Below are 72,089 nucleotides of genomic sequence, written 5' to 3'. Positions count from 1 at the left end.
CTCACGAGGGTGATCCAAATCCTTAGGGTATCCATTGCTGGCCACAAACAACTCCAAAGTGCACTCATGCACGAGACTACATCGATACATAAACTGTCACATATACTCCAAGTCAAAAGGTGTTGTGATCGCATCAAAACACCACAACAAATATTATGCCAGAGTTCAGAAATGCTTGCCTTCAAAAGTATGCAAAGGATGCACTTAGTGGAAGCTTTCCTCTTCCTCCAAAAATCCTATTTTGCAAAATACACAAATACAAATATTTCAAACACAGTACCAAAACCTGTCTCAAATATTTTTGAAATAAATCTTAAAATAAACTAGATGAAATTTGAGAGAGGTAGGAAAAAGAATCAACTCATTTGGAGTTTTATTTTAAAAGTTATAGCTAGTCAAAGTTTGGTCAAATCTGTTTTTAAATAAAAACCAGAAAAAAGGAAAACGCTTCAGCAGAAATACGCTTTGGCAGCAGAAAGACGTACGCGGGGGTTTGCGCCTCCACTTAAACAGAGAGAGGGCGCTGCGCGGGTCGCTGACAGTGGGTCCGGAGGGCCCACTAGTCAGGTTTGACTGGTCTCCCTCTCCCTCCCTTTTCTGTGCCCGAACGGTGGCGAGGCTCCGGCGATCGCCGGCGACAGACGGCGGCTCCTCGAGGGCATCCAAGGGCGGGGATGGAACGGCAAGGCCGAGGCGGTCCTTTGGGTGGTTGAAGGGTTGACGGAGGTGGCAGGGATCGCCGGCGGCGAGCTCCGCGGCGGGGGAAAGCTACGGTGGTGAAGTGCTTTTTGTGCTCCGGTGGTCTCTGATCGAAGGTGAGTAGCTGGGCAGCTCCGCAAGGACCAGAGGGAGCGACTAGTGGTGCTGGTTGGGCGAGAGGGTGGCCGGTTGCGACGAATCGCACCGGAGCTTGGCGGCGGCCGAGCTGGCCGGAGTTGGGGAGGACGGCCCTCTCCGGTCAATCTACTGCTAGGGGAGCTCCACGGGGTGGTTCTGAGGACGTGTGAGTGCTCGGAGGGGCTCGGGGACCCTTTATATAGCGTGACGAGGCTGGCTCCGCGGTGGCAGCAGATAAGATCGCCGGCGACCGCTTTCCTGTAGTTGCAGGGCATCGTGGCGGCGACGAACACGTTGCGACGAGCGGGAGGATAAGCACGGCCTGTGCTCTGAGGCAGCTGGCGTGCGCTGGTGGTTTCGGCGGCGCCGTCCGCGGGGGAATCCGCTGCCGACGCTGGCGTGCCGCCAAGGGCGCGGCCAGCGGTGCAGCAGGACGCCAGAGGGATCGTGGAGCAGGGGGGCGGCTAGTGCGCGTCTCAGCGATGCTGAGGGAGCCAGGGTCGGGTCGCGTCGAGTGGCAGTGCGCGTGTCGGTGTAGTGCGCGCGCGTGCAAAACGTGCGCTCTGGGCGCGCCCAAAGCACGCACGGCACCTGCTCGGCGAAATGCCAGCGCGCTTTAGAGCTCGAGGGTGGAGCTGGCACTGCACAGGATGGAGGTAGGGGTAGCTAGGCACTCTGTGGACAAGGTTGATAGGCCAGGGGTTCAAGTCCATAGTGCAAACCAGAAAGCTTGCCAAAAATGGCTGTGCACACCAGGTTTTCGACAGAATGCCAGATGCATATAGGCAACTCTTGGAGTGGCCAAAATCTCCAGATCAGTGTCTGTCTAAAAGCAGGAGATGATGGCAAGGTTAGTTTGGCAAAGACAGAAAGTTGATAGTGCAAGTTTTGCAAAACTCCAGTTTTGGGCAGAAAGAAAAGGGGTTTAGCACATGCACTTCAAAATCTCCAATGAGCCCAATCTCCTGGACTTAAGAGTTTGGTAGGGAGGGCTACAAGTAGGAAAAAGCTCAGGGTCATTAGAGCAAGGAAAAAATATGGTTGCAGTACAAATCATCAAATTGGACCAGAATGCAAAAGAGGTTGATCCACTCAAATTTTCCAAAGGACTTCATTGGGTTTTTGCTTGAAGATGAATTGTATGCATCCACTGACATCTCCAAACACTTGGAAGAATTTTCAGAAGAATAATTAAATGGGTTGCAGTGCAAAAGTGCCTACTGGACCAGATTGGAAAAGTTGGTGTAGAGCTCAAAATCTCCAATGGCCAAGAGGTATCTTTGCATAAAAGTGATGTGGAACCATCACATGACATCCCCAAATTTTGGTGGAATTTTTAAAAGCATTTGTCAAGAGGTTGTAGTGCAAAAAGGCCCCAAATGCAAAAGGAAACATTTTAAAGAAAGAAAGCTTTTTTTGAATAAATAAATCTTGCAACATTTGAATCCACTGAATAAATAATTGTTTTTATTATAGAGAGAAATCAAGTCCAACAATACCTTTGAGGGTTTCTCCCACTAGAGGCAAAAATCCAATATCACAAAAGGCAAAACTTGACAATTGGGAAAAGTTTTATTTCCTGGCAATATTTTAAATAAATAAAACAAGGCCAAAAATTTTCGGGTGTCACAACACTACCCCCCTTAAGAAAAAATCTCGTCCTCGAGATTTGTTAAAGGATGTTTTGAACAAGAATTGTTTTGAAATAAATTTGTTTTTATCAAAGAAATCCTTCAATTGCACAAAAACCAAATGGCTACAGTGAGAGGGCAATAAGTGGTGTAAAACCACAGTGTGCTACACTGGCGCAGTGTGGAAAAATCCACGGTTAGGGAAAACGAGATATTTCTATGGGATACAGTAATTTAGAATAAATTCTAAATTACTAAAAATACGCTGGTCGCACCCGGGAGCACAGTGCTCTCTCTGGCTGACAGGTGGGCCCAGGGCCCACTGTCGGCCTCTTCTCCTTCCTCTGGCTCTCTCTTCTCTCTCGCGCGCTCTCTCGCGCTTCCTCCACCGGCGATGCCTAGCTCGTAGGGCATCGAGGCCGTACCGTGGTAGTGCGCGGCGTGCGTGCTGCTGGAGTTCTCCGTGCTCCTGTGCACGATGATCCTGGATGATCGTCGTGATGCTGCCGCGCGAGTGTTAGCTCTTCGCGGTGGCGGCGATCACGTGGATTAGGCGCGGCATCGGGGCTGACTGCTGTCGGAGTGCTGGGGCGGCTCGCATTCGAATGAACACTCACAAGTCTTTCTCACTGAGACTGTGGTGTCCTCGAGTGTAGTTAGATAGGCGCAAAAATGTGCTCAGAGACTTGTAACAGTGCTCGAGGTCGAGTGGTGGCTGCTGAGAGTAACGATGTTGCGCGAATAAAGATCCACGTTGAGAAAATGCATATATACGCGGCAATAACTCGGGGAAAAGAAATCCCCTCGAAAACATGTTGCGAGAAGAAAATAATTAAAACCAAACTAACAGCAGCAAAACTGCTCACGACACAGTAACTAAGGAAGTCGGATCCGTTGCACGAAGATTTTACGAACATGCTGCAACACATAAATACAAGTACTGAGACAATAAATACATCGGAGGCGTTTACAAAGAAAAGGGTAAAGCGACAGGGTCCTGAGAAAACGCCTCTGGCACTGGGGCACACTCCTCTTCTATCGGGGGAAGCGGGTTAACCAGACGATGAATGCGCCCTTCTTGGTCAGGCCTCAGTGGTCTGCCAATAGCGATCCGAGGATTTAAATCAGCGAGGCTCTGGAGATAACCCATTACTCGCTGAGTTAAACGCTCCTGGGCAATGACGTACTGGGCAAGGTTGGCCAGCACTGGATCTCTCTCAATGCGTCCACCGGGGAAAGATGCAACTTCTCCGGGTGCTGCACGGCTCGGAAAATAATAGTACCCTCGCTCACTGGCGTAGGGCACCGCGAATCGAAGGCGGGTGAGCGCCTCGTACGCAGCAGCTTCTATGGCCATCTGTGGAGTCGGCATGGATTTCCCCACGAAGGAGACTTCCGTGGGATCTTGGTTTGGGTATGCGGGAGGGATGTGCACCACTGCCCAATATTTCGAGGTGGATGGAGTGATCCTCGATTTGAGCAACTCGTACTGGGGTGGACGGGTGGCACTCATAGTACTGCAGGTAAAGTCCCACAATAATTTGACAAAACTGCCGGGGGTTGCGTCTGGGGTTCTCAGATAAATGTTGGGGGTCGACATGGCAGGGAAAGGCTGTGAGTGCTGCGCACAAAGGTGAGGGGGTGCTCGGCAAGGTCACGGAGCGGCCTTTATATAGCACCAGGGCTGGGATATCTACCGGGGTGAAAGGTAACTGGCTGACGATCCTGTATTCGGGTCAAAGCCACAGATATACACGTCACATAAATGGGACGCATTACTGTGGGGAGCCAACGGGGTTGGTCTTGGTAGCTGCGCCCGAGAAATAAAAAATGCAATTGTACGCCAACGTACACATGCATAGCTACTACTCCAAAAATAAGGGCGCTCAAACAGACAGCATGCAACAAAAGCGATACAAGGCCACACATTACAAAGCGTAGGAAAACTAAGGCTCAATACAACTCTGAGCGACTTAGTCTACTTCGTTAATGTCTAAGTGGGCTGGCCTTGCGGACGCCGATGCTTCTCCACGGTTTTCACCGTCGGGATTTGCTGGTTGAGGCTGAGGTGCTGCAGGGTCGGGGAGATGGTGATGACCATCCCGAGGGTTGTTGGCCCAAATCCCATTGGAATGGGTTTCCAAAAGGCGACGAAGCGCTTCTGGGGTCACCAAAGTGCTCTGGTGGATGGCTGGAGCAGACCTCGGGGGATCGATCCGGTGTCCGAACAGCACGACTGGGTTGTCGGTGTCGGGCTCCGCTTCTCTCCTCGCCGGGGCGCGGCGAACCAGCTCTCCACGAGCTGCGATCAGATCCAGAGTGACCTGGTCGAACAGTTGCTCTAGTGCGCTTACATAGCGCACCAGATGCAACAGCGCAGGATCCGTCTCGTGGTCTCCGTTGGCAACTTGGGGCGGCCTACCATACCTGTCACGACTGGGGTAGTAGTGGAAAGAGCGACAGTTAACTCTGGGCGACAAGTGCCGGAGTTGAACTATAGCTTCGCGGGCTGCCAGTTGGATGGCTTGTGGCTCAAAGGAAGTGGTCCTTCCAGTGAACCTGTAGGGGCGTTCTGGCGACAGACCCCTACCGTAGATGTGCACAGTGGCCCAGTACTGACGGCTTTCACCGTACATGGGTCCTTGGTACACAACATACTCAGGAGGCTCTTCTAACGCGCAGGCACGGCGGGTGAGGTTTGCGAGCACGGTCACAAAACCTCCAAGGTTGGTTGCTGTGGTCTCATTGTGAACAATGGGACCAGGCATCGTGGCTGGGTTTGCGGAAAGAGGCTGTGCTGTGCTGTGGCTAGCGTGCCCTATTTATAGGAAAAGGGGACGGAGTCTTCCTCCGCACGCTTGCGATAGAGACGGGTTGGGTGTCGGTCACTGGCGCGTGATTGATGGGCTAGGCTGATAGGTTGGGCACCGTCCGCCGAAAAGGGCGTCGGGTCACTGTGGAGCTACCTTACGCGGGAAGCTTGAGCGGGGTCAGGCTAAGGTCTGATGGTTTGGGTTAACCTAGGTTTATCGACCTGGCTAAGATAGGATTAGCCAATGGTCAGCCTGGCTCTGATACCAAGTCTGTCACGACCGGATTTTGGGATATGAATTCCCAGAAAAACGGCCTGTGTGCTCACCAGCCCCAGGATTACTGTTAGCTGATGAGGTACCAACTTGATACAAGAATTCCAAGCAAGGAACAAAAATATGTAGTACAAGACCATTGTGGCCTAGGGTACAACATTTGGTTTCTAATGGTTGAGGGCGGAAGCGGTTGGAAACATCTGCGTCTATGGGACTCCATTTCCCACAAGAACGGCTAACCAGGTAACTCTTATCTTCGCGAGGCTGCACACGTCAACACGTAGGCTCCGAGGGTGTCACCGCGATGCATACCTCCACGCAAGGCAATCTGGCCAAGACAATAGCCAGGGACAAGCCAGTGAGTACGTTTGAATGTACTCGCAAACATTAAGAACACGGGTATAATATATCCAACATACTCCAGATTTAATAGTCGATCATACATCCGTCACGAAAATATACGAGAAGCCATGATGAACACATATGGATAAAAATATACCAAAATAAAATACTGGGTGCCAAACGAGTGTCTGAATGACTCCTCGAGCGGAAAATGCAGAAATAATAATACTGGTGCCAAACGAGTGTCTGAATGACTCCTCGAGCGGAAAATGCAGAAATAATAATACTGGTGCCAAACGAGTGTCTGAATGACTCCTCGAGCGGAAAATGCGGAAAATAATAATACTGGTGCCAAACGAGTGTCTGAATGACTCCTCGAGCGGAAAATGTGGAAATAATAATACTGGTGCCAAACAAGTGTCTGAATGACTCCTCGAGCGGAAAATGCAGAAATAATAATGCCGCAGTCGGGCATCGGGGCGACACCACATAAAGGGCTTATAAAAGAAAAATCACAGTGAATATCCAGGAGGTAGAACCATCCCAGGGATACTCAATAATATGGGTGATATAAATGGTTAGTCCAAAACAATAGAGATCATAATCCAAAGGTGCCATAAACATAAACAATATTTAGTACAGTCGTTTCTCCATCCGAAAACCGATAATCAGTCAAGTCGTATCTCCATCCGAATACCGTTACTGAGCTCTAGTTAAACCGTTCTCCATCCGAATACCGTTACAAAGTTCTAGTTAAATCGTTCTCCATCCGAATACCGTTACAGAGTTCTAGTTAAATCGTTCTCCATCCGAATACCGTTATCAAGATTTAACCCAGACTGTGGTCCTTACTCAAGAACATGACTATCCAACAGGATATATCCTCTGCAGAGGGAGTACCATTTTCCACGAGTAACGGGATTACTCAGTCCCTTGGGACTAATTCCGTCTACGGTCTTTTGATTGAAAACACGCCTGACCTGCACACACTAGCTTAACTCACCAGTGCCTGGAATCACCCACGACACCTGCCAAGCAAAACTCTAAATGGCGAGGCTACAACCTCGACGTAGCATGGGATCACAAAAATTATACCGCGCGCAAACTGGGGAAGCTATCCCCTTCGGCTACAACCGAAAACACCCATGCCCCCGGACCGAATGACAGGCTTTAATCCGCGGCCGCGGGACCTTCATCACGGCCTCTCTGTACGGTGTGTGCTTTGGAAAGGGGTTGACAACCTACTGAACCATACCCTGTCCCCTGCAGGGACAAGTGGTGGTACCGACAAAGAAGGAAGCTATTGAACGAGACTCGGTCTACAACCGACTCAGGTGATCCAAGTATCCACCAACAATACTACCACTAGTGAAATAAATCACCACTCCTCGAGCCTCACCATGCTATGCCGGGCATACTCGTCACAACGAGGGATTAGGGACAAGCTCGTGTCTACCCAAGACCACGACTTTCCCGCTTCCTACCGGTGTGCAAGAGAAACTCACGAGGGTGATCCAAATCCTTAGGGTATCCATTGCTGGCCACAAACAACTCCAAAGTGCACTCATGCACGAGACTACATCGATACATAAACTGTCACATATACTCCAAGTCAAAAGGTGTTGTGATCGCATCAAAACACCACAACAAATATTATGCCAGAGTTCAGAAATGCTTGCCTTCAAAAGTATGCAAAGGATGCACTTAGTGGAAGCTTTCCTCTTCCTCCAAAAATCCTATTTTGCAAAATACACAAATACAAATATTTCAAACACAGTACCAAAACCTGTCTCAAATATTTTTGAAATAAATCTTAAAATAAACTAGATGAAATTTGAGAGAGGTAGGAAAAAGAATCAACTCATTTGGAGTTTTATTTTAAAAGTTATAGCTAGTCAAAGTTTGGTCAAATCTGTTTTTAAATAAAAACCAGAAAAAAGGAAAACGCTTCAGCAGAAATACGCTTTGGCAGCAGAAAGACGTACGCGGGGGTTTGCGCCTCCACTTAAACAGAGAGAGGGCGCTGCGCGGGTCGCTGACAGTGGGTCCGGAGGGCCCACTAGTCAGGTTTGACTGGTCTCCCTCTCCCTCCCTTTTCTGTGCCCGAACGGTGGCGAGGCTCCGGCGATCGCCGGCGACAGACGGCGGCTCCTCGAGGGCATCCAAGGGCGGGGATGGAACGGCAAGGCCGAGGCGGTCCTTTGGGTGGTTGAAGGGTTGACGGAGGTGGCAGGGATCGCCGGCGGCGAGCTCCGCGGCGGGGGAAAGCTACGGTGGTGAAGTGCTTTTTGTGCTCCGGTGGTCTCTGATCGAAGGTGAGTAGCTGGGCAGCTCCGCAAGGACCAGAGGGAGCGACTAGTGGTGCTGGTTGGGCGAGAGGGTGGCCGGTTGCGACGAATCGCACCGGAGCTTGGCGGCGGCCGAGCTGGCCGGAGTTGGGGAGGACGGCCCTCTCCGGTCAATCTACTGCTAGGGGAGCTCCACGGGGTGGTTCTGAGGACGTGTGAGTGCTCGGAGGGGCTCGGGGACCCTTTATATAGCGTGACGAGGCTGGCTCCGCGGTGGCAGCAGATAAGATCGCCGGCGACCGCTTTCCTGTAGTTGCAGGGCATCGTGGCGGCGACGAACACGTTGCGACGAGCGGGAGGATAAGCACGGCCTGTGCTCTGAGGCAGCTGGCGTGCGCTGGTGGTTTCGGCGGCGCCGTCCGCGGGGGAATCCGCTGCCGACGCTGGCGTGCCGCCAAGGGCGCGGCCAGCGGTGCAGCAGGACGCCAGAGGGATCGTGGAGCAGGGGGGGCGGCTAGTGCGCGTCTCAGCGATGCAGAGGGAGCCAGGGTCGGGTCGCGTCGAGTGGCAGTGCGCGTGTCGGTGTAGTGCGCGCGCGTGCAAAACGTGCGCTCTGGGCGCGCCCAAAGCACGCACGGCACCTGCTCGGCGAAATGCCAGCGCGCTTTAGAGCTCGAGGGTGGAGCTGGCACTGCACAGGATGGAGGTAGGGGTAGCTAGGCACTCTGTGGACAAGGTTGATAGGCCAGGGGTTCAAGTCCATAGTGCAAACCAGAAAGCTTGCCAAAAATGGCTGTGCACACCAGGTTTTCGACAGAATGCCAGATGCATATAGGCAACTCTTGGAGTGGCCAAAATCTCCAGATCAGTGTCTCTCTAAAAGCAGGAGATGATGGCAAGGTTAGTTTGGCAAAGACAGAAAGTTGATAGTGCAAGTTTTGCAAAACTACAGTTTTGGGCAGAAAGAAAAGGGGTTTAGCACATGCACTTCAAAATCTCCAATGAGCCCAATCTCCTGGACTTAAGAGTTTGGTAGGGAGGGCTACAAGTAGGAAAAAGCTCAGGGTCATTAGAGCAAGGAAAAAATATGGTTGCAGTACAAATCATCAAATTGGACCAGAATGCAAAAGAGGTTGATCCACTCAAATTTTCCAAAGGACTTCATTGGGTTTTTGCTTGAAGATGAATTGTATGCATCCACTGACATCTCCAAACACTTGGAAGAATTTTCAGAAGAATAATTAAATGGGTTGCAGTGCAAAAGTGCCTACTGGACCAGATTGGAAAAGTTGGTGTAGAGCTCAAAATCTCCAATGGCCAAGAGGTATCTTTGCATAAAAGTGATGTGGAACCATCACATGACATCCCCAAATTTTGGTGGAATTTTTAAAAGCATTTGTCAAGATGTTGTAGTGCAAAAAGGCCCCAAATGCAAAAGGAAACATTTTAAAGAAAGAAAGCTTTTTTTGAATAAATAAATCTTGCAACATTTGAATCCACTGAATAAATAATTGTTTTTATTATAGAGAGAAATCAAGTCCAACAATACCTTTGAGGGTTTCTCCCACTAGAGGCAAAAATCCAATATCACAAAAGGCAAAACTTGACAATTGGGAAAAGTTTTATTTCCTGGCAATATTTTAAATAAATAAAACAAGGCCAAAAATTTTTGGGTGTCACACATTGTCATCGAAAACTTCAAGAGAGCTTACCATTCTGCTTACAACAACTATCCTCACACCATGGCCTCCTTTCATGTCAAACCTGTGCAGAGTGTATGTAACTCAGACAGAGAGTGAGTTTCTTTTAACTGTAGCTCTACCTCATTTAAACCATGCATCTTTTTGTTCCACTACACATCCCATATCTACTGTTTACCTTCTAATCACAGACATTAATGCTCTCAATTTTCAGGGATGACAGTGCTATTTACACCATGCATTTGATGCCGCTCATTAATTTGAATAATAATTCATTTTTTATCAATAATGTAAGTTCACTCTCATTGACAACACATCAACATACGTTCATCCAAGCCAGCTGAACATTAAATTTTACAATAAATTTTATTAGTTTGCACGGTTATGTGTTTGCAGATCCATGTGAAACCGATGAGAGAACAACTAACTTTCAAAATGATAACATCCAACTACAACACAGGCCATGTATTTGAGGCACTGAGCATCGTCCTCGACAAACACAATATCCGGCGCGAAAGAAGAAGAGTTGGAAGAAGATGACTACTGCTTAAATGTGCCTTAATTTAGCTGGAGCCATCCGAACATTGTTTCAGCCATATCGACTCATGTAATCACAACAATGTTTTAGCTATTTTTGTGTCGGTTCAAGATATCTGCTATGGATCCCATTAAACACAGTAGTGCGTTCAAATGGTCAAGTCTTAAATTCCTGAACAGCAAACATTTACAAATAAGACTCGTATTTTTTCCAAAAGTTCTAAACATGATATTCAAGATATCACTTCCTTGCACTAGAACACCACTCACTTCGACTAGACATAATAAAAGAAACAATTGGAACACAGAGGAAAAACACTATCGATTCGTAAGCATCTGACGAAAGGAGCTAAATGACTCACCTCCAGTAATGCGGGTCACAGAGGCACTATCGTGCCTCTTATTCACGTAGAATGTGCCTCTCTTACCACGGACAATTAAGCTGACACACACAAGTGCGCCACCAGTTAACACAGGACCGTCCCCTCGATAGATTAACACCGGTCCCTCTCCAAGCCAACGAGTCATGGAAGCACGATCATGACTCGAGTTAACGAAAGAAGATTCATCCTCTATGATAGACGACTAAACTGAACAAAATACCAAAACAGAAGAACGACCGTGACTTCAACTGCAAAAGGTCCGTGGCCTCACAAGTTTCATCGACGAGTCTCTCTCAGCAAATAAGTGAAAGCAAATGTTTCGAAAGAAAGACACGACCGTGCCTTTGAATAACATCGTAGACGTGCCTCTCCGAGCAAACGTGTCAGAGGAAGCATTTGCGAACGACAGACACAACTCTGACTCAACATAACATAGGACATGCATCCACTAACTAGACAGACGTGACTTCACTAGCCAGACTAACTAGAAATATTACAGAACATACAACCATGACAGTGACTCATACTAACATAACGCAGTGCCTCTCCGAATTTAGTACCCAAAGGAAGGATAACGCCTCTGCCAAACATACGACAATGCATCCAATACCTTCACGGCCATGCCTTTCAAAATCAAAGTACCACCAAAATAATTGGAACACAGAAACGCAACTGTCACTAACACAATACTCCCACAGCAACTCTCACACTGGATTACTGTCCCCAAAACAGACAACATATATTGAAACAGACAGCACAGTGAGAAAATCTGAAGAATCTTAAACACACCCAAGCTCTGCATAAAAACATTTCAAACACACAACCACAACCGTATATTCGATATAAAAACAACCGTGCCAAACACAGTACGAACACAAAGTGAAAGTAACGCCCCAACCTTTCAGTGTGACCATATTGAGAGAAGAACTGAAGCAGCTAGCAAACTAATAACACCAGAGCATGCCTTGCCTAAAACAAAAACAATGCATCCCTGAGCAGACGACTGTGCGCTGCCTAGATTCACGAAAGTGCACATCTGAGTGGTCCTCTTAATACATCTCATCTTATACCAACGCGTAGCAAAAAATCATAGAGGAAAATATTCTTGAAGGCACCCAATCAAGAAAAACATGATGGAACAAAAATAAACTTAAATTTCCAAACCAGTCAACTCCATCTGGTTCAAAATAAAACCACCACAATTACAAATTCATCAGTCGATGTAATATTACCCACTACAATAACTATCAAATAACCAATTCATCACACAATCCTCAAAAACGTCCTCGCCATCTGAGATCAGGAAGACAGCGACGATGCGGGATGTCCCTCATCGACAGAAACCGGCAGTATAGCTCATAGCTCACATACCCTTACAAAAGGAAAAGCAAATGAAAACATGAATATACAAAAAAAACGTACTGTTCTTGCAACAAAGGCAGAAACTAACAAAAATGAAATCTTCACTTACAGTAGCTCCATATTTCAGGTGATCAAAGGTAAGTGGCTTCCAATCCCAGTAGTGACGAAGAAGTTCTGGAAAAGAGGACTCCAGCTTGGAGTAAGATTCGTCAATGATGGCTCCTGCTAAGTCCTCCATGGAGTCCCTATCTTCACCGCCTTTTATCATGAACTTCTCTTGGATGTCGATGTGGTACCCTTCTGGAATTCTAATCAAATCTTGAAAAAGAGCATCTCTAATATTCCTAACGCCCACACTAGAGAAAGTTATACCTCTATTCTCAAGGAAATCCTTCAAGGCAGGGCACTCCGTCCTGGCCTTGCAGAAGTGATAGACGAAAACATGATTCCGCATAGCCAGTTGCATGACGGTGACTTTTCTACGCCCATAACAATCCTTTCGTGTGAACTCCATGCCGAGACCAACAAACTTGTACTTCTCCTCGTGCAACCAGTCCTCGTACAAGGAAATAATCTCCTCCACCTTGCCAGGCTCGTTGGTGTACCACACTTCGAGCTTCGTGTTACCATCGGCAACTATCGGATGGTACTCGGTGGTGTTCAAAAAGTTGTCCATGGCAGCGAGCAGCAAGGTGCCAATGGAGACTCCTGAGACCTGATACGTCTCCAACGTATCTATAATTTTTTATTGTTCCATGCTATTATATTACCCGTTTTGGATGTTTATGGGCTTTACTTTACACTTTTATATCATTTTTGGGACTAACCTACTAACCGGAGGCCCAGCCGAATTGCTGTTTTTTTTGCCTATTTCAGTGTTTCGAAGAAAAGGAATATCAAACGGAGTCCAAATGGAATGAAACCTTCGGGAGCGATCTTTTTGGAACAAACGTGATCCAGAGGACTTGGAGTGGAAGTCACGAAACAAACGAGGCGGCCACGAGGGTGGAGGGCGCGCCCCCCTGTCTCGTGGGCCCCTCGAGCATCCACCGACCTACTTCTTCCTCCTATATATACCCATGTACCCCGAAAACATCAGAAGCGACCACGAAAAACTATTTCCACCATCGTAACCTTCTGTATCCGCGAGATCCCATCTTGGAGCCTTCGCCGGTGCTCCGCCGGACGGGGAATCGATCACGGAGGGCTTCTACATCAACACCATAGCCCTTCGGATGAGTTGTGAGTAGTTTACCACAGACCTTCGGGTCCATAGTTATTAGCTAGATGGCTTCTTCTCTCTCTTTGAATCTCAATACAAAGTTCTCCTCGATCTTCTTAGAGATCTATTAGATATAACTCTTTTTGCGGTGTGTTTGTCGAGATCCGATGAATTGTGGGTTTATGATCAAGTTTATCTATCAGAAGTATTTGAATCTCCTCTGAATTCTTTGATGTGTGACTAAGTTATCTTTGCAAGTCTCTTCGAGTTATCAGTTTGGTTTGGCCTACTAGATTGATCTTTCTTACAATGGGAGAAGTGCTTAGCTTTGGGTTCAATCTTGCGGTGTCCTTTCCCAGTGACAGCAGGGGCACCAAGGCACGTATTGTATTGTTGCCATCGAGGATAAAAAGATGGGGTTTATATCATATTGCATGAGTTTATCCCTCTACATCATGTCATCTTTGTTAATGCGTTACTCTCTTCTTTATGAACTTAATACTCTAGATGCATGCTGGATAGCGGTCGATGTGTGGAGTAATAGTAGTAGATGCAGACTCGTTTCGGTCTACTTCTCACGGACGTGATGCCTATATAAATGATCATGCCTAGATAATCTCATAATTATTCGCTTTTCTATCAATTGCTCGACAGTAATTTGTTCACCCACAGTAATACTTATGCTATCTTGAGAGAAGCTGCTAGTGAAACCTATGGCCCCCGGGTCTATCTTTTATCATATAATCTTTCAATCTACTTTTATTTGCATCTTTTACTTTTCCAATCTATATCACAAAAATACCAAAAATATTATCTTATCATATTATCTCTATCAGATCTCACTTTTGCAAGTGGCCGTGAAGGGATTGACAACCCCTTTATTGCGTTGGTTGGGAGTTCTTGTTTGTTTGTATAGGTGCGTGGGAATTTTGAGGAGCCACCTACTGGATTGATACCTTGGTTCTCAAAAACTGAGGGAAATACTTACGCTACTGTGCTGCATCACCCTTTCCTCTTCAAGGAAAACCAACGCAAGCTCAAGACGTAGCAAGAAGGATTTCTGGCGCCGTTGCCGGGGAGGTCTTCGCTCAAGTCAAGACATACCAATTACCCATCACAAACTCATCTCCCTCGCATTACATTATGTGTCATTTGCCTCTCGTTTTCCTCTCCCCCACTTCACCCTTGCCGTTTTATTCGCCCTCTCTCTCCCAATCTCCTTTCTCTTTCGGCTGTCTTCTTGTGTGCCTGTTTGCCCTTATGGATTTGCCTAAGAACACCGACCTTCATCATAGAAGGTTGGAAGAGATTGAATCAAACATTAGAAGTTTTATGACTTTACAAAATGAGCATAATAATTTCTTCATAAAGGAGCTTAAAGAACAAAAAGGTTTTATGGGGTATATGAAGAAAGAGCTTGATGATATGTCTAAAGAATTTTATGGCTTGAACTCTCAAATTACTCGTCTTGAAAAATCTATAGCCCAAATTTCTGATAAACAAGCTACCTTAGTTAATAATATGGCTGCGAAACCAGAAAAGTTAGATGAAAATAATGATGAGGATCTAAAAGTTATTGATGTGTCCCCTATTAAATCTTTGTTTTGCAATATGAATCTTAATAATTATGGGACTGTAGATGAGTCAACTTTAGTTAAAAGGCGTCCCAATGATTCGGAGTTTTTAGCTCTTGATGCTAAATTTGGTAAAAGTGGGGTTGGAGAGGTCAAGACTTTAAATAGCATTGTACCCACTATCTTGGATTTCAAGGAAATTAATTATGATAATTGTTCTTTAGTAGATTGTATTTCCTTGTTGCAATCCGTGTTGAATTCTCCTCATGCTTATAGTCAAAATAAAGCTTTTACCAAACATATTGTTGATGCCTTTATGCAATCTTATGATGAAAAACTTAATTTGGAAGTTTCTATACCTAGAAAAATTAATGATGGGTGGGAACCTACTATAAAGATTAAAATTAAAGATCATGAGTGCTATGCTTTGTGTGATTTGGGTACTAGTGTTTCCACGATTCCGAAAACTTTATGTGATATTCTAGGTTTCCATGATCTTGATGATTGCTCTTTAAATTTGCACCTTGCAGATTCCACTATTAAAAAGCCTATGGGAAGAATCAATGATGTTCTTATTGTTGCAAATAGGAATTATGTGCCCATAGATTTTATCGTTCTTGACATAGATTGCAATCTTTCTTGTCCTATTATTCTTGGTAGACCTTTCCTTAGAACGATTGGTGCAATTATTGATATGAAGGAAGGGAACATTAGATTCCAATTTCCATTAAGCAAAGGCATGGAGCACTTTACAAGAAAGAAAGTTAAATTACCTTATGAATCTATCATGAAAGCTACTTATGAATTGAGTGCCAATGAGGGCACCACTTAGATCTATCCTCGCTTTTATGCCTAGCTTGGGGCGTTAAACAATAGCGCTAGTTGGGAGGCAACCCAATTTATTTTGTTTTTTGTTTTGCTTCTGTTTAGTAATAAATATTTCATCTACCTTCTGTTTAGATGTGTTTTTATGTTTTAATTAGTGTTTGTGCCAAGTTAAACCTATAGGATCTTCTTGGACGATAGTTATTTGATCTTGCTGAAAATTCCAGAAACTTACTGTTCACGAAAACAATTGTTTAAAATCACCATAACGTGATAAAATACTTATTCCAATTGTAGTAGATCAATAAACAATTATATAGGTCTTCCTATTTTGGTAGAATTTTTTGAATTCCAGAAGTTTGCGTTAGTTACAGATTACTACAGACTGTTCTGTTTTTGACAGATTCTGTTTTTCGTGTGTTGTTTGCTTATTTTGATGAATCTATGGCTAGTAAAATAGTTTATAAACCATAGAGAAGTTGGAATACAGTAGTTTTAACACCAATATAAATAAAGAATGAGTTCATTACAGTACCTTGAAGTGGTGTTTTGTTTTCTTTCGCTAACGGAGCTTATGAGATTTTCTGTTAAGTTTTGTGTTGTGAAGTTTTCAAGTTTTGGGTAAAGATTTGATGGATTATGGAATAAGGAGTGGCAAGAGCCTAAGCTTGGGGATGCCCATGGCACCCCAAGATATTCAAGGATAACCAAAAGCCTGAGCTTGGGGATGCCCCGGAAGGCATCCCCTCTTTCGTCTTCGTCTATCGGTAACTTTACTTGGAGCTATATTTTTATTCACCACATGATATGTGTTTTGCTTGGAGCGTCTTGTATGATATTAGTCTTTTCTTTTTAGTTTACCACAATCATCCTTGGTGTACACACCTTTTGGGAGAAACCCACATGATAGGAATTTATTAGAATACTCTTTGTGCTTCACTTATATCTTTTGAGCTAGATAGTTTTGCTCTATATGCTTCACTTATACTTTTTAGAGCACAACGGTGGCTTAATTTTGAAGAAATTGTTGATCTCTCATGCTTCACTTATATTATTTTGAGAGTCTTTTAGAACAGCATGGTATTTTCTGTGGTTATAAAATTGGTCCTAAAATGATGGGCATCCAAGTTGGGTATAATAAAAACTGTCATAGGAAGTGAATTGGATGCTATGATCAATTTGATTCTTGATAATTGTTTTGAGATATAGAGGTGGTAATATTAGAGTCATGCTAGTTGGGTAATTGTGAATTTAAAGAATACTTGTGTTGAAGTTTGTGATTCCCGTAGCATGCACGTATGGTGAACCGCTTTGTGATGAAGTCGGAGCATAATTTATTTATTGATTGTCTTCCTTATGAGCGGCGGTCGGGGACGAGCGATGGTATTTTCCTACCAATCTATCCCGCTAGGAGCATGCGCGTAGTACTTGTTTTCAAAGACTTGTAGATTTTTGCAATAAGTATATGAGTTTTTATGACTAATGTTGAGTCCATGGATTATACGCACTTCCACCCTTCCACCATTGCTAGCCTCTCTTGTGCCGCGCAACTTTCGCCGGTATCATACACCCACCTTATACCTTCCTCAAAACAGCCACCATACCTACCTATATATTATGGCATTTCCATAGCCATTCCGAGATATATTGCCATGCAACTTTCCACCATTCCGTTTATTATGACACACATCATCATTGTCATATTGCTCTTTGCATGATCATGTAGTTGACATCGTATTTGTGGCAAAGCCACCTTCATAATTTTCATACATGTCACTCTTGGTTCATTGCATATCCCGGTACACCGCCGGAGGCATTCACATAGAGTCATATTTTGTTCTAAGTATTGTTGTAATTCTTGAGTTGTAAATCAATAAAAGTGTGATGATCTTCATTATTAGAGCATTGTCCCAAGTGAGGAAAGGATGATGAAGACTATGATTCCCCCACAAGTCGGGATGAGACTTCGGACTTTATAAAAATAAAAGAGGCCAAAGAAGCCCACAAAAAAAGGAGAGAAGAAAGAAAGACAAAAAAAGAACGAAGAAAAAATAATAATGAGAGAAAAGAGAGAAGGGGCAATGCTACTATCCTTTTTACCACACTTGTGCTTCAAAGTAGCACTATGATCTTCATGATAGAGAGTCTCCTATGTTGTCACTTTCATATAATAGTGGGAATTTTTCATTATAGACCTTAGCTTGTATATTCCAATGATGGGCTTCCTCAAAATGCCCTAGGTCTTCATGAGCAAGCAAGTTGGATGCACACCCACTTAGTTTCTTTTGTTGAGCTTTCATACATTTATAGCTCTAGTGCATCCGTTGCAAGGCAATCGCTACTCACTCACATTGATATCTATTAACGGGCATCTCCATAGCTCATTGATACGTCTAGTTGATGTGAGACTATCTTCTCCTTTTTTGTCTTCTCCACAACCACCATTCTATTCCACATATAGTGCTATGTCCATGGCTCACGCTCATGTATTGCGTGAGAGTTGAAAAAGGTTTTAGATTACTAAAGTATGAAACAATTGCTTAGCTTGTCATCGGGGTTGTGCATGATTAAATACTTTGTGTGATGAAGATAGAGCATAGCCAGACTATATGATTTTGTAGGGATAACTTTCTTTAGCCATGTTATTTTGAGAAGACATGATTGTTTTATTAGTATGCTTGAAGTATTATTATTTCTTATGTCAATATGAACCTTTATTTTGAATCATTTGGATCTGAACATTCATGCCAGGATAAAGAAAACTACATTGAGAGTTATGCTAGGTAGCATTCCACATCAAAAATTCTGTTTTTTATCATTTACCTACTCGAGGACGAGTAGGAATTAAGCTTGGGGATGCTTGATACGTCTCCAACGTATCTATAATTTTTTATTGTTCCATGCTATTATATTACCCGTTTTGGATGTTTATAGGCTTTACTTTGCACTTTTATATCATTTTTGGGACTAACCAACTAACCGGAGGCCCAGCCCGAATTGCTGTATTTTGCCTATTTCAGTGTTTCGAAGAAAAGGAATACCAAACGGAGTCCAAACGGAATGAAACCTTTGGGAGCGATCTTTTTGTAACAAACGTGATCCAGAGGACTTGGAGTGGAAGTCAAGAAACAAACAAGGCGGCCACGAGGGTGGAGGGCGCCCCCCCCCCCTACTGGGCGCGCCCCTGTCTCGTGGGCCCCTCGAGCGTCCACCGACCTACTTCTTCCTCCTATATATATCCATGTACCCCGAAAACATGAGAAGCGACTAGGAAAAACTATTTCCACCACCGTAACCTTCTGTATCTGCGAGATCCCATCTTGGAGCCTTTGCCGGCGCTCTGCCGGAGGGGGGAATCGATCACGGGGGGCTTCTACATCAACACCATAGCCCTTTCGATGAGTTTGAGTAGTTTACCACAGACCTTCGGGTCCATAGTTATTAGCTAGATGGCTTCTTCTCTCTCTTTGAATCTCAATACAAAGTTCTCCTCGATCTTATTGGAGATCTATTCGATGTAACTCTTTTTGCGGTGTTTTTGTCGAGATCCGATGAATTGTGGGTTTATGATCATGTTTATCTATGAGAAGTATTTGAATCTCCTCTGAATTCTTTCATGTGTGATTAAGTTATCTTTGCAAGTCTCTTCGAATTATCAGTTTGGTTTGGCCTACTAGATTCATCTTTCTTGCAATGGGAGAAGTGCTTAGCTTTGGGTTCAATCTTGCGGTGTCCTTTCCCAGTGACAGCAGGGGCAGCAAGGCACGTATTGTATTGTTGCCATCGAGGATAAAAAGATGGGGTTTATATCATATGGCATGAGTTTATCCCTCTACATCATGTCATCTTTCTTAATGTGTTACTCTGTTCTTTATGAACTTAATACTCTAGATGCATGCTGGATAGCGGTCGATGTGTGGAGTAATAGTTGTAGATGCAGAATCGTTTCGGTCTACTTATCACGGACGTGATGCCTATATACATGATCATGCCGAGATAATCTCATAATTATTCGCGTTTCTATCAATTGCTCGACAGTAATTTGTTCACCCACCGTAATACTTATGCTATCTTGAGAGAAGCCGCTAGTGAAACCTATGGCCCCCGGGTCTATCTTTTATCATATAAGCTTTAAATCTACTTTTATTTGCATCTTTTACTTTTCCAATCTATATCACAAAAATACCAAGAATATTATCTTATCATATTATCTCTATCAGATCTCACTTTCGCAAGTGGCCGTCAAGGGATTGACAACCCCTTTATTGCGTTGGTTGCGAGTTCTTGTTTGTTTGTGTAGGTGCGTGGGACTTTTGAGGAGCCTCCTACTGGATTGATACCTTGGTTCTCAAAAACTGAGGGAAAAACTTACACTACTTTTCTGCATCACACTACTAGGGAAAACCTTATACACAGAAATTTAGCAACAGCGCGGGTCAAAAAAGGGCGCTAGTGCTAGATAGCAGTAGCGATGCAGAAAAAACCGCGCTGCAGATACAATCGTAGCAGTAGGGCGTGTAGCTGTAAAAGCGCTACTACTAATATTCCCATTGGTAGAACGATAGGCTACGCATAGCAGTAGCGGGCTTGGAGGAAGCGCGCTACCGCTAGGGCATAAGTAGCAGCGCGTTTCCTAAGAAGAGCGCTACTGCTAACGGTAATAAAATAAAATGAAAAACAAATAAAAAGTAAATGAAAATGAAAGAAACAGAAAATGGAGAAAGAAAAAAATAAAATGTAAAGCAAAATAAATGAAAAAGCAAAAAAAAAGAGAAAGGCATAGTTGTAGCGTGTGTTCGTAAGAGGCGCTATATCTAACGTAGCTGCAGCGCGTTTCCTAGACCCCCGCTATAGAAACAGAAAAGGAAATCAAAAAGTGGGAGAAAATTACATAGCTATAGCAATAGCACGTTTTATAAAAAGTGCTATAGCTACCGTAGCTATAGCGCGTTTTGCGAAACGCGCTACTGCTAATTTTGACTTAACCAAAAAACCATTTCCCCCCGGCCACCACTTCTCCCCCAAATCCCTCGACCCACCCTGCCGCCGTCTCCCCGATTCGCCGTCGCCCCACTTCGCCGCCGTCTCCTGCCGACGTCGACGCCCCCGGAGCCACCAGAGCCGTGCGCCGTCGACGCCACCGGAGCCGCCCCCAACGCCACGGAGCCACGTGGCCTCATCAACGCCACCGAAGCCGCCGTCGACGCCACCGGATCCTCCCTCGTCACAACTGCCTCCCTCGCCACCACCGGAGCCATCCTCTATAAGCCCCCACCCCTCCTCTCTCTCTCATGCATAGTTTAGCTAGTTTAATTAGGTTAATTATCTAGGTTAGGGCAAAAATTTAGTTAGGGCTTTGACAGAGAAGTAGTTAGGTTAACTAGTTTAATTAGGTTAATTATCTAGGTTAGTGCAAAAATTTAGTTAGGGCTTTGACAGAGAACTAGTCAGGTTAACTAGTTTAATTAGGTTAATTATCTAGGTTATTTAGGCAAGTTTTATTTTAAAGATGATCCCTTCCTAGACTTTTATTGTTGATTATATATTTTCATTGAAGTGGTCATGTTATATCTTTTCATTGAAATGGTTCGATTGTGCCCAAGTGGCTTTGTTGTTTCCTGGGAATGAAGCTGAGTGGCCTATGTTTTGCCGGAATGTTGATTCATTTCCGTTCCGGCAAATTTCAGGTTCTCGATTTCTCCACTTTTTAGCAAAGGTCATGCCGAAATTTTCCGTGAATTTCGGCATGACTTGTGCTACAAACTAGGACATATCGAGTGCCCGGGATTTGCCGCACCAGGAAGGATTCAACGTTCCTGCAAAACAATAGGCCTTTTTTATGTCATTATTCATTTTATTAGGTCATGTTGGAGTGATTGTCGATATATGACAATGTGTCCGTTTAGTCCATACTTTCTGTATGACAAAACTTTTAGTTATGCACGGCGAAACTTTATTTGTGATGTAATTAAACCATCCTCCTCCTCGACTAGCGAAGATCACTCTAGTTAGGGCATTTTGGGTACGATGAACTTTGTTATTTATGCTTATGATATGTTGCTTCTATTTTTGCGAAGTCTGTCTCTTTCTGTTGCTCAACTATATATGTTGCATATCATCGACTCATGTGATGATGCAGGTGCATAGATCACCGATGGTGAAGAAGTGCTACACCAGGAGTATATATACGACGAGTGGCCGGAGTGTCAGGCCCAGGTGTACCGGTTTCCGATTTCTGAGCGACAGGTAGTAGTTAGTTTAGGTTCACGCTAATGCGAGAGAGGGATACGAACTCATGTACTGCATAGTTCCGCTCTCACTCAAAGTGATAGCTCTTCTCGCGTATATCATTGTTTAGATGGATGATGATGTATTTGCAAGTAATCGAGACTTGTATCGCTATTTTCGAGATGATGACGAGAGACCACTTTGTGTTGGATGATGATTATGATGATGACATGATTTGATGAGACTAGTTGTATGTATATGCTATGATTACATTTGTATGTGTATGATATGCTAAAGATTATTGTATAAAGCCTATTCAAATACAAAACAAAAAAACTAATAAAACTAGTAGTAGCGAGGGGAAAAAAGCTAGCAGTAGCGCCGCCTTACCAGCAGCGCCTCCCTGTAAAAAGCGTTGCAGATAATATCAGCAGCGCTCTTCTCTGAAGCGCGCTACAGCTATCCATGTATAGCAGTAGCGTGGGACGACAGGCGCTACTGCTATACGTTAGCTGTAGCGCCTTCTCAGTAGCGCATCGTCCCGCGCTACTGATAGGCCTAAAACCCGCGCTGCTGCTAGGCTTTTCCCTAGTAGTGTCACCCTTTCCTCTTCAAGGAAAACCAACGCAAGCTCAAGACGTAGCAAGACCCTGCGACAAGGTTGGGGAGTGGTGAGGAGGGTGGGAACTGCCTGATGTTCTGCGGCTACAATACGACGTGGAGACCTCACAAACACGGCCAGTATTTAACCTTGGCGAGGGACGTTTGAGTTACCATACGCATTAACGTGTGAACTAGGAACAGTGTATAGACGGTTGTGCTTCCGAAGCTCATGGAACCGTGCACTTCCTAAAGTCACGGCTGTGCACAAATATTTGATGCTGCAGAGAAATCGAGGAGCCTCTAACTTTATTTTACGGTAACTGACACACTGAATATTCACATCGAACAGCCACCACATCGGTCATCGATTCCTCCTTTGAACAAAGACCACCGACGGAAGAATCCAATGAAGCAAACGAACAGCCTGCCGTACACCTTAGATCCGAAGGCCAGAACTCATCCGTCCCTCATCTAGCTAGATTCACACCATCTGTCCCTCGATAGTCAAGGCTGGTTTCACATGAGGCACGGGTATGCAGGCACAAGACGCACATACATGTCTATTCCACAAGCACGGGCGTACGACTTTTCGAGATCTCGGTCGGTATCACCACAGGCACGTACAGATGCAGGCAGAAACTCGCCGGAAACACGTGAATGCAGGCAACGAAGGCACGGAAACATAGCCTCTACAGGCACGTGGTCTTTTCCGTCTTGTTTTTCAGTTTCGACCTAAATCCTCTGGATACAAATCCTTAGGATGCAAAAAACATAGCTGGAAGAGGCACCGGTGAGAACACTCTATTCGAGAGTCATGGCGTGTATCACGTGAGATACATCAATACAAGAAGCGAATCAACGGGAGAAGTCAGAGAGCCACAGTTTTAAAGTCTCCATAGGCACGGGCGTGTAGAAGCACAGGCACGATGAGTCACAGCCACCGCATCCCCTCACGGACGGGCGTCTGGCACCACAGGCACGTAGAGTCACAGCCAGCGTGTCCCCTGAGACACGCGAATGCAGGTACAGGAGGCACAGAACTGCAGCGTATACATGCACGGAATTGTGGCTTCTTGGTGCACAGGCACAGCTTTGGAAATGGCGTTCTCGAGGCACGGGTACAAACCAGCTGGATGCACAAAAGAGTGGTGGCACAGGCACGGTTGTGTAGTCTGAAGAGAAACTGTCGTGTGACACCAGCACATAGAGACATCGCGTGTGTCACGTGAGGTACATGAATAGCGGAAAAGAAGCCACGCGAGTGAAGCCTCCACAGACACGGATGTTGGGCTTCTCGAGGCACGGTCCCGAAGAACACAAAGATAGGAAACTGAAATGTTGCCTCGTACGTTAGCAGACGTGCCACTCTTGTGCGAATGTGCAAAACACAAAAATACAAACACAAACAAACGGCGCTGAATGTAAGCCAAACAAAAAACACGCTTCTCCCAAACAATACATATGCGTCCCCTCATGGACGGGCGTTTGCACCAGAGGCACGTAGAGTTGCACCCAGCATGACGCCTGAGACACGCAAATGCACGTACAGGAGACACGGAATTGAAGCGTATACAGTCACGGAATTGCAGCTTCTCCGAGTTCTCGAGGCACGGGTACAAACCAGCTGGATGCACAAAAGAGTGATAGCAGAGGCACGGTTGTGTAGTCTGAAGAGAAACTGCTGTGTGACACCAGCACATAGAGACATCACGTGTGTCACATGAGGTACATGAATAGCGGAAAAGAAGCCACGCGAGTGAAGCCTCCACAGACACGGATGCTGGGCTTCTCGAGGCACGGTCCATAAGAACACAAAGACAGGAAACTGAAATGTTGCCTCGTACGTTAGGAGACGTGCCACTCTTGTGCGAATGTGTAAAACACAACAATACAAACACAAACAAACGGCGCTGAATATAAGCCAAACAAAAAACATGCTTCTCCCAAACAATACATATGCTTCCCCTCACGGACGGGCATCTGCGCCAGAGGCACGTAGAGTTACAGCCAGCTTGACGCCTGAGACACGCAAATGCACGTACATGAGACATGGAATTGAAGCGTATACAGTCACGGAATTGCGGCTTCTCCAAGTTCTCGAGGCACGGGTACAAACCAGCTGGATGCACAAAAGAGTGATGGCAGAGGCATGGTTTTGTAGTCTGAAGAGAAACTGTCGTGTGACACCAGCACATAGAGACATCACGTGTGTCACGTGAGGTACATGAATAGCGGAAAACAAGCCACGCGAGTGAAGCCTCCACAGACACGGATGCTGGGCTTCTCGAGGCATGGTCCCGAAGAACACAAATACAGGAAACTGAAATGTTGCCTCGTACGTTAGCAGACGTGCCACTCTTGTGCGAATGTGTAAAACACAACAATACAAACACAAACAAACGGCCTGGATGTAAGCCAAACAAAAAACACGCTTCTACCATACAATACATATGCGTCCCCTCATGGACGGGCGTCTGCACCAGAGGCACGTGGAGTCACAGCCAGCATGACGCCTGAGACACACAAATGCACGTACAGGAGACACGGAATTGAAGCGTATACATGTTGGAAATATGCCCTAGAGGCAATAATAAATGGTTATTATTATATTTCTTTGTTCATGGTAATTGTCTATTGTTCATGCTATAATTGTGTTATCCGGAAATCGTGATACATGTGTGAATACATAGACCACAACGTGTCCCGAGTAAGCCTCTAGTTGACTAGCTCGTTGATCAACAGATAGTCATGGTTTCCTGACTATGGACATTGGATGTCATTGATAACGGGATCACATCATTAGGAGAATGATGTGATGGACAAGACCCAATCCTAAGCATAGCTCAAAGATCGTGTAGTTCGTTTGCTAGAGCTTTTCCAATGTCAAGTATCTTCTCCTTAGACCATGAGATCGTGCAACTCCCGGATACCGTAGGAGTACTTTGGGTGTGCCAAACGTCACAACGTAACTGGGTGACTATAAAGGTACACTACGGGTATCTCCGAAAGTGTCTGTTGGGTTGGCACGGATCGAGACTGGGATTTGTCACTCCGTATGACGGAGAGGTATCTCTGGGCCCACTCGGTAATGCATCATCATAATGAGGTCAATGTGACTAAGGAGTTGGTCACGGGATCATGCATTGCGGTACGAGTAAAGAGACTTGCCGGTAACAAGATTGAACAAGGTATTGGGATACCGACGATCGAATCTCGGGCGAGTAACATACCGATTGACAAAGGGATTGTATACGGGATTGATTGAATCCTTGACATCGTGGTTCATCCGATGAGATCATCGTGGAACATGTGGGAGCCAACATGGGTATCCAGATCCCGCTCTTGGTTTTTGACCGGAGAGGCGTCACGGTCATGTCTGCATGTCTCCCGAACCCGTAGGGTCTACAAACTTAAGGTTCGGTGACGCTAGGGTTGTAGAGATATGAGTACGCGGAAACCCGAAAGTTGTTCGGAGTCCCGGATGAGATCCCGGACGTCACGAGGAGTTTCGGAATGGTCCGCAGGTGAAGAATTATATATAGGAAGTCCAGTTTCGGCCACCGGGAAAGTTTCGGGGGTTATCGGTATTGTACCTGGACCACCGGAAGGGTCCCGGGGGTCCACCGGGTGGGGCCACCTATCCCGGAGAGCCCCATGGGCTGAAGTGGGAAGGGAACCAGCCCTTAGTGGGCTGGGGCGCCCCCATGGGCCTCCCCCCTGCGCCTAGGGTTGGAAACCCTAGGGTGGGGGCGCCCCACTTGCCTTGGGGGGCAAGTCTCCCCCCTGGCCGCCCCCCCCCCCCCATGTAGATGGGTTCCAGGCCGGCGCCCCCCTTCCCAGGGGGCCTATATAAAGGGGGGGAGGGAGGGCAGCAACACTACAGCCTTTGGCGCCTCCCTCCTCCCCTGCAACACCTCTCCCTCTCGCAGAAGCTTGGCGAAGCCCTGCCGAGACCCCGCTACATCCACCACCACGCCGTTGTGCTGCTGGATCTCCATCAACCTCTCCTTCCCCCTTGCTGGATCAAGAAGGAGGAGACGTCGCTGCTCCGTACGTGTGTTGAACGCGGAGGTGCCGTCCGTTCGGCACTCGGTCATCGGTGATTTGAATCACGGCGAGTACGACTCGATCAACCTCGTTCATTGGAACGCTTCCGCTCGCGATCTACAAGAGTATGTAGATGCACTCCTTTCCCCTCGTTGCTAGTATACTCCATAGATGGATCTTGGTGATGCGTAGGAAATTTTAAAATTCTGCTACGATCCCCAAAAGTGGTATCAGAGCCAGGCCTATGCGTAGTTACTATGCACGAGTAGAACACAAAGCAGTTGTGGGCGTTGATGTTGCCAATTCTTCTTGCAGCTACTAGTCTTATCTTGTTTCGGCGGTATTGTGGGATGAAGCGGCCCGGACCGACCTTACACGTACGCTTACGTGAGACAGGTTCCACCGACTGACATGCACTAGTTGCATAAGGTGGCTAGCGGGTGTCTGTCTCTCCCACTTTAGTCGGAACGGATTTGATGAAAAGGGTCCTTATGAAGGGTAAATAGAAATTGGCATATCACGTTGTGGTTTTACGTAGGTAAGAAACGTTCTTGCTAGAAACCTATAACTTGCAACAACAATTAGAGGACGTCTAACTTGTTTTTGCAGCATGTGCTATGTGATGTGATATGGCCAGAAGATGTGATGAATGATATATGTGATGTATGAGATTGATCATATTCTTGTAATAGGAATCACGACTTGCATGTCGATGAGTATGACAACCGGCAGGAGCCATAGGAGTTGTCTTTATTATTTTGTATGACCTGCGTGTCATTGAATAACGCCATGTAAATTACTTTACTTTATTGCTAAACGCATTAGCCATAGAAGTAGAAGTAATCGTTGGCGTGACAACTTCATGAAGACACGATGATGGAGATCATGTTGTCATGCCGGTGACGAAGATGATCATGGCGCCCCGAAGATGGAGATCAAAGGAGCAAAATGATATTGGCCATATCATGTCACTATTTGATTGCATGTGATGTTTATCATGTTTTACATCTTATTTGCTTAGAACGACGGTAGTAAGTAAGATGATCCCTTATGATAATTTCAAGAAAGTGTTTCCCCTAACTGTGCACCGTTGCGAAGGTTCGTTGTTTCGAAGCACCACGTGATGATCGGGTGTGATAGATTCTAACGTTCGCATACAACGGGTGTTGACGAGCCTAGCATGTACAGACATGGCCTCGGGACACACGCAATACACTTAGGTTGACTTGACGAGCCTAGCATGTACAGACATGGCCTCGGAACACGGAGGACCGAAAGGTCGAGCATGAGTCATATAGAAGATACGATCAACATGGAGATGTTCACCGATCTTGACTAGTCCGTCTCACGTGATGATCGGACACGGCCTAGTTAACTCGGATCATGTTTCACTTAGATGACTAGAGGGATGTCTATCTGAGTGGGAGTTCATTGAGTAATTTGATTAGATGAACTTAATTATCATGAACTTAGTCTAAAATCTTTACAATATGTCTTGTAGATCAAATGGCCCACGTTGTCCTCAACTTCAACGCGTTCCTAGAGAAAACCAAGCTGAAAGATGATGGCAGCAACTATACGGACTGGGTCCGGAACCTGAGGATCATCCTCATAGCTGCCAAGAAAGATTATGTCCTAGAAGCACCGCTAGGTGAAGCACCAATCCCAGAGAACCAAGACGTTATGAACGCTTGGCAATCACGTGCTGATGATTACTCCCTCGTTCAGTGCGGCATGCTTTACAGCTTAGAACCGGGTCTCCAAAAGCGTTTTGAGAAACATGGAGCATATGAGATGTTCGAAGAGCTGAAAATGGTTTTCCAAGCTCATGCCCGGGTCGAGAGATATGAAGTCTCTGACAAGTTCTTCAGCTGTAAAATGGAGGAAAATAGTTCTGTTAGTGAGCACATACTCAGAATGTCTGGGTTACACAACCGCTTGTCTCAGCTGGGAGTTAATCTCCCGGATGACGCGGTCATTGACAGAATCCTTCAGTCGCTTCCACCAAGCTACAAGAGCTTTGTGATGAACTTCAATATGCAGGGGATGGAAAAGACCATTCCTGAGGTATATTCGATGCTGAAATCAGCGGAGGTGGAGATCAGAAAAGAACATCAAGTGTTGATGGTGAATAAAACCACTAAGTTCAAGAAGGGCAAGGGTAAGAAGAACTTCAAGAAGGACGGCAAGGGAGTTGCCGCGCCCGGTAAGCCAGTTACTGGGAAGAAGCCAAGGAATGGACCCAAGCCTGAGACTGAGTGCTTTTATTGCAAGGGAAGTGGTCACTGGAAGCGGAACTGCCCCAAATACTTAGCGGACAAGAAGGCCGGCAACACCAAAGGTATATGTGATATACATGTAATTGATGTGTACCTTACCAGTACTCATAGTAGCTCCTGGGTATTTGATACCGGTGCGGTTGCTCATATTTGTAACTCAAAACAGGAACTACGGAATAAACGGAGACTGGCAAAGGACGAGGTGACGATGCGCGTCGGGAATGGTTCCAAGGTCGATGTGATCGCCGTCGGCATGCTACCTCTGCATCTACCTACGGGATTAGTTTTAAACCTCAATAATTGCTATTTAGTGCCAGCTTTAAGCATGAACATTGTATCTGGATCTTGTTTAATTCAAGATGGCTACTCATTTAAATCCGAGAATAATGGTTGTTCTATTTATATGAGAGATATGTTTTATGGTCATGCCCCGCTGGTCAATGGTTTATTCTTGATGAATCTCGAACGTGATGTTACACATATTCATAGTGTGAATACCAAAAGATGTAAAGTTGATAACGATAGTCCCACATACTTGTGGCACTGCCGCCTTGGTCACATTGGTGTCAAGCGCATGAAGAAGCTCCATGCAGATGGACTTTTGGAGTCTCTTGATTATGAATCATTTGACACGTGCGAACCATGCCTCATGGGTAAGATGACCAAGACTCCGTTCTCCGGAACAATGGAGCGAGCAACCAACTTATTGGAAATTATACATACCGATGTGTGCGGTCCAATGAGTGTTGAGGCTCGCGGAGGATATCGTTGTGTTCTCACTCTCACTGATGACTTAAGTAGATATGGGTATGTCTACCTAATGAAACACAAGTCTGAAACCTTTGAAAAGTTCAAGGAATTTCAGAGTGAGGTTGAGAATCAACGTGACAGGAAAATAAAATTCTTACGATCAGATCGTGGTGGAGAATATTTAAGTCACGAATTTGGTGCGCACTTAAGGAAATGTGGAATCGTTTCACAACTCACGCCGCCTGGAACACCTCAGCGAAACGGTGTGTCCGAACGTCGTAATCACACTCTATTGGATATGGTGCGATCTATGATGTCTCTTACCGATTTACCGCTCTCATTTTGGGGCTATGCTTTAGAGACTGCCGCATTCACTTTAAATAGGGCACCATCGAAATCTGTTGAGACGACACCGTATGAATTATGGTTTGGGAAGAAACCTAAGCTGTCGTTTCTAAAAGTTTGGGGATGCGATGCTTATGTCAAGAAACTTCAACCTAAAAAGCTCGAACCCAAGTCGGAGAAATGCGTCTTCATAGGATACCCTAAGGAAACTATTGGGTATACCTTCTACCTCAGATCTGAAGGCAAGATCTTCATTGCCAAGAATGGGTCCTTTATGGAGAAAGAGTTTCTCTCGAAAGAATTAAGTGGGAGGAAAGTGGAACTTGATGAGGTGATAGTCACCCCTTCCGAACCGAAAAGTAGCGCAGCGCGGGAAGATGTTCCAGTGGTGCCTGCACCAACTGGGGAGGAAGTTAATGATGATGATCATGAAGCTTCGGATCAAGTTAATGCTGAACTTCGTAGGTCCACAAGGATACGTTCCGCACCAGAGTGGTACGGCAACCCTGTCCTAGAAATCATGTTGTTAGACAACGGTGAACCTTCGAACTATGAAGAAGCGATGGCGGGCCCAGATTCCGACAAATGGCTAGAAGCCATGAAATCCGAGATAGGATCCATGTATGAAAACGAAGTATGGACTTTGACTGACTTGCCCGATGATCGGCGAGCCATAGAAAATAAATGGATCTTTAAGAAGAAGACAGACGCGGATGGTAATGTGACCATCTATAAGGCTCGACTTGTCGCTAAGGGTTATCAACAAGTTCAAGGGGTTGACTACGATGAGACTTTCTCACCCGTAGCGAAGCTGAAGTCCGTCCGAATCATGTTAGCAATTGCCGCATACTATGATTATGAGATATGGCAGATGGACGTCAAAACGGCATTCCTTAACGGCTTCCTTAAGGAAGAATTGTATATGATGCAGCCGGAAGGTTTTGTCGATCCTAAGAATGCTAACAAAGTATGCAAGCTCCAGCGCTCAATCTATGGGCTGGTGCAAGCATCTCGGAGTTGGAACATTCGCTTTGATGAGATGATCAAAGCGTTTGGGTTTACACAGACTTATGGAGAAGCCTGTGTTTACAAGAAAGTGAGTGGGAGCTCTGTAGCATTTCTCTTATTGTATGTGGATGACATACTATTGATGGGAAATGATATAGAATTCTTGGAAAGTATAAAGGCCTATTTGAATAAGTGTTTTTCAATGAAGGACCTTGGAGAAGCTGCTTATATATTAGGCATCAAGATCTATAGAGATAGATCAAGACGCCTCATTGGTCTTTCACAGAGTACATACCTTGACAAGATATTGAAGAAGTTCAATATGGATCAGTCCAAGAAGGGGTTCTTGCCTGTATTGCAAGGTGTGCAATTGAGCACGGCTCAATGCCCGACCACGGCAGAAGATAGAGAAAAGATGAGTGTCATCCCCTATGCCTCGGCCATAGGGTCTATTATGTATGCCATGCTGTGTACCAGACCTGATGTAAACCTTGCCGTAAGTTTGGTAGGAAGGTACCAAAGTAATCCCGGCATGGAACACTGGACAGCGGTCAAGAATATCCTGAAGTACCTGAAGAGGACTAAGGATATGTTTCTCGTTTATGGAGGTGACGAAGAGCTCGTCGTAAAGGGTTACGTCGACGCTAGCTTCGACACAGATCTGGATGACTCGAAGTCACAAACCGGATACGTGTATATTTTGAATGGAGGAGCAGTAAGCTGGTGCAGTTGCAAGCAAAGCGTCGTGGCGGGATCTACATGTGAAGCGGAGTACATGGCAGCCTCGGAGGCAGCACAGGAAGCAGTCTGGATGAAGGAGTTCATTACCGACCTAGGGGTGATTCCCAATGCGTCGGGCCCGATGACTATCTTCTGTGACAACACTGGAGCTATTGCCCTTGCGAAGGAGCCCAGGTTTCACAGGAAGACCAGGCATATCAAGCGTCGCTTCAACTCCATTCGTGAAAGTGTTCAAAATGGAGACATAGATATTTGTAAAGTACATACGGACCTGAATGTAGCAGATCCATTGACTAAACCTCTCCCTAGAGCAAAACATGATCAACACCAGGACGCAATGGGTGTTCGATTCATCACAATGTAACTAGATTATTGACTCTAGTGCAAGTGGGAGACTGTTGGAAATATGCCCTAGAAGCAATAATAAATGGTTATTATTATATTTCTTTGTTCATGGTAATTGTCTATTGTTCATGCTATAATTGTGTTATCCGGAAATCGTGATACATGTGTGAATACATAGACCACAACGTGTCCCTAGTAAGCCTCTAGTTGACTAGCTCGTTGATCAACAGATAGTCATAGTCTATGGACATTGGATGTCATTGATAACGGGATCACATCATTAGGAGAATGATGTGATGGACAAGACCCAATCCTAAGCATAGCTCAAAGATCGTGTAGTTCGTTTGCTAGAGCTTTTCCAATGTCAAGTATCTTCTCCTTAGACCATGAGATCGTGCAACTCCCGGATACCGTAGGAGTACTTTGGGTGTGCCAAACGTCACAACGTAACTGGGTGACTATAAAGGTACACTACGGGTATCTCCGAAAGTGTCTATTGGGTTGGCACGGATCGAGACTGGGATTTGTCACTCCGTATGACGGAGAGGTATCTCTGGGCCCACTCGGTAATGCATCATCATAATGAGCTCAATGTGACTAAGGAGTTAGTCACGGGATCATGCATTGCGGTACGAGTAAAGAGACTTGCCGGTAACGAGATTGAACAAGGTATTGGGATACCGACGATCGAATCTCGGGCGAGTAACATACCGATTGACAAAGGGAATTGTATACGGGATTGATTGAATCCTCGACATCGTGGTTCATCCGATGAGATCATCGTGGAACATGTGGGAGCCAACATGGGTATCCAGATCCCGCTGTTGGTTATTGACCGGAGAGGCGTCACGGTCATGTCTGCATGTCTCCCGAACCCGTAGGGTCTACACACTTAAGGTTCGGTGACGCTAGGGTTGTAGAGATATGAGTACGCGGAAACCCGAAAGTTGTTCGGAGTCCCGGATGAGATCCCGGACGTCACGAGGAGTTTCGGAATGGTCCGCAGGTGAAGAATTATATATAGGAAGTCTAGTTTCGGCCACCGGGAAAGTTTCGGGGGTTATCGGTATTGTACCGGGACCACCGGAAGGGTCCCGGGGGTCCACCGGGTGGGGCCACCTATCACGGAGGGCCCCATGGGCTGAAGTGGGAAGGGAACCAGCCCTTAGTGGGCTGGGGCGCCCCCATGGGCCTCCCACCTGCGCCTAGGGTTGGAAACCCTAGGGTGGGGGCGCCCCACTTGCCTTGGGGGGCAAGTCTCCCCCCTGGCCGCCCCCCCCCCACATGTAGATGGGTTCCAGGCCGGCGCCCCCCCTTCCCAGGGGGCCTATATAAAGGTGGGAGGGAGGGCAGCAACACTACAGCCCCTGGCGCCTCCCTCCTCCCCTGCAACACCTCCCTCTCGCAGAAGCTTGGCGAAGCCCTGCCGAGACCCCGCTACATCCACCACCACGCCGTCGTGCTGCTAGATCTCCATCAACATCTCCTTCCCCCTTGCTGGATCAAGAAGGAGGAGACGTCGCTGCTCCGTACATGTGTTGAACGCGGAGGTGCCGTCTGTTCGGCACTCGGTCATCGGTGATTTGAATCACGGCGAGTACGACTCCATCAACCTCGTTCATTGGAACGCTTCCGCTCGCGATCTACAAGGGTATGTAGATGCACTCCTTTCCCCTCGTTGCTAGTATACTCCATAGATGGATCTTGGTGATGCGTAGGAAATTTTAAAATTCTGCTACGATCCCCAACAATACAGTCACGGAATTGCGGCTTCTCGGAGTTCTCGAGGCACGGGTACAAACCAGCTGGATGCACAAAAGAGTGATGGCAGAGTCACGGTTGTGTAGTCTGAAGAGAAACTGTTGTGTGACACCAGCACATAGAGACATCACGTGTGTCACGTGAGGTACATGAATAGCGGAAAATAAGCCACGGGAGTGAAGCCTCCACAGACACGGATGCCGGGCTTCTAAAGGCACGGTCCCGAAGAACACAAAGACAGGGTACTGAAATGTTGCCTCGTATGTTAGCAGACGTGCGTCTCTTGTGCGAACGTGTAAAAGACAACAATACAAACACAAACAAACGGCACTGAATATAAGGCAAGCACAAAGCGCACTTCTCCCAAACAATACATATGCGCCACTTCAACAGGTTCCCTAAATGTACATGAACTCGCGCAAATGTCAACAATGAACTTGTAACATGAAAAAACATAAAAAAATTATATTCACATATGCGCCATAGGATTGAACTAAAAGTACTCATTAAATATACAAAAAAAGAAATGAAAGTCTTCCAGGAGTCCATTCCGCTAAGAAACGTCCACACAAACGTCCACCGTGACCATTCTACTCAGTTGGAGTTCTGCTCGGAAACATCAACGGCGTCTGCGGTCAGGAAGACAACGAGGATGCATCATGTCCTTCATCGACAGAACTCGGCGGTAGAGCTCATAGCTGACATACCCATCCTAAAACAAAAACCGGATGAGAATGAAGATATACGTAAAGAGGAAAAACTACTATTGTTGTAGTAAAACAAAAATATAATGACAGAAAATCATAAAAAACGAAATTTTCACTTACAATTGCCGCATATTTCAGGTGTTCAAGGGAATGCGGCTTCATTCCCAGTAGTCATGCAGACCTTGTGGAAAAGACGACTTCATACTCAAGTAAGATTTGTTTATGACGGCTCCTGCCAAATCTGTCATGGAATCCCTTAGATTTCCTCCTTTGATCATGAGCTCCTCTTGAAGATTGATGTGACACTCTCTTGGGATTTTGAGGAAACTATTTGCGAGAACATCCCTATCGTTCCTGACGTCGACACTAGCGAAAATTATACCTTTGTTCTGAAGGAAATCCTTTAGAGCAGCACACTCCGTCCTGGCCTTGCACAAGTGATAGACAAGAACATGCTTGCGCATCGCCAGTTGCATGACGGCGACTTTTCTACTACGATCAAAATAATCCTCTCGTGTGTACTCCAGATCAAGACCAACAAACTTGTACCTATCCTCACGCAGCCATTCCTCATAAAGAGAAAGAATCTCCTCCACCTTGTAAGGCTCGTTGGTGTACAACACCTCGAGCTTGGTATTACCATCGGCATCTATAAAGAGACGCTCAGTAGTGTTCCTGAAGTCGTCCATGGAAAAGAGGGTGACACAACAATGGAGTTTGACTGTGCTTCTCGTATGAGGCAAGGATGATCGGAGCTACCTGCACTTCTCTGGAGAAAATAAGACGCGATAACCTCCCGGAATAGACCACTACTTAACCTTGGGGAGAGACGACTCAGTTACCATGCGCCCATTAAATTGCATCGGGAACGGTGTGAATGGATGGTTATGCTTCTGTAGCTTATGAAACCATGCACTTCAAAGTCACGGCTGCCATGCTGTAATCGAGGAGTCTCTAGATTAACTCTAGCACGGTATCTGGCACAATGAATACTAACAATAAATAACCATCCCATCGGTCACCAGCACATCTTTTGACCGAGAGAACAATGAGAGGAGGAAAACAAGATGACCCTGTCGTACAAATAGTACATGGGGAGTAAACCAAAGTAGAAGCACGATTCGGCCAGCACAAAAGCCACACGCGTGCCTCCACTTTGCTTAAAGACAAACCTCAGTGATATCAACGGACCTGCATCTCTTTGTCTGCGTACCACCGAAAACATTGCCAAAACCAAAGCACGTCCATGCTTTTGACATACAGATAACTGTGCCTATCATACATATTCCCGCCTGAACCCAATGTACATAAAAACAGTGGCTCCCTGTGTCAACAACTGCTTGAAAAAAAATCGCAATAAGAGTCATGAACCATGGCTCCATTCCAGATGCAAAAGTGCCTCTCATCAGGAACCATCATGCCTCCCATCAATTTGCCTCCCCCGACGTATCGACCATGCCTCTCCTGCTACAACGACCGTGCATCTAATAACATCATCACCGTTCCTCTCCTAAAGACACACGCAACCATACCTGATTAAACATGTGATTAAAAAAATTAAAACACAGAAGGACGAGTATGCTTTTCAGCATGTATAACCGTGCCTCACAAAAAGTATGTGAGGCAGGATAGGCACGTAAAAGACTCTGCTGGGAGGCAGCACAGCTGGACAACTATAATGGGAGGCAGCTGGACGAGTCAAACATCTCGTGTCCCCATAACACCTCGGAATGCACGCACACCATCTACAACCAGCATTCATTCCATTTCGCAGAATAAAAAATAAAACAAGAAGCACTCATTACTACTCTTGCTCTCTCCTGTCTCCTTTATATTTCAATAAGCTCCGACTCCCTCAGCCACATCACAACTCATTTGCCTTCTCCGTCGCCTGCTTCTAGGGTTCGTGCTTCTTCTCCGTCGCCTGCTTCTAGGGTTCGTGCTTCTTCTCCGTCGCCTGCTTCTAGGGTTCGTGCTTCTTCCCTGCACACAATCGATTAATTTCTAAGCCATGCTTCTCTCGTAGATTGCTGGCCGTGGGTGATTGCCCTAAGCTTCCCATCACAACGCATCTGCCTTATCCGTCCGCCTACTTCTAGGGTTCGTGCTTCTTCCCCGCACACAGTCTCATTTCAAACAAGTTATTGTAGAGTTTTTATTAGGTCTCTCGATTAACTTCTAAACTGTGCTTCTCTCGTAGATTTGCTAGCCGTGTGTGCTTGCCCTAAGCTTCCCCTACCCCAATCTTCATTCGTCAACCCTCGTTCTTCTTCTCTCCCATGTAAAAAGCATATGCGTAAGCAACATGCTCCGATCCGTATTTACGTTTTACGTTTAGGTTTTTCATTTGATAGTTATTGAAGCATCAGATCCGGTACAACGACTTCATTCTCTAAAGGAATATAAAAACCATTTGAAAATCTAAACAAGTGTTCTAAACTCTGTCATACTGCTTTTCTGGAAGGAGTAGATGAGAAGATTTCTGGTAAATTTGTAGTTGTTGTCTGCCTTCGTACGGATATTTTTAATATGGCTAACATAGTTGAAGCTAGTCGTTGTCTACCTTCAACGTTGAAGCTTGTTTTTAAATTGTTATGATATTCTTGTTTTCTTGACATAGTTGTTTTGAATTATTTAGGTATGATTTGCCTTACCTGCCGCCAACCAGGCAGCCCTTGCGAACCACACCCTGAAGTTCTCCAGGAGTTTGAGGTTATTCTTGATGAAAATTGCTGGAGCCGCATGGTTAGTAAGAATCACTAACATATTAGTTGCTTACAACACAGTAGAAATCGTCACTGTTACTCATACCCCCTTGCACCTACACTAGGTTCCCCTGCTGTCACTTCTTTGCGCCTGCCTTGTGTTTTCATTTTCCATTAGTTTGCCTGCCTATGCCCTAATTAATATAGTCCATTAGTTTTGCATGCCTATGCCTTGATTACTATAGTGCATCTTCAGTTCTAATTAAAATTAGTCAACATATGCCAAAAATCTGTATCCATTAATTTATAATACCATTATGTTGTTATCTGTAATTCTTATCAAAAATTCATATCCAATTTAAGAAAACTTTTAACATTAATAGTACGCGAGTTCAAATTTATACTTACAGGTTGTTATTTTTACTATTTTTTCCAGTATGTACCTTGTAATGTCAGAGCTTTTCTCGCTAAATACATTGACGAGAGGAAGAAAGAAGCAAGAAAATTGCGTAAAGAGCAGGTAGAGCCAGCCCTTCTTACACATGAAGGAAGGTCTTACAATGCTTTGTTTAAGCATAGGGCGAACTACACAAAGTTCTGCGGTGGTGAGTGGAACACCTTTGCGGATGATTATGAACTTCGTGCTGGAGACCGCATAGAATTTGAACTACCAGACGAGGGTCTCAATCTCGAAATACAAACATATCGGGATGACAAAAGGCTGCTTCCATTACCCCACGTTGGTAGGTATTTAATATTACAAACTTATTTTCTTTCGCTGTATTTTTATATACATGCATCGAACTGAATAATATTAACCCGTGTTGCATAAAACTTTATCTAACTTTAAAATCTTGTTCTTTTTCTAGCTCTCGACGACCTTTCTTCTGACGATTTCGACCATGTTCACTGCTATGTCTACTCTAAGGATACTGAGCTTACCTGCGACCAGACACGATTCTTTCTACAACGCCTTTTCGGAGATACTTTCATCCGTTGCCGTCCATTTGTCCACGTCTTGACTCCCACTAACACCAAAGACTGCGTCATGGTTGGTTACAACTGTCCTTGTTAAAATACCAAACGTATTTTGCTCATCTATAATATAAACAATATTGACGAAATCTTGCTTATATGTAAAATTATAAAGAACCTATTTATTCAAACCTAAAACAACAAAACTTTTGTTGTTCTCTTAATATGTTGTTTTATCTGTTTACACACAAACCTGAACACGCCAGGAATTATATTACTTTCAATTTGAAATTTCTTAATGTTTGCACACTCACTGTATTCGACCATTCTTTTATTTATTGTCCAAGTGGCAATTCAACGGTTTTAATTTCTATTTAATTTCGATTTCTTCTAGAAAATTCCGAGGAGCGTTGTCTCGACACTGAAGAGATGGGTGGACATGCCAACCAATGGCAGGGTGACCCTTGAAGCTCCTGATGAACCTACCCATGTCATCACTCCTTCGGCGTACTACATCTGCAAAAATGACGGCAGGATGGTAATAGAAAAGTCTTCTTTCAAAGACTTCATATCAGCTACATCCTTTGTTGAAAAGAACGTTGTTCTAATCACTTTCAAAGAGCACCATGACCGTTCTGTGTCCATCATCATGCAACGCATTCTGTAGATTCCGTCGGAACAAGCACCTAAAATGGGAGCAAACAGTGTATCTCCTAGGATGTTTAGCGCTCATTTCAAGATGATGCCTCCCAGGAGCAAAACACTAGTTAAAATAAGTTTGCTAGTTAGGATGGTAGAGTAATGTAACTATTATGGACCATGTGCTTGCTTGAACTATCGGAATGATCTTTTGGAACTTATGTAGCTCTTACGGACCCTCTACTACCTGTTTCAACCATCGGAATGATCCTTTGCAACAAATGTTGTTTGAACTATCGGAATGATTCATTGGAAAAAATGTAGTTCTAATCCTTTGAAAAGTTCACAATTCAAAAAACCAAAAAACAGAAAGAATCATTTTCAAAAATCAAACGAAACAAGAATCAGTTTTTGATCCAAAACCTATAGCAATGCCATGTTATCAAACTTATTCAAACGATCTACTGAAACATATCTCAATTAAAAACCAAACAGGACTCCATTTTCAAGTGCAAACTATGTTTACTTCACCAACTTTTCATAAACACACAGTTGTGCACCGAATAACATAACAACAGTGCCTCCCTGACCAAGGAAAGTTGCTAAACCAAAAAAACATTTTCACAACAAAGGCACGACCATGCATCTGCTGAGTGTTCTACCATTCACACGACTACTTTCATAGCCAAGGTTGCACTACGCACATATAGATCACGCACGCATCACCCAACGAATTAAAAAAATCAATGAACAAGATAAGTGAAAATCTTAAAAAAACAGATAAAACAAACGCCTGTTTCTGAAAATCTACGCCTGGAATCGCCGGATGACTACCAACTGGTCCTTGGCGGTTTCCTTTTTTGCACGACAAAGTAAAGATCCCTTTCACTTTTCCGACTCCGTTTGCATCCTCTTCCTCGAAAGTTTCTCGCCGGCCGCAGTTCACCACCGCACACCTCCAGCCATGGACGACGGGAAACTAACAACACTCACCGAGCACATCACTACCCACGGTACAACCGTGCTGGAGGTGGTGTACACCAACGACCCAAGGACCGTGGAGCGGATCATCAAAAAGTACGAGGAATGGCTAAAGGAGGAGAAGAACAAGTTCGTCGGCCTCGACCTCGAGTACACATGTAAGAGCAGTTACATACAACAAGGGATCGGCGTCGTCCAACTTGCCATGCGCGAGCATGTCCTTGTATACCACTACTGCAGGTCCGAGCGCTCCCAGGCGTTAATTGACTTCCTGCAACGGAAAGCGGTAACTTTCACTAGCATCGACACCAGGAACGACAAGACCATGCTTGCCCGTGCATGGATCAAAATTCCAGACGAGCACCACGTCAACATCCAGAGGCTATTCCGCATCAAGGGTGTTGGAGAAAGGGACTCCATGGGTGACCTTGCAGCGGCCATCATCGACCCCTCATACAAGAACATGAAGAAATCATTCCCAAAGGAGAAGCACCAGTTCTGGGAATGGAAGCCGCTTTCCCCGATACACCTTGAGTACGTAGCAAAGGACGGGTATGTTAGCTACGAGTTGTACCGTAGAATACTAATCGTCAAGAACGGGCTACGTCACCTCCACCAATAACCAATGAAAGAAAGACTCCGCCCACGTAAGAAAAAAGACGAGGGATCTTCCAGCGGCTGGAAGCACCGGAAGGGAAACAGTGGTTGGTAAATTGCGAGAAAATGGATGTCTACATTAAACTAGTAGGATAGAGCCGTGATTGATTGATCTGCCGTGATCGAGGGATCGGGTGCGTGGCACTACTATTTTGATAATTTAGATTGAATGAACCCATGTTGTAAATATGTTTGTTGTTGCTCAAAGATGTTGTCTGTATTGTATTACTATTTTACGTTTGAACTTTGAGCACAGTGGTGTGCATGTCTAAATGCAATTAGTAAGTTATGTCCCAGTATTGAGCAAGCATATATTGTATCCATGATTATAGAACGAGAGATATATGTCACACGATATTGTATTATAATTTTCATACTCAACCTTTACAAGATGCATCGTGCATTTACAAGAATATGTGATGGTATCATTGTAAACTTTCAGTAGAATGCTTATTCAACATTGGCATGAATAATTCATAAATATTGCAGAAGAACATTCGGTACACAGACGCAAGGGACAAGAACTTTGTTACTTTGACCACATTGAAAAAAAATTAAAATCACACAACACAACCATTTCACATCAAACACCGCTCCGTCCATTCACAACATCCTTGCTATTGCACACAGGTTCCTCTCCGTACACCAGTTCTCCATGATGCCACAAAACTACACTACCGTGTGCAACTGCCCTATGTACAACTGTGGCTCTCTAAGTGTCAACTCAACCCATGCCTCTGGTGCCACGCACCCGTGACCCTAGAGACTTCACACCTGTGCATCCACAACCGAGCCTCTCTAACCAAATATTCGGACCGATGCCTCTGCTGCCATACATCCGTGCCTCTAGACACTTGACAGCAGCAAGAGGGTTCAAAACCGTGCATCCACTAAACCGTGCTTGTACTGACTTCACTTCGGTGCCTCAGTTTGCTCGATCGATGTGCCTCACATGAAACCCACAGTAACTCTACGTGCTCCGCGCGCGTGATCGCCCGTGCAACTTTGGGGCTGCACACGCGCTCCTCTCAGTATACCCGTGCCTCCACACAACCGTGCATGTACTGACTTCAATTCCGTGCCTCCGTTTGCTCAATCCACGTGCCTCACATGAAACCCACTGTAACTCTACGTGCTACACACACACGTGCCTCTCGCATGAAACCCACAGTATCTCTACGTGTTCGGCACGCGTCATCGCCCGTGCAACTTTGGTGTTGCACACACGTTCCTCTCAGTATACCCGTGCCTCCACACAACCGTGCCTGTACTGACTGCAATTACATGCCTCCGTTTGCTCAATCCACGTGCCTCACATGAAACCCACAGTAACTCTACGTGCTCCGCACGCATGATCGCCCGTCCAACTTTGGTGCTGCACACACGCTCCTCTCGGTATACACGTGCCTCCACACAACCGTGTGTGTAATGACTTCAATTCCGTGCATCCGTTTGCTCAATCCAGGTGCCTCTCGCATAAAAGAGATGCACAACCATGCCTCAGAGTAAACAACACACGTGCCTCTACTGTATTTATAACTATGACCACAATTAAATAACATCCGTCCAAAAAAACATCTTTAAAAGAGATGCACAGCCATGCCTCTTCTACAAATGAACAACATCAATGAACAGTTAGGTTCATGTCGTTTCATATATCTAAATAACATTAACCGCAGCATAGATTTTTAAACAAAATTCATTATGTTCAAAGGCTATAACTAACATCACTGCGGCAGAAGATTGAAGATAACAACAAGCCTCCCAACACGCTCTTTGAAAGTTATCAGCACCAAGCTGTTTACTTCAATAGACGATGCCTGGAGAAAATCACTGAAACCTTCTTGTTTGAACACCATTCTATTACCCAAGCCAATGAAGTAGGAGCAAGGAGTGCTCACATATATATCATCATCACCAGATTCCAGAGTAACTTCAAGAGTTAAAACGACAGTCTTAGGAAAAGTCACAAACTCCTTCAAACTCCTCACAACAATTCCAGGAATAACCCGACAAAAAACATCAAGCTATCAGAAATAGAACAAAAATTCAAAACTATAAATAGAAGAGGTAATATAAATAAATAAATAAACAGAAAAAAAGAAAAACAGTGGAAAAAAATCTGACCATATGATGACCATTAACATTCATGGAATCAATCCTGTGAATAAAAGGACAACAGGGTATGTACTCATCATCAAATAGTTGACACCTCATGAAATACATCTGCTGATAATTAAGAAAAACACCACGGGTGTAATAACAACTCCCAACAAGTTCCTTCTCGGAGTCGCTCAAACCATGAAGAACTACAAAATATAATTACACAGGCTCAAGGGAACAGAAAAATCAAAATGTACAATAAAACAAGCTAAAAACTTCCTTAAAAATAAACCTTACCAACAGACCGTAAAGGAGACAACGCATCTCCACGACCAACACGATAAAAATCAATACCAATCCAAGTTCCATAATGTTCATGCCTAATGGTCATTATATCACGAGGACGAACACCATAATCACTGACCAATCGTTCCCAGAAAGGACCATGGAATTTGCTCCTCATCTGACCATGACTAAACAGAACACCATACAAATAACCCTCATTGCACTGAAGAGTAAGATCAATAGGTTCGTCACCCCTCCTTATGGCTAAAGCCCTACACTCCTCGATGTAACGAGCAAGATGAGCTCTAACACTGCACGGAACATACTGCACAACAAATAAAAACAAGGATCATAATCAAAATCTAAACAGCACCAAAAGAAATAAGCGTGTGTGCCAAAAATTGAACAATTATAAAATAATATTCTTAAAACATGCCTCCAACAACGCCGATCCAGGACCACACTGAACCCATCTACAGAAGAATCAACAGAAGAACACGGGCCACCAGGCATACGGCAAAAAGGACAAGTCATAACTGCAAGGAACACAATGGTTATCAAGAACTAATCCCACAAAACCCAGTTGAAACTTGACATCTGATAGTGTTGGTAGTCCCCACCCGTAACTACCCCATAAATCTCCATATCCCGGAAATATAATCGGAACAAAAAGAGAAACGATAAAGGGAAACAGGAAACCCATGAAGGCAATCGGTAAGGAACGACGATATCGCGGACGGGGAAGCGCGGTCGACGCTAAAGAAAGACCGCCGTAAGAGCAGGCAACAAGCGCGGCGGCCGGGACAGCGGCCGCCGTAACCAAGCGACAAGAGCGGCGGCCGCGACGGGCGGAGACGACGGCAAAGAAAGAACAGTGCGCGACGACGGTTCGCCCACACCAGAGAGAAACAGATCTCAAAACAGATCAAAAGGTATTACAAAACATTAAACGTATAATTAAGGACTAAAGTGAAAAAAGGAAAAAACCACAAAGGGAAACCGAAAACCGGAAATCACGGGAGAAGCCGTGCGCACGCCAAGTGTCGCGCGCGGAGCGCCTCGGAAAAGTCTCAGGAGCACTCCGCGCGTGACACTTGGCGTGCGGGGAGCGCTCCCCGACTAATCATTGCAGGGAGCGCTCCTCAATTAGTGATTTCGGCTGTAAGCGCCAGCTAGCGCTGCTGGCGCTCGCAGGCGTCACGTAGTAGGCTGGCCCAGTCAACCTGCTGGAAAAAATGCAAACGAAAAATTTAATATGTTAAATTTGGGCGATGTGGGAATTGATCTCCGCACGCCACAGTATACAGCTTCATGTCTTCACCACTATACAAGGCGCAGTTTTGATGATTAGTGATAGGAAATAACCCGATGTGACCCTTCTTTTAGTACAGACATTAACATATAGTAGTATTATATACCCTATATAAATTATTTAATAAAGAAAAAGGAAATTTAAAAAAGAATTCACGAATTAAAAAAAGTTCATTAATTTGAAAAAGAGTTCATCGAAATTGGAAAAAGTTCATCGAATTTTATAAAAGTTCATCGGATTTGAAAAAAGTTCATCGTTATTCACAAAAAGTTCATCGGATTTGAAAAAAGTTCATCGGATTTGAAAAAGTTCATCGATATTCAAAAAAGTTCATCCAAAAATGGAAAAAGTTCATCGATATTCAAAAAAAATTCATCAAATTTGAAAAGTTCATTGATATTCAAAAAAAGTTCATTAAAAATGGAAATAGTTCATCGAATTTTCAAAAAGAGTTCATCAAAAAATGAAAAAAATTCATCAAATTCGATGAAAAAGTTTACGAACTAAAAAACCGCGCATTTAGGAAAAAAGTAAAACAGAAAGTAAAAGAACTAGAAAAAAGAGAAAAGAAAAAGAAAAAACGAACTGACAACCGAATATAAGAAAACACCGAAGATACATTGCGCAAGTTGGTCAGTGGCCTGGTGGTTGTCGCCTTTTCCTTTGAGCGGGTTCGATTTTGGGTCAGTGCAGTTACATTTTTTGGATTAAAACACAGGAAGAAAAACCTTTTGATGGGCCGGCCCAGCGCGCGAGGTGGTGTCCGCTGCAGGCGCCAGTTAACGAAATGCACGTTAACCGGCGCCTGCAGCGCCAAATAGGATTTGCCACCTTTTGACACTAACGAGCGTAAAATAGGTTCTGCCCGCCGCCGGTTACTATTGGAGAGCAACTAGTTAGCGAGCGCTCCTTCGGAAGCCTCGCAACGATCAGCGCCAATGGCGCTCTCAGCCATTCGCCACGTGTCGTGCTCTGGGCCCTTCCTTCGGATTTTCTTTTTTTTTCCACACGCGTTTTCGGCTTTTTAAACGGTTTTTCCCAGGTTTTTTCTGATGTTTTGGTTTTTCACCGGTCTTCCTTAGCTTTTCGATAATAAAAAGTTCCAAATTTTTTTTTCCATGAAATAGGCATTTTCTTTTTTTTTTCCATTCATGAGAGGCACGGTTTTGCTTCGCAAGAGTCATGGCCGTGCCTCTCGGAAAAGGAAAAAAATGTGTTCTCTGTTTTTTTTTCCTTTCGCGAGAGTCACGGTTTTGCTTTCGCGAGAGGCACGGGTGTGCTTTCGCGAGAGTCACAGCAGTGCCTCTCGGAAAAGAAAAAATGCGTTTTTTGTTTTTTTTTCTTTCGCGAGAGTCACGGTTTTGCTTCCGCGAGAGGCACGATTGTGCTTTAGCGAGTCACGGCCGTCCCTCTCAAAAACAAACAAAAACACGTTTTCTGTTTTTTTCTTTCGTGAGAGGCACAGTTTTGCTTCCGCGAGAGGCACGGTTGTGCTTTCGCGCGAGTCACGGCCGTGCCTCTCGGAAACGAAAAAAAGCGTTTTCTGTTTTTTCTTTCACGAGAGTCACGATTTTGCTTCCGCGAGAGGCACGGTTGTGCTTTCACGAGAGTCAAGACCGTGCCTCCTCGGAAACGGAAATAAAAACGTGTTCTCTTTTTTTTTTTACTTCCGCGAGAGACACGGTTTTGTTTCCGCGAGAGGTACGGTTGTGATTTCATGGGAGGCACGGGCGTGCCTCTTTCGAAAAGAGAAAAAACCCGTGCTCCCGGTTCAGTTTTTTCGTCTGATTTTTTTTGTGAAAGAAAAGTACGTCAAAACCTATCAACATGTGATTTAGGTGTGAAGATCTCGATGCGAGGAATCCAACGGTGAAAGCGGTTCGAGATTTGGACGCATGATTTGAGAGATAAAACGTTTTAAATAAACGGATCTACGAAAAAAGGGAAAACTCTCAGTTTGCGACAAGTGGCGCGCTGCATGGGCGCCACTTGTCGCAACTTGGGAAGTTGGAGTGATCTTTGCAATAAGTACTCTTCAACTAGTGATTTCGTTACTATTGTTTCTTCAAACCAGCACCTGCAGGCTCGTTAGCTGGGTTGGCCAACGTATGGTTTTTTTTCTTGTGTTTAATCTCGTAAAAACAAAGTTTTTTTCCTCTTGTGTTTCCCCAAATCGCTGAACGTTTCTCTAAATCGCTGAACTTTTATCAAATTTCATGAACCTTTCTAAAATTCGATGAACGTTTTTCAAATTTGATGATTTTTTCTTTTCAAAATCTACAAACATTTTTCTTATTTGATGAACCTTATTTCAAAATCAATGAACTTTTTTCAGGTTTGTGAACTTTTCTTCTAAAATGAAGAACTTTATTTCAAAATCAGTTTTTCCAAATAATTCAAAAAATTGAGCGGTACAATAGATGAATGGTTTTGTGCAACACATAGCGGCGCCACATTGTTATTATGTTGTTTCCGCTATTACTAATCTCAAACGTCAAGTAGCTCCACTAGTTGGTGGCGCGCACTTGTACATGAACTCGATGTGGCGAGTTCGAAATCTGTAGAGAGCAATATTTTTTGCAGTTTTGTGTGAGCCTTTGCATTGTATTTTTCAACCTTTCCGACTTGCTCCTACGGAACCAATGTCGAAGGGATTGAAAAAGTCAGTCATTCACAACCACTGATGAAGGATTTCTCAAGAAGTTAAGGATTAGTAGTTCTTTTCTTTTTTGAAATGGATTTCGAAAAAGAAAGGATTTCACTGCTCTGTGCGTTTCATGGCCGGCCCACACGCGGTGTCTTCGAGTGCCATGAGCGCAAACGGGCACATGCAGCGCCGTATAGGAGTTCCCCCATGTGCATTCAAAACCGATACTCCATTACTGAGCACGAGCCTCCAACATTGACTTGACTAGGGATTTTGACTAGCACAAACAATAAGTAACTATAAGAAAAGCTCATATTCTTTCATGTTCCAAACTATTAGTCACATTCCGTTGATGGCGTGCAGGCAAACAAAGATGGCTCGTTGACGGCGGACTATGGTCAGTGCACTAGGTGGGGCGACGACGACCCATCGGTGTTCGCGGTGACAAGAGTTTCTGGGCTCCAAGGGTAGTACCAAATCTGCAACGGCTATGGGACGGCAAAGGCTACACCAATTCTCAGGGTATATACGTTGAACCATCACCGTGCCCACTGCTCCACTTGCTGACCCGACTGTTTTAATTCAGAACTATATATAGTGATCACACTATATATAGTGATCAGAACTTGTAGATCATGCTTATCATGCATCATGTGGAGATCATTGTCCTTAGTGGTCTCCCTCCTCATTTTATTTTCTTGTTTATTATATCTTTGTCCACCTGCGCATGGAAACGAGAAAGAGTAGTGTCGATCATTGTGCACAAATAACTTGATCGGATATACCTAGCTTGAAATTATTGCATAAAAAACCAACTAAAAATGTAATTTATTCATATGACAAAAGATACACCAAGTTTTAGGTGTTCACAATATAGTACTATTATCTAACAGATTGTGTGCTAATAGTTATTGTGAGAAGTGTGTTTTTCTTGTCTTGACAAGGTAGATACTTACAGTTGGCAGAGTTTACAACTTAGCTAGAAATAGGTACCGTTGTTCTCCCTCTGGTAGTTAGGAGTACGTATCATTCTTGGCACCTCAAGTTTGTGGAATGTTGCATGTTTGGCAGAACCACTAGAGCACATATATAGTGGAAAATGACTTCAGGTTCATCTCCAAAAGTGGGCTGACCGCGGTGAGAATACCAGTGGGATGGTGGATTGCTAACGACCCGAGACCTCCTGCACCTTACGTTGGAGGTTCACTTAAAACCTTGGACAAGGCATTCAAATGGGCAGAGTAAGCAAGCTTCAGAAACTTGTAACCTAATTTTGCTAATGAAATCAACGATCTACTCAACTTTCAGAATATTCAGGCCGGGGCTGACCTTGGCATCATCTTGAGCAAACTAAAGTTCCATTATCTAATTAACTTTTGGCCTGGGGTTGATCCTCCTTTCTATTCTAATTAGTTTTTGAAACATTCAGCTTTATAAATGCTCAATCTATCTACATGAACAGGAAGTACAAACTAAGCGTCATCATTGACCTACACGCAGCTCCTGGGTCGCAAAATGCCTTCGAGCACAGCTCCTCCAAGGACGACTCGTTGGACTGGGGCACCACCGACAATAACATCGCACAAACCATGCAAGTGATAGATTTCCTCGCATCCAGGAACGCCAAAAGCCCAAGCCTCCTTGCAGTTGAGCTAATGAACGAGCCGTTGGCACCCGGCATATCCCTGAAGAACCTGAAAACGTACTATTGCAATGGGTACAACGCCGTAAGGAAGCACTCGTCGAAGGCCTACGTGATCATGCCCAACCGGCTATTTTCCCCGGACCCAACGGAGCTCCTCGGGCTCGCTGGCGGGTTACCCGGATCCGTCATAGACGTGCATTACTACGCGTTGTTCAACAACATATTTGATACTTTCACCGTGCAACAGAATATTGATTTCATCAAGACCAACTATTCGAGTGATCTTAGCACTGTCACGAGGCAAGATGGTCCCCTCACCTTTGTAGGTAAGTGTAACTACTCCCTTTTGGTTTTGGAACATGGATTTTTATCCCCTTCTTGCATGACTTGAGTAAAAATATCTCATGTGACATGGATGACATGTTTTCCGCAGGAGAATGAGTGGCTGAGTGGAAGGTTCACAATGCAACGAAGCAAGAGTTTCAGATGTTTGCAAATGCACAGATGGATGTTTATGGTAAGGCAACGTTTGGATGGGCCTATTGGACTCTCAAGAATGTGAACAACCACTGGAGTATGGAGTGGATGATCAACAATGGATACATCTCCCTGAAAAGCTAGGATATGTTCTGTGTGTCATTACTCATGACTCTTGAAATAATTTGTAACGACTGATGAAACAAATTTCTAGAACAATGAATACATCTCACTACTAGGAAATACCTTATAGATAGATGCTTAGCAGTAGCGAGGGGTATAAACCCCTCGCTACTACTAATTAAAGCCATGCTACTACTAAGTTGGTAGTAGCGCGGGCTATAAATCACACGCTACTACTAAGTGGTCTCCACCGTGCCCCTCGGGACAAGCCGTAGTAGTAGCGCGGGGTATAAACCCACGCTACTACTAAGTTGATAGCAGTAGCGCGGGGTTTATGCCCCGTGCTACTACTAGTTGGTCACCTCCGTGCCCCCGGGACAGGCCATAGTACTAGCGTGGGGTATAAACCCAGCGCTACTACTATCGACCCACCAACACATGTATACACATAGCGCGTGATGTCTACTATGCAACCTTCTTCTTGTAGACGTTGTTGGGCCTCCTAGTGCAGAGGTTTGTAGGACAGTAGCAAATTTTCCTCAAGTGGATGACCTAAGGTTTATCAATCCGTGGGAGGCGTAGGATGAAGATGGTCTCTCTCAAACAACCCTGCAACCAAATAATAAAGAGTCTCTTGTGTCCCCAACACACCCAATACAATGGTAAATTGTGTTGGTGCACTAGTTCGGGGAAGAGATGGTGATACAAGTGCAATATGGATGGTAGGTAAAGGTAATTGTAATCTGAAATTATAAAAACAGCAAGGTAACTAATGATAAAACTGAGCGTAAACGCTATTGCAATGCGTTGAAACAAGGCCTAGGGTTCATACTTTCACTAGTGCAAGTTCTCTCAACAATAATAACATAATTGGATCATATAACTATCCCTCAACATGCAACAAAGAGTCAATCCAAAGTCACTAATAGCGGAGAACAAACGAAGAGATTATGGTAGGGTACGAAACCACCTCAAATTTATTCTTTCTGATCGATCTATTCAAGAGTCTGTAGTAAAATAACATGAAGCTATTCTTTCCATTCGATCTATCATAGAGCTCGTACTCGAATAACACCTTAAGACACAAATCAACCAAAACCCTAATGTCACCTAGATACTCCAATGTCACCTCAAGTATCCGTGGGTATGATTATACGATATGCATCACACAATCTCAGATTCATCTATTCAGCCAACACAAAGAACTTCAAAGTGTGCCCCAAAGTTTCTACCGGAGAGTCAAGACGAAAACGTGTGCCAACCCCTATGCATAGATTCCCAAGGTCACGGAACCAGCAAGTTGATCACCAGAACATACATCACGTGAATCAATAGAATACCCCATTGTCACCATGGGTATCCCACGCAAGACATACATCAAGTGTTCTCAAATCCTTAAAGACTCAATCCGATAAGATAACTTCAAAGGGAAAACTCAATCCATTACAAGAGAGTAGAGGGGGAGAAACATCATAAGATCCAACTATAATAGCAAAGCTCGCGATACATCAAGATCGTGCCAAATCAAGAACACGAGAGAGAGATCAAACACATAGCTACTGGTACATACCCTCAGCCCCAAGGGTGAACTACTCCCTCCTCGTCATGGAGAGCGCCGGGATGATGAAGATGGCCACCGGTGAGGGATCCCCCCTCCGGCAGGGTGCCGGAATAGGGTCCCGATTGGTTTTTGGTGGCTACAGAGGCTTGCGGCGGCGGAACTCCCGATCTATTGTGCTCCTCGATGTTTTTAGGGTATATGGACATATATAGGCGAAAGAAGTCGGTTAGGGGAGCCACGTGGGTGGAGGCGCGCCCAGGGGGCAGGCGCGCCTCCCTGCCTCGTGGCCACCTCGAAGCTTCCCTGACGTCTACTCCAAGTCTCCTGGATTGCTTCCGTTCCAAAAATAACTCTCCCGAAGGTTTCATTCCGTTTGGACTCCGTTTGATTTTCCTTTTCTTCAAAACACTGAAATAGGCAAGAAAACAACAATTTGGGCTGGGCCTCCGGTTAATAGGTTAGTCCCAAAAATAATATAAAAGTGTTTAGTAAAGCTCATAAACATCCAAAACAGATAATATAATAGCATGAATACTTCATAAATTATAGATACGTTGGAGACGTATCAGCATCCCCAAGCTTAATTCCTGCTCGTCCTCGAGTAGGTAAATGATAAAAGAAATAATTTATGAAGTGTGAATGCTAGCAGGTGCACAAGTTTGATCAATGATAATTTCAATCACCTTTTCTAGCATCATTATATGTCATAACAGTAGCTCATGTCATAAAGCTTTTCATGATCAAGTAACAAGCTATTCACATGTTAAAGCATAGATCATAAACTTTCTTGAAAACTAACAAACTATGTTCTCAGTCATCAAACAATTGCAATTCATCTTATTTTCAGGAAGGGTCTATGTAAGAGCTTTGATTTAGCAAATTCCACATACTCAACTATCATATAGTCTTCCATGATTGCTACCACTCAAAGCATATTTTTAGAACAAATAGCATCCATCGAACACAGAGAAAGATAGGGGCTTAATGTTTCGCCTCCCAACTTATTTATCATATAGATAATTGTCAACAATAATAATTCATGATCAAATATATTTGAATGGCCATATATGCTTAGATCTTTCCATCACATGATGCTTGCCAACTAAAGAGTAGGTTGGAATGAGAAGGAATACTACTGACTCTTGCATAAAAGTAAAAGATAGACCCTTCGCAGAGGGAAGCAGGGATTTGCAGAGGTGCCAGAGCTCGAAGCAAAAATAGAGATGAAAATAATTTTGAGAGGTATGCTTTCATTGTCAACATAACGACCAAGAGTTCCCAATATCTTCCATACTAGATACATTATAGGCGGTTCCCAAACAGAAAGGTAAAGATTTTACTCCCCGTCCACCAACAATCACACTCCACAGCTTGTCCGAAACAACGGGTGCCGTACAACTATCAACAATCCTGGGGGAGTTTTGTTTAAATTATTTGCGAATTTCTTTTTGATCTTTTGATCATAGGACTGGGCATCCCAGTTACCAGCCATTTTCTCGTGAATGATGAGCGGAGTCCACTCATCGTGAGAATAACCCACCTAGCATGGAAGATACTGACAGCCCCTAATCCCTACATGAGCGATTCGGGCATACAAAACAGATTATTATTTGAAGGTTTAGAGTTTGGCACATGCAAATTTACTTGGAACGGCAGGTAAATACCGCATATAGGTAGATATGGTGGACACTCATGGAAGAAACTTGGTTCAAGAAATTTGGATGCACAAGCAGTATTCCCGCTTACTACAGATATTTTGGCTAGCAAAGGATTCTAAATAGCAAGCACCACATGTTAGAGGATCCATAACAATATAACTTCTATACAAATATACCCAAGCATAACTCATTATGTTGTCTTCCTTGTCCAACTTCAACTAATTTGCTCAGGTTTGAAAATAATTAATGGGGCTCACAATCATAGAAGATGTCCAAGATAGTATATTTATATGTGAAATCTCTCTTCCTTCAATATTCTTTCATGAATTGTTCATGTGACCAATACAATGTTTGCTAACCTTCAAAAAATTTACCACCTCTAATTCTTATATGTGAAGTCATTACTCCCCATGGGATAAGCATATGAAACATATATAATTTCAGATTTATGATATTCAATTCATTCGATGATTTACTCATAGGATATAAGTGAAGCACACGAGTAAATGACAAACTACTCCAAAAAGATATAAGTGAAGATCAATGAGTAGTTAAATAATTATGTAGCTATGTGAAGACTCTCTCTCATTTAAGAATTTCAGATCTTGGGATATTATTCTAACAGCAATAAAAACAAAATAAAACGACATTTCAAGGATAGCACTCATCATCTGAAGAAGCAAAAACTTAGGCTCAACCGATACTAACCGATAATTGTTGAAGAAGAAAGGTGGGATGCCTACCGGGGCATCCCCAAGCTTAGATGCTTGAGACTTCTTGAAATATTATCTTGGGGTGCCTTGGGCATCCACAAGCTTGAGCTTTTGTGTCTCCTTAATTCCTCTCATATCACGGTTTCCTAAATCTCGAAAGCTTCATCCACACCAAACTCAACAAGAACTCGTGAGATAAGTTAGTATAAGACAATGCAAAAGCCTTATCATTCTCTACTGTAGCAAATCACAAAAAATATTATTCAACATTGCATACTAAATGTCTCTGCATATTTAATACTCCTATCCTCAAATAGAATCATTAAACAAGCAAACATATGCAAACAATGCAAACATAACAGCAATCTGCCAAAACAGTACAGTCTGTAAAGAATGCAAGAGTATCAATACTTCCATAACTCCAAACATTATGAAATTGTACCACACTGTAGAAAATTTATCAGAGCTTATTATGCAAAAAGTTTCAACGTTTTATCATATTCTGGCTTTTCTAGGGAATTTTTGCAACAACGATAAACTTTCTATTTTGAAACAGCAACATGTACACTTGCAAAATAAGCATGGTAAAGGCTATCCTTGACATTTTTATTGAAACTAGAGATGCAAAATATTATTCTAAATAACAGCAAGCAAATACTAACAAAAGAAAATAAAATGACGCTCCAAGCAAAACACATATCATGTGGTGAATAAAAATATAGCTCTAAGTAAAGTTACCGATGAACGAAGACGAAAGAGGGGATGCCATCCGGGGCATCCCCAAGCTTAGGATCTTGGTTGTTCTTGAATATTAACTTGGGGTGCCTTGGGCATCCCCAAGCTTAGGCTCTTGCCACTCCTTATTCCATAGTCCAGCGAATCTTTACCCAAAACTTGAAAACTTCACAACACAAAACTCAACAGAAAACTCGTAAGCTCCGTTAGTATAAGAAAATAAATTACCACTTAGGTACTGTTGTGAACTCATTCTTTATTTATATTGGTGTAATATCTACTGTATTCCAACTTCTCTATGGTTCATACCCTCCGATACTACTCATAGATTCATCAAAACAAGCAAACAACACATAGAAAACAGAATCTGTCAAAAACAGAACAGTCTGTAGTAATCTGTATCAAACGTATACTTCTGAAACTCCAAAAATCCTACCAAATTAGGAAAACCTGAGAAATTTGTGTACCAATCCAGAGCAAAAAGAATCAGATCAATATCACGCTTCTGTGAATTATGAAAACTAATTTACTGGGCGCAAAAGTTTCTGATTTTCAGCAGGATCAACACAACCATCACCGTAAGCTATCCTAAAGGTCTTACTTGGCACTTTATTGAAACAAAAGCTATAAAACATGATTACTACAGTAGCATAATCATGTGAACACAAAAAACAGTAAGGGTAAATATTGGGTTGTCTCCCAACAAGTGCTTTTTTTAATGCCTTTTTAGCTAGGCATGATGATGACAATGATGCTCACATAAAAGATAAGAATTGAAACATAAAGGGAGCATCATGAAGAATATGACTAGCACATTTAAATCTAACCCACTTCCAATGCATAGGGATTTTGTGAGCAAACAACTTATGAGAACAAGAATCAACTAGCATAGGAAGGTAAAACAAGCATAGCTTCAAGATTTTCAACACATAGAGAGGAAACTTGATATTATTGCAATTCCTACAAGCATATGTTCCTCCCTCATAATAATTTTCAGTAGCATCATGAATTTATTCAACAATATAACTATCACATAAAGCATTATTTTCATGATGCATAAGCAAAGAATTTTTATTACTCTACACATAAGCAAATTTCTTCTCATGAATAGTAGTGGGAGCAAACTCAACAAAATAGCTATCATGTGATTGAAAATTAAGATCAAGATGACAAGTTTCATGGTTATCTTTATTCTTCATAGCATACGTGTCATCACAATAATCATCATAAATAGGAGGCATACTTTCATCATAACAAATTTGCTCATCAAAACTTGGGGGACAAAAAATATCATCCTCATCAAACATAGCTTCCCCAAGCTTGTGGCTTTGCATATCATTAGCATCATGGATATTCAAGGAATTCGTACTAACAACATTGCAATCATGCTCATCATTCAAAGATTTAGTGCCAAACATTTTAATGCATTCTTCCTCTAGCAATTGAGCACAATTATCGGAATCCTTATTTTCATGGAAGACATTAAAAAGATGAAGCATATGAGGCACCCTCAATTCCATTTTTTGTAGTTTTCTTTTATAGACTAAACTAGTGATAAAACAAGAAACTAAAAGATTCGATTGCAAGATCTAAAGATATACCTTCAAGCACTCACCTCCCCGGCAACGGCGCCAGAAAAGAGCTTGATGTCTACTACGCAACCTTCTTCTTGTAGATGTTGTTGGGCCTCCAAGTGCAGAGGTTTGTACGACAGTAGCAAATTTCCCTCAAGTGGATGACCTAAGGTTTATCAATCCGTGGGAGGCGTAGGATGAAGATGGTCTCTCTCAAACAACCCTGCATCCAAATAACAAAGAGTCTCTTGTGTCCCCAACACACCCAATACAATGGTAAATTGTATAGGTGCACTAGTTCGGCGAAGAGAAGGTGATACAAGTGCAATATGGATGGTAGGTAAAGGTAATTGTAATCTGAAATTATAAAAACAGCAAGGTAACTAATGATAAAAGTGAGCGTAAACGGTATTGCAATGCGTTGAAACAAGGCCTAGGGTTCATACTTTCACTAGTGCAAGTTCTCTCAACAATAATAACGTAATTGGATCATATAACTATCCCTCAACATGCAACAAAGAGTCACTCCAAAGTCACTAATAGCGGAGAACAAACGAAGAGATTATGGTAGGATATGAAACCACCTCAAAGTTATTCTTTCTGATCGATCTATTCAAGAGTCTGTAGTAAAATAACACGAAGCTATTCTTTCCGTTCGATCTATCATAGAGCTCGTACTAGAATAACACCTTAAGACACAAATCAACCAAAACCCTAATGTCACCTAGATACTCCAATGTCACCTCAAGTATCCGTGGGTATGATTATACGATATGCATCACACAATCTCAGATTCATCTATTCAACCAACACAAAGAACTTCAAAGAGTGCCCCAAAGTTTCTACCGGAGAGTCAAGAGGAAAACGTGTGCCAACCCCTATGCATAGATTCCCAAGGTCACGGAACCCGCAAGTTGATCACCAAAACATACATCAAATGAATCAATAGAATACCCCATTGTCACCACGGATATCCCACGCAAGACATACATCAAGTGTTCTCAAATCCTTAAAGACTCAATCCGATAAGATAACTTCAAAGGGAAAACTCAATCCATTACAAGAGAGTAGAGGGGGAGAAACATCATAAGATCCAACTATAATAACAAAGCTCGCGATACATCAAGATCGTGCCAAATCAAGAACACGAGAGAGAGATCAAACACATAGCTACTGGTACATACCCTCAGCCCCGAGGGTGAACTACTCCCTCCTCGTCATGGAGAGCGTCGGGATGATGAAGATGGCCATCGGTGACGGATCCCCCCTCCGGCAAGGTGCCGGAACAGGGTCCCGATTGGTTTTTGGTGGCTATAGAGGCTTGCGGCAGCGAAAATCCCGATCTATTGTGCTCCTCGATGCTTTTAGGGTATACGGACATATATAGGCGAAAGAAGTCGGTCAAGGGAGCCACGAGGGGCCCACGAGGGTGGGGGCGCGCCCAGGGGGCCAGACACACCTTCCTGCCTCGTGGCCACCTCGAAGCTTCCTTGACGTCTACTCCAAGTCTTCTGGATTGCTTCCGTTCCAAAAATAACTCTCCCGAAGGTTTCATTCCGTTTGGACTCCGTTTGATATTCCTTTTCTTCGAAACACTGAAATAGGCAAGAAAACAACAATTTGGGCTGAGCCTCCGGTTAATAGGTTAGTCCCAAAAATAGTATAAAAGTATTTAGTAAAGCCCATAAACATCCAAAACAGATAATATAATAGCATGAATACTTCATAAATTATAGATACGTTGGAGATGTATCAGCGCGCGGAGGCCCAAACTCAGACACACACTCTCTTGATTCCCCGTCTCCTCCCCTCCCGCGATGCCCTTCCTCACCCACCACCAATGCCGACCTCTAACCTCGACGTCTCCTCCAAATCCGGCGACCTCCTCTCCCACCGCAGACCCCTCCCTTGCCCCTCGTTCCTCATCCTTCTGCGCTGCTAGAAGGAGAGGGAGATCCAGCAAGGCACCGTCCATGGCGATGGCCAGATCTGCCATGGATGCAACCGTGAGGACATGAGGTCCCAGGAAAAGCAGAAGCAAGTCACATGGCGTCGTCTAGGGTTTGGGGCATTGGCTCCAACTCCGGCGGCCACCCGTGAGTTGCTCCTCCTACTCCTCTCTATTTCTTTCTTTCTCTTCTAATCCTTTTCTCTTTTTTGGTAGAAGTGGCAAAGGAGAGGTGTGGGGAAGAGTTTGATGGGGAAGCACAATCACCATGGACGACTTCATCCCCTCCAGGATCAGCATCAGCCATGGATGGCGAGGACGATGACGCCTAGTAGCAGCCATGGCTAGATTTTTTAATTCCTAATTAGTTAGTAGTAGCGAGGGTCCAGACCCACGCTACAGATAACTAGTAGTAGCGCGGGTGGCACAAGCGCTACTACTAACAGACATAGTAGTAGCGTGGGTGGCACCCGCGCTACTACTACCAGTTAGTTGTAGCGCCGTAGTAGTAGCGCGGGCACCCGCGCTACTACTAGTCTATTACCCCGCGCTACTAGTAGGCTTTTTCCTAGTAGTTTCTGTAGAAAAATGATTCCAGTCGAATAAATTAGTAGTATTTGGCCACTTGCAACACATGTCTCCTGTGTTGAAATATATACCCCACTTTTCTCCATAAGCTTAGGCTTGGGTGAACTATTTGGTGCATGTAATTCAGTATGGGCTCAAAGTCTAAGATAACTAGGTGATTTCTTCGCGCGTTGCTGCGGGATTTTAAAGATTAATTTTGGATAAAAAAATTATGAATAAAATGACCTAAATCAAAAGCTATTATATTTTGGAAGCAATTGTGTGTGAACAAAGAGTATGATTGTAAGCTGAACCATTGGGGATGGAACAGCTAAATTTGGGGTATGCATGTGCTATAAAATGGTTGTAATGGATAGTGATGCGTCAAATTTGGTGATGTGGAGGAATGCATATTGAGAGAATTAGATTTAGTGGGGATTAACTATTTAGGTATTGTATATTCCAGCATTATGCTTAACAGTCTCTAGATGTATGCATTGTCTTAGTTTCTCGTCACCACTAAATCTGCATACTTGAAAGTGTGAAACAATTACTTCACGGATTACTGCTTGTCTTAGTTTCTTGTTGCCTCCCAAGCCTACTAGCAAGATATATGTACAGACAACGTTTTGTGGGGACAACTTTCTTTTTCTTCTTCACATGCCTTCTCATGCAAATCCACGATGTTTAATGCATAACTACTGCCATTTCGGGTAAGAAAAGATATATGGAGAGGAGGTCAAAAGTGAGGCAATGCTATTGCGAGCATATAAGGAAAGTGGATATGATGAGCTGACTAAGTTCGTTGAGTTTCTGTTCAATTTCAAACATGCGCCGACGAGAATGAAAAGCCTCTGCTAGTTGCTATAGGTTTTCCGACACTAGCATGCATGCTACAATTTATAAAGCCGTGGCATGCATGCATCTGTGCATGCTAAGGACAGGAAGGTGATCTCTTTCATTATCTAAAATATCCTTCATTTACATCTTATATCTACTAGGAGAATGCCCGTGCGTTGCTACGGGCAAAAGCCGGATGACCGTGCGTTGCCATGTAATAATAGAAATATACGCATTTATCAAATTATTATTTTAATTCAGAAATACGTGTTAAGCATGGTGGCATCTGGTTTCATCAAATAGTGACAAATTCAAACTCTCTTCGGATTCTTTCTTTACTGAAAATGGCTTTCACCCCGCTTTATATATAAAGCAACAACCACACATTACAGCCATCACCACAACAAAGAAGGAAAATAAGAGAAACGAAAATCGATAGGATACAAACACTATGGAACAACAAGCGACGGCCTCCGATCATGCCATCGACGCAACCGCGACAAAGGAGCAATTCACCAGCGAAGGAAGGCCACGCTCCATCAACTCCCAAGGGCCAACCCCTGTTGTCCTACCTTCCGCCTCTGCCTCCGAAGAGGGCACCCCTGCCCTCTCGTCCTAGATCGAAGGACGCCGGCCCGTCAGGAGGCAGAATAGCTCACCCCCGAGCACGGATGGACTGGCCAACATGTTGTCGGGGAAAGGACGAGCCCTGGCCACCTCACCTCCCATAGGAACCCATACATCGCGCCCGTCACCGGCCAAGACCAAGGAACCCACCGCCATTGCCAAGCAGGGTCACGTCAGAAGAACAGGCAAACCACCACCGCGCCGAGCCCCTGGCCATCCTGGACTCCCAAGGCAGCGTCTTCAAGAAGAAAACGACGCCGACGCGCTGTCGCCGCCCAATCAAGAGATTTTAGGCTTTCGCCCGGGACCATGGGGTGGAAGGCGAGGAGAGGGTCTCGATGTCGCCCACCGGAGGGAGAACGGCGCCGCGAGCGTCGCCAACATCGTGACCGGCACGTATGAGCTCAGAAATTGCTTATCTGTATCTTCAATGAGCCAAATCCACCTTCTGAATCGACATTATTAGTTATCAAACCTTGAGGTGCAGCCATGATAGGCTCGATAAAAGATTTAGTGTATGAGATAGAGCCTCTGCCAATATTTTAGAAAAGGAAGAGAGGCGTGATACACATAGCGCATGAATCTAAACATATATAACACCTCCCAGAAAAACATATATTAGCACCATGGTCGAACCGTGTTTATAAAAAGAGTCTTATTTTTCTTTAAAATGGGAGTCCTATTTAGCGCATATAGAATTATTGATATCCTTGATAATCTGAACCATAATAATCTCTTTATGTTTAAGAATATACGGGATTTGCTTTTATATGAACTAAAACGCTATTTAAGGCCCACAAGTTCAAGCAAAGATCAACCGTGATGCATTGTCTTACCCTTTCACAATGCATAGCTCACCATTTAGCGAACACGTCTTCACGCTGGAGTGAGCAGCAAGGTACTGAGGTGGAATACTAACATCTTCCGGAATAATTCAAGAAGTGCATTCTAGAAAATTGCAGTAAGCAACTCTACGCAATGCACAGATATACGCGAGCACGAGGACGGCGTGCCGCTCCTGCCCGTCTGAGAGCTAGCCCGCCGCGGCCGTGGAGCCTCCTCCCGTCCTATGTCACACCACAACACCATCATCAACCGAGAAGGATCAAATGTGGGGAAGCCGGACGATCTCGGGCACCCACCTTCAGTCAGGATGCTGCTGCACCACCGACGTGTAAGCTCTACGGCGGCTCCCCGGGCCGGATCTGGTCACAGCGACCATCAGAGTGGCAAGGACTGGCACTCTCTCCATCAGATCAGGTCGGATTGGGGAGAGGAACTCCTAGCCTTGGACGAAAGGAGGAGGGAGGCTGAGACCTACCTAGCGACAAAACTGATCGACATAACCTAGCCCCAAAATTGATCGACATAACCAGCCACAAAAAGCACCTGCCCTGCTGCCCAGAAACGAGGAACGGCAGAGAGCAGAATGTAGAGTATAACTCCAGCACTCCATATGCCATCATCGACTCTATATACCTGCTTCAGGACCTCCGGAGCCACATAATAGGCACTCCCAAAGTATCCCTGAACTTCTCACCTGCATTTCCAATATATCCCATTTAATCTTAAGTACAACATGAGCTTAGTTGCCAGGATTTAATTAAGGTAGCACTACATACACAATAGTAAATTGTATAGACAACATGAATAAAGGGGAATAGTTGTGGTTTCTTGTCCCTTCTCAGATAGTATGTCCAGTAAACCAATTAATTAGTCACCGGGCTTGAAGAAGACGGAGAGGCTGAAATCAGTGGGCTTGAGAAACAAATTTGTGTATAGTTGTCCAACAAATTGACTGAAACATGCAGGGCAATACATCATCAATGGTTTTCCCCTTGCTTCATCTTAACCAACACGCAGCGCAATATATCGTCAATGAAATGAGATTTCAACAAAGGAAGAAACCTACTTACTGAGTTTAAGGGGTTTCGACCCGGCATTGACTGAAACTGTTTCCGGGAAATTGGACCTACACTGAGATTGAACAATATACAGACTATTCCCTTGAGTAAATGCTGGCTCTAAAAATTGTCTAAACGAAGCCGGCGCGTCAAAGCCCTGAGATAAACAGATCCAATAAAAAAAACTCCATAGTTTAACAACTGTATGATCTAGCTGGGTGCGCAAATAGGTTTTAAAGAAACTCACAGGAACAATCTTGGAGAGCGTAAGTAGATATTCAGTTAAACTAGCAAAAGGGCCCGTGCGTTGCAACGGGATAAGGGATAATAAAATTTCGGCGTTCAAATCAAGCCATTGAGAACAAAATAACTAAAGTGAATATAAATAATGTGTAGGCCACTTTGTTAATTTAAATCAAATAAAACTAACCGTTTTTATTTGAGGGGAAAATTAAACTAATTGCTGGTTGCACTTATGAATTAGACATGCTAATATAATACTTTTAGTTGATGGATTACATGAGACGAGCTTAGAGGCCAGAATTTACTCTAAAAACCTTAGTTAAATTTAGCAATTGAAATTTCCATTATTCATCTTCTAAATACAAATCGTGCCTCTGTTTTTGTTTGGAATTTTCATTTTAGACACAACAATACCTTAACCACTAATTAGAAATGTTTTCTTCTGAAATTATATGGCTTGTGACTTCTCCAGCAGAGTACATTAATTTTTTTAATTTAAATAACACAATAAAAATTTACCAATATAGGTGGGTTGCTTAGCCATGTAATCCAGATCTACCTTGAATTGCATTGCAGTGCGTGCAAACAGCGAAGCATAATCAATAAACTTTAGTATCTTGGATGGAGAATTACGAAGGTATACTCTACAGGAAAGTACCGACCTGAAGTTGAGTTAGGGCAACTGACCTATAACTGGTAGGCTCATTAGTTGGTAAGAAACTCTTTTTTTAATTTGAGAAAAGGTATGAAAACTTCTTCAATTAGCAAGTGCTATCCAGCTAGCATCATGGCCATCTCTGCTTGCGTCAGTCGAACATTCTACAATGTAGTACAAAATAAATAAATTTTGATGAATACAGAGTAAATAGATAATCAGTGAACAGACCTACCAATGTAAATGTCTAAAATTATGTCTACACATTTTGCATAACTGTGTCATCTCGACCTACATTGCTCTATACCTTGTTATAATCTTATCCATCAAAATTTATCCCACGACAAAATCAGTTGTTAAATGGCTAAAAAAACATCTCGGTTAAGCCCTTAGAGGTGCCGGTCCGGTCTACGTACCAAGAATGTGGTGGTGCTTGAGTCTGTTGTCAGCGTCAATGTTCAAAGTCAAACATTGGGTCGTGCACTGCCTCCGATTTAGAATACATTAAAGATAAGCAGGCCAGTCACGAAGTCCGCGATGGTGGCTGTGAGCGTGGCTTGTGAAGTGAGCAGGTTTGCATCAACAGAAAAAATAAGATGAACCAGGTCAGTAATCTTAAATAGGGTGACAGTGGACAAGAAGCAATCGATCATCCCACCTTGACGACTTCACCCAGCTTGGTGAAGATTGGTAGCAGCTGCCTATGCAGCACTACTGCGCCACCAACTCGAACCGATCCTATTATGATCTAAATACAGTCGTTGACCCTATACCTTCTTTAACCAAATAAAATCCAGTCGATGGCTCTGTGCCTTCTTTCGTTGTTGCATGTTGTACCTCATCCTCTTCCTCGCATCCTGCAGCGGCGAGATCCGGCACTGACAGATCCAACGCTAGGAGCCGGTGTTGGCCAGATCCCGACGGCGGCGAGCCGAGGCTGCCTGATAGGCCTACGGGCGCCAGGAGGGTCCCCTGTTGCCTGTAGAAGATGAGGCGAGCTTTGGGGGTTGGGGCATTCAAGTCCCCGTCGATGGCCGCCGAGAGCCATCGGTGTCCTCCGCTTGTATCCGGTTGGGGCTCCTCTCTTCCTCTGCTTCGACGGCCAATCTCGGCTGAGGCTCCCGTTTGCCGCCGCCCAGCTCCGGCGAGCTGCTGCCTAGGTCGCAGCACCGCTCCTACTTTCTCCCTTCTTCCCGAGCACCACGGTCGGGCGTCGCGCAAGATGCAGCAGATCCTGCCGATCTTGTCCGGATTCGACAACGCCGGAGACATCATTAAAAAAAAAAGACACATCCGTGACATTTTGGGCCGAACGAAAAATTTTCTGTCATACATATGACATTTCTATGACGATAATTGTGACAAAACCCGGTATCCTCATAGATGTGGTGGGCTCCTACTTCTATGACAAAAAATCATGACAGAAAATGGGCTTTTCGTCCTGGGCGGGCCGGAGACGCAGCTGCATGACATTCTTTGGGCCGTCCATGACGGAAAAAACCGTGGTAGAAGCGAGGGCGAGGAAAATTTCGGGGAGTTCCCAGTTACGGTGGGTGGTCGGGGGCCGAGCGATGCGCGTTTCTCTCGTACACGTACGCGCGTGTGTGCGAGGCGTTGGCTCTAACTGAACCCGAGCGAGGCGTTGGGCTCTAACTGAATCCGAGCGATTGCACAGCAGGCTACGCGTTACTGAACCCGAGCGATCGATCGATGGGTGTTAACTGAACCCGATCGAGCGATTCCTTCGCTACTGCTGCTAACTGAAGCCGATGGATACTGCCTCTCTGGATGAACAGTGAGCGTTGCCGGGGGATGGATGAACAGTGAGCGGTGGCGTTGCCTCTGGATGAACAGGACCCCGTGGTGTGGAGGGCTGGATGAACAGGACGACCCCGTGGAGGGCTGGATGAACAGTAGATGGTGGAGGGATGCCCGTGGAGGGGTGGTTGAACAGTAGCAGGTGGAGTATTGCGCGGTGGAGGCTGGATGAACAGGAGCCCGTGGAGGCTAGAGGAGGTCGACGGTAGCCCGTGGAGCCTGGAGAAGGTCGATGGTAGAGATGAACAGTATCCCGTGGAGTCGCGTTTTGTGGTACGCCACACCCCTCCCGATGAACAGGACCCCCGTTTCGACCGTAGCGCTCCAACACAAGTCCGTTTCATCCGTTTTGCGGTACGCCACACCCCTCCCGATCAACAAGACCCCCGTTTCGACCGTAGCGCTCCAACACAAGTCCGTTTCGTCCGTTTTGCGGTACGCCACACCCCTCCCGATCAACAGGACCCCCGTTTCGACCGTAGGAGGTCCGTTTCCTCCGTTTTGCGGTACGCCACACCCCTCCCGATGAAAAGGATCCCGTTTCGAACGTGGCCGGTCGAACACAAGGCTGTTTCCTCCGTTCTGCGGTACGACAGGCCTCGTTTCCATCGCCTGTTCCGTCCAAGCCCTCCCGATGAACACGACGACGCATTCCGTTCCGACCCAGCCGGTTGGCTCCCCATGAACACGACGACGACGCTGTTTCTCCGTTCCGACCCAGCCATGTACACGAGCCCTGGCCGTATGTATGCGCGAGTAGGCGTTCGGGACCCCGCCCGTATGTACACATACGTGGCCGTATTTTCTTTCTTGCACCCTGGCCGTTGTACGTACGTGTACATGCTACGTGCGCGCCTCTACTACGACACATGCGCGCCTCTACTACGACGCGTGCGCCTCTACATCCATCAGTATGTACGTACACGTTCGCGACCAGAATGACAACGCTACGTATGCTTGGACCAGGTGGGTCCCGACTGTCAGGCACTTCCTTGCGTGCGAAGATGTGGCTGGTGGGTCCCAGCAGTCAGGGGGGCGAATCGTTTTTTTCGGACGCACTTCCTTGCGTGCGAAGATGTAGCTAGTGGGTCCCAGCAGTCAGGGGGGCGAATCGTTTTTTTTTTCCCGGACGAACTTCCTTGCATGCGAAGATGTAGCTGGTGGGTCCCAGCAGTCAGGGGGGCGAATCGTTTTTTTTGCCCGGACGCACTTCCTTGTGTGCGAAGGTGTAGCTGGTGGGTCCCAGCAATCAGGGGGGGAAACGTTTTTTTCACAAAATATGGTGGCCCGTCCGATGGGTCCCTGCTGTCAGGTGGAGGAATAATTATTTTGCGCGTAATAAGGAGGCACTTCCTTGCGGCTGCCGTGGACCCAGCTGTCAGCCTCTCCACGTACAGTACTCTTCCGATGGAAGTCGGTCGTTGACCACATTGACCACGCCGCGCCGAGAGCACCACGGCGGTGGACGACGGCGAGGCCTAGGAAGGGGACGACGCGAAGCCGGGGAAGATGCGGCAGTGGATGCCCACACGTAGAGGAGTATGAGGGTTCACTCGTTCGGCTGCGGTGTGAGGCTGCCGTCGCCGCAGAATAACAGGGGGTGTGGGTGAGTGGAGGGATGGCCTGGCCAGCGGCGGGAGTAGTAGGGGGCGGTGAGGCCTCCGCGGCATCACAGCCGGCCACGGGAGGCAGGAGCAGGCGGCACGATCGGCGCTGCTTTGGGCGGCTGGAGCAAAAAGACCAGAGGTTGAAGAAGCACGATGGCCGTTGGATGGACATCGTACGGTCACTGCAGCTAGAATCGTTCATATTGACTAAGTTGACAAAGCCCTCCGTCCCCGTCAACTTAGTGGGCCCACAAGTCAGCCTCCCACCAAGGTGGGTCCCAGCTAGCAGGGGGAGTATTCATTTTTTTCTGCTTAATAAGGAGGCACTTCCGGTGGGTCCGAGCTGACAGCGGGGGGAACGTTTTTTCGCGAAATACGGTGGCCCGTCAGGTGGGTCCCAGCAGTCAGGGGGCAAACGTTTTTTTCGCAAAATACGGTGGCCCGTCCAGTGGGTCCCTGCTGTCAGTTGGAGGAATCATTATTTTCCGCGTAATAAGGAGGCACTTCCTTGCTGCGGCCGTGGACCCAGCTGTCAGACTCTCCACGTACAGTATACTTCCGATGGAAGTCGTTCCTTGACCACGTTGACCACGCCGCGTTCCGTTGCATGCATGCGTCCATGGGCGTGGTGCGTCCCCACTGTCAGCCTCTCACGTACAGTCATCTTCCGATGACTCTCGGTTGTTGACCACGTTGACCACACCGTGCCGAGCGCACCCAGACTGGAACGACCCGGAGATGGGGAAGACGGGGCAGTGGAGTCGCAGATGGAGAGGAGTGGGAAACTTCACTGGTTCGGGTGCGCGGCAGCACAGCCGCGGTGCCGCCCACGGGAGACAGGAGCAAGAACAGAGGTTGAAGAAGGAGCACGGCTGTTGGATTAACATCCAACGGTCCAGCTGCTAGAATCATTTGTTGATTAAGTTGACAAAGCCGTGCGTACACGTCCGCTTAGTAGGCCCACAAGTCAGCCACCAAATCTGACGGGTCCCAGCTGTCAACGGGATGAATAATTTTTTTCACAAAACAAGGAGGCACTTCCTTCCGTGCGAAGATACAGCCGGTGGGTCCCAGCTGTCAGGTGGAGGAAACATTTTTTTAGCTTAATAAGGAGGAACTTTCCTTGCGTGCGACCATGGACCTCGTGGGTCCCAGCCGTCAGGCTCTCCACGTACAGTCCTCTTCCGATGACTCTCGTTTGTTGACCACGCCGCACCGAGCGCAGCGAGGCGGTGGACGACGGCGAGGCCCCGGACGGGAACGACTCGGAGATGGGAAGACGCGGCAGTGGAGTCGCAGATTGAGAGGAGGAGAAGGGTTATAACTGGTTCTGTTGCGGCGTGGGGCTGCAGTCTGTGGAGAATAACAGGAGGTGTCGAGGGGTGGAGGGATAGCCTGGCCGGCGGTGGGGTAGCGCTTCGCAGCGATGCGTGCTAAGCAGAGCCGCTAGCCGCCGGAGGCCGGACCAGGCGGTCCCGGCGACGCTGGAGGAAGAAGACGAGAGATTGAAGGTGCATGCCAGCCGTTGGATATAAATCCAATGGCTGTGGATGACACAATCATTTGTTGACCAAGTTGACAACGCCCTGCGTAGGCTTCGACCTATTGGCCCACATGTCAGCCTGCAAAAATGTGGCATATATTTAACCCATGTTTTCTAGAATGTACAGTCCATTGGCTGGGCTGGGTGAACAAATAATTTCGCGTCAATCAGGCCCATTTATATTTTCTAAGAAATCCCAGCCCATTTGCACTTCCTTGAAATAGACGTATTAGGTGGGCTCGTTATATATAATGTTATGTTAGAAGGAGCAATTAATATCAAAGAATAAACCGGAGAGGCACATTATATATATATAATTAACAAATTAGCGAGTTATTGCTCAAAATAAAAATGAGCGTGTTATTATTAAATTGGTCCTTAAAATCTTCGCAAGCTTTTGTACGCAATCACCAGGATTTTCCTTGCCTGTGAGTCAAAAACAACCAGGATTTTCCTTGCCAACTTCCGTTAAACATTTACTTTTATAAGTTAATAACACGTGGGATGTTTTTATAATGTATATATGTCTCTATAAAATATACGATAATAGTAATAATATAAATATATATAATGTGGTTAGAAGGGAAAACATAAATTGGACACAACATTATTATTCTTATATATAGATAAATAGAACAGAGACCTGCGTTTTATTAAAAAATACATTGGGCTGCCGATCTTTAAGAAAAAGCCCATAGGCTGGTATGGACCTCAAAAAATAAGTTGAAACCACTGTCTCCGTATGTCGTGGGCTACGCATGTTAAAATACAAAACCTAGGCCTAGCTGATACTTGTTCGCCCTCTGAAAAAAATGATACCAGATCCCCGAGTGAACTGGATTAAAGAGGGGGCCGGCGGCACGACTGAAGAAGCACATCAGGAGCGATTTTTTTCTTCAGTGGATGGCTCTCGATAGCGTTTTTTACTTGCCTCTGCACCATACAACTTGTATTTTTAGCCTCCCAGTCCGTCGTGGTGGACCAGCAGCCCATTTGCTGGGCGGGCCAACCTACAGAAACCAGCACTCGATTTTTCATCAAGCCCCCAAAACAACGCAGTACTATGTTTGTTTTGAGGCCGAAAACATTACGGCAGGGGTTGAGCGGGGGAGAGGGGAAGACAGAGTAATAAAAAGATTAAAAAGAACTGATGCACCGTTGCTACCCTAACAAAGCAGGTGCAATTCTTCTCGGGAAGAAGGTGTGCCGTTGACACCCACACGTCACATACCCCACAGTAGGCATACTAACAAGTTCACACACAAATACAACAGAAAAGGTAAACATTCGTATCAAACTCAGGTTCACAGGACACGTTCATATTCATAGCCAACATTCACTATCAACAACTCAAAAGATTCATATATACACAAGCTCAGCATATCTATGCATCCAAATGATTGATAGATCACACGACAATATTCATACATAATTCACAAAAAGATTCAGATATACACATGTTCAGTATGTTTATGCATCCAAATGATTGAGATCACAGCCAATATGATCCATGGACGAACTTTAATTACCTAGGGTACAGACTGGTAAATGGTGTTCAATCGGAGGTACTTCTTGCTAAAATTAGTTCTTGTACGAGTAAACTTTCGAGTACATAAGAGGCAGCACAGACAATCTGAACTTTGCTTGTAGGTTTATCCTCAAATAGTGGCCTCGTGCCGAGGGAGGTTTGAGCAACTTGGCCACTACTTTCATCCAACTAGTTTACTGGCTCATCTTGGTCCTGTATCTCGCCAAAATTCTACATTGCAGACGAGAAAGGAGGCGGTTGAGAAAATGAACCACCCAAATTTTTTGTGCAGTTCAACTGAAATGGAGCATCCTTGGCGTGCAGACTGATTAAGTGCCAGATGAATATACGCGTCAACCAACTTGTCTGGAATCTTTAGACTCCATGCCATATAGTTCGCTACCATATGTGCCGATAACCAAAAGGCACAAGTTGGGACCAAAGACTGGACTGCGTTTTTCTGGGCTATGCACCAAGCAATATTTTTGGCGTTCACTCTCCTAATACTTGGAGTTTGACAATTGGTTGACGCCGGTTGATACTCGAATGAATATAGGCACTTCTTCTTGTCAACATCGATGCTTGTCTGAGTGAACTTTGGAGTACATAGCAGCAGCATAAGTACCTGTCCATCTGATCATTTTGTGCAGTTCTACTGAAATCACCCGATGTAATGATTTGCCTGCGAGTTCAGGCTCCAAATTACTCCTTTATGAAATCGGCAAACAGTAGCACAATACCAAATTACCAATACATATGACAAGCACAATAATCAGGATAAAGACCAGTACCAACCTGTGTGAGGTAGCATATCAATTACTATTTCCTTTGACTGGAAGCCGAGATAAGCGAAGCGACTGACAGCGAAGGAAGAAAGCAAGCCGAGATTAGCGACTGACAGGAAAGGACGGAAGCTGTCGAGGCAATGAAGCACCCAAAGTTTTTGTGCAGTTCCACCAAAATCGAGCATCCCTGTTGGCACATATATTGAGAGAGTGAGATTACTGTAATAGTGGGACTAGTTGATGAAACATACACTAACAAATAGAAGCACCGTCATTATCTTAATGGGTAAAGTTAGCAACATAGTAGTCTTGCTTAAAGAGAGGTATTAGTTTATTTAATCAGTGCCAATTAGCTCAACACTCAAAGCATTGCCATTTATCATAGGTTGCAAAACTTTAACGTGCAAAGATAAAGGAGTTTCTCATGACAGTAGCACGATACAAATAGAGATGACAGCAAACTAATATGGATGAAGGCCTTAGGCCCGTACCAACCTGAGAAAAAAAGCTTATTCATGTAGTCCCATAAGAGATGATAAAGCACTCACTGGAATCACACAATAGTATATATTTTTGTGCACTTCAAATGTATGGTTGAAATCACTCTTGTTTACCAGTGCTGAGATTATATCGAAAGATTATCAAGAACTTCCAGCAGAGTTAAAGCACTGGCTGGGATACAGTTCATTGTATTGTCTTGTGTAGTTCCACTAAAATGTATGATTGGCACAACATGATCCCTGTTTGCACAAGTAGGAACAAGGTGAAACCTTCATTAGCTTAGTGAGAAAGGATAGGAAGACATTAGCATATTACTCAAACAGTAGCATCAAATTCATGATGGACAATACGCAAAACATTGCCTCATTGAACCAATGGCAATAAATTGACATGCAAAACAATAGCACTATTATGTCATGACACTAATAATATTCCCTCCCTGCTCCACCACATGATTCACCTCCATAGACAAACATACACACGTACATGATTCAGCATAGGGTCCTACTAAAGATTTGTTTAACTCCACCAAGAAAATTAGGCAGTAATAAATTAGTGGTACTTAAGTACTCCTAATTAATTAAGTGAGACAGCAGAAGTGGAAGGGCTCCCTGGAGGATCGTCTCACATGTAAGGTAGTCGTTGCCGGAGCCCTTGAATGGCCTCGACTGAGGCCTCTGGCTTCAGCAAGATCGCCTTGGCACTGTTTATTCTTCTTCTTCTTCCTCTTCATGCTCTGTTTCTCTTTCTCCTCACCAGTTGGTGAACCAAGTACATGATTGGCCTTCTAATTCAGAATTGGTTTTATCAGTGAGGGAGTACAAGTGTACTGGTAAAAAATAGCATTATTTTCTCATGGCAGTCGGAAAATAGAGATGAACACATGCATTAAATATCATTCTTACCTAAAGGAAGGTTATGGCGCCAATATGGATGATGAGGATTGGAACATAGATCTCCCTTTGTGAAGTTCCACCGAAATGAACCAACTGTTCCATTCTGACATTCCAGTTAAACAGCACAAAAGTCACTTCTTTTAAGAAGAGTTTTGTGCAGTGCACCAAAAGGTCACAACAGCAACCAGGTGAATTGGATATCCCTGTTTGCACAAAAAGGTATATAGGAAACAGTCAGAGTCTCAAACAATTACAGGCAAAAACATTTGGCTAAACTTGTCATGGCTTATAACAGTGGCATGGCTTCATTTTTACCAGGGACATTAGATTAAGAACAGCTAAATATTTGGTATAAGGGCATGGGACAGTGGGTGCACCAGCAGTCCAGCACCATGTACGTAAACAGGGGCATAAAGTGGTGATTCATAGTTTGTTGCCCCGAGAAACAAACATCCAAGAAACATATCTGGGTTGGTCCCATTTTTGTTCACTTTAGCCACCTACTCCTATGTGTGGATAGCAAATCTAGTCCTGGTCATACCACTGTGTACAGCGTTACCCCTATATTTCCCTTTTCGACCAAGAGACCGGTTGGATGACCAGTCTGTACTACTTTCACCCCCTTTCCTTCCTGTTTGTACCAAGTCCGATGTACATACTAAATTCCCCCACCCCCACTTTATTTCTTGTTTGAACCAAGTACTCCCTCCGTCCGGAATTACTTGTCATCAAAATGGATGTGTCTAGAACTAAAATACATCTAGATACATCCATTTCAATGACAAGTATTTTCGGACAAAGGGAGTACAAGATTCGACTCCATGAAGTAGCTTTACCTCTAACAATAGAAGAAAAAAATAGGTGACGTTGGACCATCCGATCGAGAGGGGCTGAGAGGTAGAAAATGATGCACATGCAGCGACGTAGCGAGCTAGGAAAGTAGAGCTAAGGCAGTTTCGAACGAAGATATACCTGAAGGTCGTCGGGATGTGGATAGGTGGGCGGCGGGAGGCCGGATCCGCCCACAGGCAACGACGAAGGGATCGGAGGACCTCCCACGCGGCGCTCGGCCAGAGATAACGGTGCGGCCGGCAGTGGGTCTCCTCCCTCGCTGACGATGACGGCCTAAACGCTGCCCCTCCTCCCCTTCACCGGTGGAGGGGGATACGTCCGGATCTGTAACCAGCGGTGAGGATAGAAAGCCAGTGTTTTTTGAAGGGAGAAAGACAGTGTTAC

The 72,089-nt window shown here is 44.8% G+C and overlaps 1 pseudogene; it reads left to right on the top strand.

Annotated features, from left to right (window-relative positions):
- Positions 1-40,106: 40,106 nt before the first annotated feature.
- Positions 40,107-49,171, top strand: LOC123055618 (probable glucan 1,3-beta-glucosidase A; annotated as a pseudogene).
- The last annotated feature ends 22,918 nt before the right edge of the window (positions 49,172-72,089 follow it).

This window comes from Triticum aestivum, chromosome 2D (genome assembly GCF_018294505.1).
Source record: "Triticum aestivum cultivar Chinese Spring chromosome 2D, IWGSC CS RefSeq v2.1, whole genome shotgun sequence".
NCBI lineage: Eukaryota > Viridiplantae > Streptophyta > Magnoliopsida > Poales > Poaceae > Triticum > Triticum aestivum.
This window is presented reverse-complemented; position numbering and strand designations above follow the sequence as displayed.